The following is a 72,089-nucleotide window of genomic DNA, read 5'->3' on the forward strand; positions in this document are numbered from 1 at the left end:
ATCTGCTGGCTGTTACCCTGCCCCCTGTCATATAAGTGTGCCAATTTCTGACATGTAGGCAGCATGTCATGTCATATAACTGACTGTCAGACCTGTACATATTTGGAAAATGTTAAATAAAACAAACCTGTCATTGTACAAGGCACTAAAGGCTTAAGAGACCAATAGTGGAAATATGTCCTGGTTCACCTGCATGTGGTGAAGACATGCCCAGAGTGTGTGCAAAAAGAGATGGATAGGTATGTGCATAACATCAACCTGGACTCTGGGAGTATGTATAGAAACAGGTAGTGTTAACAAACAATACCTCCACAGGTATACCAGGTAAGAGGTGAATACTGCAGGTAAAACCAGTTCATGTATATAGCTGTCAACAATCATACCACTGTTTAAACTAAGGTAACAGGGTAGTGGACTAATACTTGTAAGGTACAGATCACAACACTGACTAGGAAAGTAATGCGAACTACAGGAATATACTAGTAGTTAACTGACATCTCCCTTCCCCTCCACCATATCTGCAACAATAAACTAAATACACAACTCAATTGGTATGTGCTGACTTAACTCTACTGTCGGGACATATGTCCTATTGTTTGATAATTATTTAAATCTGTTTCTATGCTTGTACTATGGTGAAATACTCCCACATTGGTGGCATGCTGCCATGCTTGTACCTGCATCCTGTTGTAATGACCACTGTGGTCCCATATATGCATGTGTTCTGTTTGCTATGCAACTGTTCCATATCTGGTGTTTGGGTTAATGGGAATATCTATGCATGCTGTTATACCCAATCCTGGAATGTGTTGACTATTACTAACCCACATATGTTGATAAAACTTAAATACCATAGCATGTTTGGGAAGGCCAGTCCTGGTGGACCCACCTGTCCCACCTCAGCTGGCCATGGCACCGGGCACCAGCACATCTGGGGCCCGACCCAGGACCTTCTTGTTCATTGGTCCTGCACCACCTTCAAATGGAACCACCTCAGGGGATGGGGCTCGCCCCCCCATGGGAGCGGTCATGGACAGGAACCTGTCACTCATCACCAGGTCTGAGCAGTGGTGCGTAGAGAGCTCGGCAGGTAGGTTGGAGATCTGCTATGCCAGCTTGAGGGCTGTGTTTCGCGACTAGAGGGTCAGCCTGGCTCTCCTACTCAGCCCCCAGCACAGCCACCTTCGGGGCTGTGAAGGTGCAGTGGTGACTGCCCATGGGTGGGGACCTCAGTCCCAATATTTCCACTAGGTGGCTCATGGACTTCCGATTTCCCAACACCCCACCCCATCAAGGTGTTTACTCCCCACGTGTGTCATATACTGCCCCTGTATGCATCTTGTTTGTCTCGTCTGTTAACCTACTCAACCTACCTCACCAAATATACCTACTATCTGCCCCCAACATCCCACTCTCACCTGAAAAAAAAGGGCACTCTGTTCCCAAAAAAAAATCTCGCCCTATACATAGCTGTCCATTTCACACACGTGTCCACTGGACACATGTAACCTGGTCTAATTGGCTTAACAACATATTTATTGTTGTCCTTGCCCTTCTCTTAGGGGTATAAGTGTCCAAATCTATCTCCAAATTCAGTGTATATGCACAGCTGTTGCTGTAGAAGACATGGGCAGCTATGGACCTTCCCTACACCCTTCCTGCACATCCCTAGATATTTTCCCTACTGTCCTTTCCTCTTTGTGCCCCTTTAACAAAACTTTCCTATCAACCCTTTTTCATTTCTTTTAAAGAAGTTAGTGTGGGGATAAGCAGGAGTAAGTTAAGCAGCACTAAGCAGGTTTAAGCTTGTTTGCACAAGGGTAAGCAATGCCTATACAGATTAAGCAATTTAGAAGTTCGCTGAGTTTAAGAAACTGTAACTGGAAGTTAGCAGTGCTTACCTCCATGCAAACACGCTTACAACTGCTTAAAAGTGCCTTAATCACTCTGTATCCAATGGCCCTTGTTCTGCCCAGCAACAAAATAAACAGCCTCAGCAAAGCTCAAAACCAGGACCCTGCACACCATAGCCAAAGTGATTTACCACTAAGCCATGTCAGATATACAAAACCTTGCTGTTTTCACAAACATATCATCCAGCACAGGCATTCAACAGTACAAGAAATGTATTTAAACATGTAGATGTATGTGCGTCTGTGTGTGTGTGTGTGTGTGTGTGTGTGTGTGTGTGTGTGTGTGTGTGTGTGTGTGTGTGTGTGTATATATTTATATCTAAACAGATATATGTATATATATATATATATATATATATATATATATATATATATATACATCTTATATATATATATATATATATATATATATATATATATATATATATATATGCACACATCTATAGATATATATGTCTATATATATATATATATATATATATATATATATATATATATATATATATATATATATATATATATATATCTGTATATGTATATACAGATATATATCTATAGATATAAAAGAGAACATAAAAATACATATATGACCACAGGCACTGTCAATGGGGGTGGGGGGGGCCAAGTTACATACATCTTGTGCGTAATGATATTACACCCCCCCCCCCACCGCTAAACAGGTCTGCCCTGCAGTACAATACCAACTGTTGCAAGTCCTATAACCAGGACCCGACACAACATGGGCACAAAATGTTAGCAGTAATCCATCCCACCTGTATGATGTCAGGCTGGTATCAATAACATATCATGCAGTACAGTCTAGCTACCATAGCGAATGTACAATGTGGAAGCAATAAACATTCCTAAGATACACACACACACACATATATATATGGAGATATATATATATATATATATATATATATATATATATATATATATATATATATATATATATATATATATATATATATATATATATGTAACTACACATACACACACAGATGTATAGGAAGATGCATATTTAGAGGGTGCACACCATATGGAACAGCCAGCATTCCTACAGTTGCCACCTTACCAGCTGGGCACTGTATGAGTCACCCATACAAAAGACAATTGCTGCTTGAAACTTATACTCCCAGACAGGTCAAAGGATATAACACCACACACAGGTTTGCATGCATGAGAAAGCTTTATTTGTGTGCTATTACAGTTGTATATGCCATGTCATATAGCTGTTTAGACTTTGAAATACATATAAGCAGACTAATGCAACTCTCAAACAGATCAAGTAATACAGTATCCCAGAAAGCATAACATATGTTGCTGTCCAGGCCAAGGCCTTCAAGTAGTACAACAGTAAAGACAGATTGGGCCATAGGATAACAATGAATCAACAGTAAGTAATGCAGATGTATAGCCCAGCAACCTTTATCTACACTCTGTACACAATCCCTAGGGGGTAAATACTTCAATTGACACAATGGGATGTATCTGTTACATAACAAGGCATAACTGAAACAATCACAGTCACACTGACAAATAGAACAGTCTGTATGGCAGGAAACAGTAGGCCTGCATTTACCCAAGGTGAATTGCATGGTAATGTATATCCAGATACCTTAAGGCAGCTTACCCCTGATATCCCTCACATGTTGTAACAGCCTAGGTTAGTCATGGTGTACCCTCCCCCATAGACTGACATACAGGGGCATATACCACTGTTACATACACTGACCTCTGGACTGCATAAGGGCACACATGTACTGTGCAGATGAAGCCCTCACATATATAGACCCAACCCCACAATATGTGTGGGGGCCGCAACAGCAGTGGAATGATGGCAGGAATGGCAGCATGACATACTCACAGGCCACTACATAACAACCCCTGACAGCATGTCATATGGACAAAGCCTGGTATGTAGGTGGAGGACAGAGGCCGGAACACAGGCCCATATGTGAAATAGGCTTGTCATACACTAAGCAAGTTGCTGGTGTTACAGGATAGTCTGCAACATACCCTTAGTCAGGAATATGAAGTCAGAAACACAAATGGATGTAGCCATGTACTGATAGCACTCAACACCCACACACTGCCAGTGATATATCTGACACAAGACCTGTGTGGTGGACAGGCAAAACATAACAGGCACACCTCTGGCCATCAAGTGGATAGGCACACATTTGAGAGCTATGCAGACAGACTGCAGTCCATGTTAAACTAGTATGTACACACAAACCCTGTAACACAGGTGCTATACAATGCATACAACAATACTACTCACACTCTGTTTGTATTTCTGGAACCTCATACAAATATGTAGCTGACCTGAGTGTGAAAGTTCTCTTGTAAGAGGTATTGCTACCTGTTGCCTGGAACACTGCTGCCCACACACAGGAAGGATGTCCACCATACAGGAAAGGTAAAGGGACCACACCCACATGCTGTAGAGATTTATAGTAGTGGGTTGCCATGGCAGTGGTAACTGGAAGTACTACACAGCATGCTGCAGCAGAGACACAGAGAGAGAGAGAACAGATCCACAACCAAACAAAAAATCACAACCAAACCAAAAACAGAAACAAAGGAAGGAGGCTAAGGCCATAGCCAAGGAGAAAAAAAACTTCCTACAAGGACACCATCCACAACAGACCTCATTCCCACAACAGGTATGTGAAGTATATATGCATGTAATTGACTGTAGTACTTGGTCCATAATACTGAGGTAGATTATGTGGAATGATACATATGTGCCACCAGGTGTTGTTATAATGATGTTCAGCTGAAAAACTGCTATGGACAATAGAGTTTGTCCCTATGGGTAGTGGGCCATACCCATCAACTGTGCAGAGCAGCACTGACTGACAAAATGTAAGCCAACATAGTGCGTGTTGTGTAAGGAAAGGATGTATATTACTGTGGCCAATAGCTGGTGGTGGAAGGGTGGAAGTAATGCCATAATAATGGACACGTGGGTTCCAGAGCCCACCACTTGCAGGACACCCAGGTTAACATGTATTGTAGCATGCTGCCCATAGGTGTGCAATAGGCTTATCTGCAATCTGGCCCTATATATACCCCCTAATGTTAGGCTGTGTCCATACGTGCCACCTGTCTGTGTTGTAGGAAGGCAAAACAGTGCAGCTGTGCAGGAAGGAGAGTTAGAGATTGTGGACCTGATGTCTGAATGTACTCCATATATAGGTATGTATATGTGTGTATATATATATATATATATATATATATATATATATATATATATATATATATATACATGTTTGTCTACAGATATACAGATACCCATATGTAGACATATATATAAAACACATATATACAACATGATATATATCTACACATATATACATACATATGCATATATATATATATATATACATATATATGCGTATGTCTACATATATACAAACACACACACACATATATGCATGTAAATACATGTCCCCTATATTACCATCACAGTGCTGCATGCTATGTGTGAGGGAACAGCACTCATAGCAATTCACACAGAGATATAGAGCTGTAAGTGTGTGCAACATGGATGGGTATGTCACATGTGAACCCCTTGTTGGGACCACATTGCCCTTGTGTGTGAAGTAGGGAATGGAATATGGGGAAGGATAGCAGGTAAATTTGTGGAGGTGGTTCGGGTTGGTAGATATAGAGGACAGCCTACAGGGTGGTATATGACACATCATCATCTTCTTTCGGCTGTTCCTGTTAGGGGTCGCCAGTAGATCATCTGTTTCCATTTCTTCCTGTCCTCTGCATCTTGCTCTGTCACACCAACCACTTGCATGTCCTCTCTCACCACATCCATAAACCTTATCTAAGGCCTTCCTCTTTTCCTGTTACCTGGTAGCTTCATCCTTAGCATCTTTTTTCCCAATATACTCAGCATCCCTCCTCAGCACATGTCCAAACCAATGTAATCTTGCCTCTCTGGCTTTGTCTCCAAACCTTCCAACCTGGGCTGACCCTCTAATATACTTATTCCTAATCCTGTTCACCCTCATCACACTCAGTGCAAATCTTGACATATTTAACTCTGCCACACCCAGCTCTAACTTCTGCCTTTTTGTTAATGCCACTGTCTCCAACCCATATCACATAACTGGACTCACTACCCTCTTGTAGACCTTCCCTTTCACTCTTACTGGTACTCTGTCACAAATCACTCCTGACACTCTTCTCAACCCAATCCATCCTGCCTGTACTCTCTTCTTCACCTCTCTTCCACACTCACCACTACACTGAACTATTGATCCCAAGTATTTAAACTCATCCACCTTCGCCACCTCTACTCCTTGCATCCTCACCATTTCTCTATCCTCCCTCTCATTCACACACATATATTCTGTCTCAGTCCTGTTGACCTTCATTCCTCTTCTCTCTAGAGCATATCTCCATATCTCCAGGGTCTCCTCCACCTGTTCCCTACTCTCACCACAGATCACAATGTCATCTGCAAACATCATAGTCCACGGGGACTCCTGTCTGATCTCGTCTGTCAACGTGTCCATCACCATTGCAAATAAGAAAGGGATCAGAGCTGATCCTTGATGTAATCCCACCTCCACCATAAATGCATCTGTCACTCCCACAGCAGACCTCACCACTGTCACACTACCCTAGTACATATCCTGTTCCACTCTTACATACTTCTCTGACACTCCCGGCTTCCTCCTACAATACCACAACTCCTCTCTAGGCACCCTGTCATATGCTTTCTCTAAGTCTACAAAAACACAATGCAACTCCTTCTGACCTTCTCTGTACTTCTCCATCAACACTCTCAGAGCAAACATCACATCTGTAGTGCTCTTTCCTGGCATGAAACCATACTGCTGATCACTAATCATCACGTCCCTTCTTAACCTAGCTTCCACTACTCTTTACCATAACTTCATGCTGTGACTGATCAATTTAATCACTCTGTAGTTACTACAGTTCTGCACATCACCTTTATTCTTAAAAATCGGTACCAAAATACTTTTTCTCCGTTCCTCAGGCATCCTCTCACTTTCCAAGATTTCATTAAACAAACTGATTAGAAACTCCACTGCCATTTCACCTAAACACTTCCATGCTTCCACAGGTATGTCATCTGGACCAACAGTCTTTCCATTCTTCATCCTCTTCATTGCTATCCTTACTTCCTCCTTGCTAATCCATTGCACTTCATGATTCACTATCCCCACATCGTCCAACCTTCTCTCCACCTCATTCTCTTCATTCATCAACCCCTCAAAGTACTCTTTTCATCTGCTCAACACACTGGCCTCACTTGTGAGTATGTTTCCCTCATTATCCTTTATCACCTTTACCTGCTGAACATCTTTCCTAGCTTTGTCCCTCTGTCTAGCCAATCAGTACAGGTCCTTTTCTCCCTCCTTAGTGTCCAACCTTTCATACAACTCTTCATATGCCTTATCCTTTGCCTTCACCACATCTCTCTTTGCCATGCACTTCATCTCCTTATACTCCCGTCTACTTTCTTCATCTCTCTGACAATCCCACTTCTTCTTTGCCAACCTCTTTCTCTGTATACACTCCTGTACTTCCTCATTCCACCACCATGTCTCCTTGTCATCCTTCCTCTGTCCAGATGTCATACTAAGCACCTTTCTAGCTGTCTCCCTTACTAGCTCTGCTGTAGTTATCCAGCTATTTGGCAACTCTTCACTGCTACCCATTGCCTGTTTTAACTCTTCCCTGAACTCCACCTCACAATTACCCTTTTTCAATTTCCACCATTAGATCCTTGGTGCTGCCTTTACACTCCTCCTCCTCTTCTTGCTCACCAACGTCATCCTACAAACCACCATCCTATGCTGCCTAACTACACTTTCCACGGTCACCTCTTTACAGTCTCCAATCTCCTTCAGACTGGCCCGCCTACATAAGATCTAATCCACTTGTGTGCATCTTCCTCCACTCTTGTATGTCACCCTATGCTCCTCCCTCTTGTTAAAATACGAATTCACCATAGCCATGTCCATCCTTTTCGCAAAATCCACTACCATCTGGCCTTCTGCATTCCTTTGCTTAACATCATACCTGTCCATCCCTTCCTCATCCCCTCTGTTCCCTTCACCAACATGCCGATTAAAATCTGCTCCAATCACCACTCACTCACCCTTGGGTACAGTCATCAACACTTCATCCAACTCACTCCAAAACTTTTCTTTCTCATCCATCACACACCCAACTTGTGGGGCATATGCACAAACAACATTCATCATTACACCATCGATTTCCAGCTTCATAAACATTACTCTACCCGACACTCTTTTCACCTCCAAAACACTTTTAGCATACTGTTCCTTCAGAATCACTCCTACGCCATTTCTTCTCAACATCCACACGATGATAAAATAATTTGAACCCACCTCCATTACAGCTAGCCTTACTCCCCTTCCATCTGGTCTCTTGCACACACAATATACCAACATTCCTTTTGTCCATCATATCAGCCAGCTCTCTCCCTATACCAGTCATACTGCCAACATTCAAAGTTCCGACCCTCACTACCACAGCCTTATCCTTTCTACTCTCTTCCAGCCTTTGGCTGGTATTCTAGCTTCAGGGGTGGTATATGACACATGTGGTGGGTAAACACCCTGGATGGTGTGTATGCTGTATGATGTGGAAGCCCCATGAGCCCCCATATAGAAACAATGGGAACAAGGCCCCCACCCATTGCTAGTCACAACAGCAGTCCACGGCCCTGAAGATGCCTGGCCTGGAGGTTGAGCAGGAGGAGCATGTGGACCCTGTGATTGTGTACTGGGTGCCTCAAGGTGCTGTAGCACATCCCACAAGTGTCTGTGGAGCCCCCTATGGAACAGACCCTGGGCCTGACCTTGGGTGACAGGATCATGTCTGTGTGTGCCCCCGGGGGGGAAACATACGCTGAGGTGGTTCCACCTGAAGGTAATGCTGGCCCAGTAGATGAGGAGGACCCAGGGTGGGTCCCACCTGTGATGTGGCCTGGTAACATGGCCATATGAGGTGGGAGAGGTGGTTCTGCTGGCAACTATTTCCTAAACATGCTATTGTGTCACTGTTATAGAACATATGTGGGTAGGAATAGTCCACTCAATCCCAGAACATGTCCAACAGCATGCATAGATATCCCCAATAACACAGAATGACAGATGTGCAGCAATCACATAGCAAACATACCACATGCATATATGGAACCATAATGGCCCTGACAATGGCATGCAGGTAAAATAGTCTGTAACAGACCAGCAATGATAGTGTCCACACAAGGAACATGGCTGCAAACATAGCACAAAGTGTGGTGCAATACAATATATGTCCCAATGGTAGGAAAGCTGTAGCCATATCTATTGAGTTGTGTGAACAGTTTGTTGTCACTGATATGGTGGGGGGGGTAACAGAGATGTTTATTAAGAACTATGGTAACCTTGCTGTATGAGTTGCTCAGACCTGTTTCCATCTTTATGTCTTTCGGGCAAAATGTCCCACGGCCGTTTACCCGGGTATTCAGTGGTGGAAAATTAGGTCATCTTGAACCACCTTATACAGCACTATCCAGTTCTGTTCAGCAGGGCCACCCATGAGCAGCAGGATTGGACCACCCTGTGGAACGATCTAGTCCACAGGGTCAATGATGTCGGACTGCATAACCGCAGTTATGAGCAGGTCTAGCATCATTGTTCTGACCTGCTTCGCAATGCTCGTTGGCTTGCTGCTGCAGTCCAGGGAGATCACCTCACAACAAGGGTGGAGTCATGCCATACACCCCCCCCTTACACATGTTGGGGAGCTACTTGCCAGCCTAGTGGCACCTGCTCTCCCACATACCCAACAACTGGCAGAGACCATTGTGGAGGTGGGTGCTACCCACACACTGGTTGAGGAATGTGCAGGTAAGGACACAGGGCACATCAGTAGATCACTGTTGCGTATGCTTCCGCATCTGTACAGGTAGATCATGCATATGTGAGATGTCATATATATATATAGTCTGTTGCTGTGTAGTAGTAATAAACAGATGTGCATAAGTGGTAGTACTGTAATGCTGCACGCACCCTGTGGCAATGCCACAGCTGTTGTCACTGACATTGCATCTCTCACACTCTTATGTAGGTCCCTCTGGTATACCACCAAGGCAGCAGCCTGTAGCTGGTGAGTATGGTTTATGTTGATGCTTGCCAATACACTGGGCATGTAATGGCTATGGTATATTCCATGCACACATCTAACACATCTACCCATAATTCATGCCGTACATGTTCATGTATTGTTCTCTTAAATGCACTGCATCACAGTGGTGACCATGATGGGGTATCTGAAGGATATGTCAGATACCTGCAAGATAACTAACATCCTGTCATTGTGAAATGTGTCCACAGGGATGAACATAATGGTGGAACACATGGCCTACAGTAAGGATATGTGTGAAACATCACCCTTATGCAGTGCAACAACAGTGTATATACCAGTATTACAATGGCAACTGTTACAGATCTACACTATGGCATAACATAACACTGTGGTCCACATTATTAGCTGGGACTAGGCTGTTACACGTGGTGTTCAGTGTATGGGACACTGCAATCTGACACACATGTGTAGGCCATACTTGTCAAGCATCTACAAAAAGGCTGAAGGCAGGGAGGGTTTGTGAGCATGACACACCAGTGCACTGCAGCAGGGAACCTAAGGATGCTAAGAATGGCTGCATCTGCACACAGTCAGGTTCAGGAACTGTGGCAGATGTAACCCTACCCCCACAACAATAGTGGTGGAAGTGTGTGAACTCCAAGGGATGTGCACATGAGTAGACCTTGCAATCATGCAGAGTTGGTGGACATGTGTAAGGCAGACTGATGATATACTGCAAATTCAGATGGCCCATGCTAGTATACCCCTGCCAGGAATAGTGACTGCTGTAGTACACATAACAATAGGTGCAACAAACCGTCATGATAAGGGAGTGTACACATATGCACCCACGGAGTATATACATCGTGGTCAGCATCTGCACACCTAACACATTTCTTAGACACTACATGTGAATATACGGGACATATGTCACATATTAGGCTCATTTACTGTTAATATATGCAGTGATGTGGCCCCATGGCCCCATGGCAGATCAAGGAAGAGTGCGTCATATCAATAAGGGTGTGTGCACTCCCCATAGCCATGGTACGGTCTGACAGTTGTCAGTGTAATAGTATTGGATTGGTCTTACATGCACCGCTGATATTGAGATCTGTAAACCAGACATCAGGCATTCACAAATGACATCTGTCCACATATCATCCCAGGTATGTGTCGCTGAAACACATAGGAGCTGTGAGCATTAGTGGAGACATAACTGACACAGTAATACACATTCAGCAATGGTTTGTACCCCTGAGAGGCTTGGTGCACAGTACCTGGCAGGGTGCAGAACAGGTGCACAGCAATACTGTGTACATGGGTGCAGTGTTTTCCAGGGGATGGGGGAATCACCTACTAACACAGCCCATGCATCACACACATGTATACTGTTGCTAGCATGGATTGACTATAGCTGCACTGTGTGCTGTTGAGTACCATATGTTATGCATGTTGACAGATAGGTAATGGGAGGACTGTGTGTACTATCTTTGTGCAACCTCACCTGTATATGTGTGTGTGTGCATGTGTGTGTGTGTGTGTGTGTGTGTGTGTGTGTGTGTGTGTGTGTGTGTGTGTGTGTGTGTGTAGGGGGGGTTATTTTGTCTGTAAGTGCAATCTGGTGGAGTGGAGGGGGTTGATGCATGTAGGATGTGTGTGTGCATGTGTGTGTGTTTGTGTGGGTGTCCATGTATGCACATGTGTGATTGTGGGGTTGTTCATATGGCAGTACTTCCCTTTGGGATCATGCAGTGCATGGACATGGACTGACACGAGACACCAGGAATACTTGTCTGATATGTAATCACAGGACAGCTGATAGTATAATAAGGTATGTAGCATGGAACATGCATTGGGAGGGAAAGTAGACAACAGGTTTACCCTTAATATTACAATCAGCAGAGAGGTGAATGACTACCCACGTATGCAGCACTACAGATGCATTGAGGAATTACTAGACAACACCAAGGAGTGTATCCATATATTACTGTTGTCCACATGATAGGTTGATTAAGCAGCAGATCTGGCATGTACTGAGCAATACTTACACATGACACTCCAGTGTGTGACATTATGGAGTGAATGTAGTAGGCCCTAACATATAGGGGCCATGCTCACAATGGACGGACATATACAGGGTGAACACTGGATGACAGCAGTGAGGTCATGTAAAAACCTACTCCACTCAAGTCAAGGAGGTAATGGAGTAACAGGTCTTGTATTGTGATCACTCATCTAGGCATTTAGAGGAATGATACCTTAATGAGTGAGTAAACGTGGGACTGTCTGTAAAATCAGGGACAGGTAGGTATTAAGGTAGAATGTGTGTGTGTGTGTGTTTGTGTGTGTGTGTGTGTGTGTGTATGTGTGCGCGTGTGTGTGTGTGTGTGTGTGTGTGTGTGTGTGTTTGTGTGTGTGTGTGTACTGTTATGCAATGCTTTACAGGTCTTAAAGTGCGTTTCTTGTTTTTCTCCACAGGTGGTGAGGTGGGTCAGGGTCCCTACTGCATGCAATCTGATGTTGGTGTCCATGCAGACACCGAAGATGATGATAGTACTGTTGAGGCACAGGCAGGGTTGTCAGGAGCTGAAACTGCACCATCGTTTGACATCCCCCTCTTAGCCACCCCAACCCCGCACACAGTTACAGTGCCTATACATACCCTATTACTAGTAGTCATAGCAGAGTGACATTTGGTGGTTGGTGGCAGTGCACAGGAGAGTGTGGTATCTATGTCTACTGTGTCTGGTCACAGCAGGCATAGCCGGATGTCTGGCAAGGCACCACATAGGCAGATGTATCAGGGTGCTCGTAGTAGGACTGCTGGTCATTATGCTCCTGGCAGCAGTGCCACAACTGGTGCCACTGGGTGCATGTTGGCCTGAGGCTGCAGAGGACTGCTCTCACATCTGCAAGTGACAACTTCCATGAACTGTCTGGTGCCTCCGTGATTATATCGAGGTCGTGGATAGATGGTTGGGTGAGATGGTGAGCCTCATTGACTGTGGTTTCTCTGTGCTCGAACATGTGGTGGGAGTGCGGCGACGGCTGTGTGGACGTAGGCCAGCAACACTAACAGCTGGCAGTCGATGGGGATGTGCTAGGACACCAAGGCGCTCCCGTAGTGGTGATACCAGCCCCAGCACTGCACTGGGGGTGCTGTCCACACCACACCGCAGCTGGCCACATGCATGTGACCCTGGCCAGTCCCAGGAGGGACCTGGTTCAAGTGGACATCTCTCATCATCAGGGGAAAGTAGCACATCGAGGCCTGTACCTGCTCATGCCCATGGAACCCCTGACAGGCACAGTCTGAGTGGCCATGGCCAGAGGTCGTGAACTACACACCCTGCCAGGTATGGTCTACAGCTGTCCAAGAAACACCTGTATGGGACAGCCACATGACAGAACTGTGTGCATGCATACCCACACACTATATGAACACACTTAGGGCAACCCCATACCTAGACACACCACATCACCATGCCCATTTCAACTAATTACGCCCCTCACCCACACACATGGTGTCAAACATATGGCCCACTCTCGGTCTCTGGCAAACCAATAACACACCCTGTGCATATGATGATACCGGTGCCACATCCCTGTCATCCACAACATCAATGCAGGGACAGGCTAATATGGTTCTGATGCACATGGTGACTGTACTACAGTGTAGCAATGTATTGCAGTGTAACATGACAGGAGTAATGTTAAATGCATACATGTCAGGTAGTGTAGCTGTCCAGAGATAGGTTCATAGGTTCATAGGTAGGTACTAGGCTATTGGCCCTAGGGCCTATATAAGCCTAGTCAAAGGTACCCTGGCTTTCGCTACCCAAGAAAATTATTTTCCTGTGCCACTGTCAAGCAGAGCCACAGAAGTGATCCCCGGGGTGAATTTCCTATCTCCCATCCAATCATCAAGATTTTTCTTGAACAGTGCTAATAAGGAGCTTTGTTTGATATAGATAGGTAGTTTGTTCCAGAGTATGAGAAGTCTCTGGGACAGGAATCTATCCCTCCAGCATGTTCTGTTTATTGTGGTGATGAGGTTTAGGTCCCTAGAGCGTGTAGCTCATAGGGATTGGGATTTCTTTAAGTGGAGCATGTCTAAAAGCTCTGGGTTTGACATAGCTTTGTGTGTTAGGCAGATATTGCCTCTGAGTAGGCGATATGCAATGGAGTAAAGCTGCAGTTTGTTGAGACAGTCTGCATAGGGCATCTCTTTGAGGCCAGTAATCCTCTTTGTGAGGTATTTCTGTGGCCTTTCCAGTTGTTGTAGATGTCTTGTGAGGTACATACCAAAAGAGGCATTGTACTCTATAATGGGTCTAATGATTGACGAGTAGAGGGGAACAATGACCTCTTTTTTCCTGGATGAGAAACCTTTTGTGATGAGGTGTGCCACATGGAAGGATTTCCTGACTACTGTGGTGATGTGATTATCAAAGGAGAGACTAATGTCCACCTGTGTCCCAAGGTCTCTTATCACACTTTTGGTGTTAAGTAGACTACCACCTATGTGGTAGTTCATGGGTACTGAGTTTTTACCAAAAGGAATGACAATGCACTTTTTGGCATTGAGCTTGAGGCCATGGCTTTGACACCAGGCATCTGTCTCAGCAAGGCCCTTTTGTAGGATGTCCACATCTTTTGGAATTTTGATTATGGCTTCTAGTTTGCAGTCATCTATGAACTTCATTAGCCAAAGACCTTCTGTGTTGGCCTGTAGTTCAGAGAAGTAGATACCAAACAGGAGAGGACCCAGGACTGAACCCTGTGGTACTCCACTTCTCACTGGTCTGAAGCTGGATTTGGAGTCTGCTACTTTCACAGTGTGGGTTCTGTCAGCGAGCCAGTTGGCAACCCAACTTGTGACATAGGGATTTATACCTAGTTTAGTGAGTTTATCTATAATTCCAGAGTGGGGGATGGTGTCAAAAGCCTTGGTGAGATCTAGATAGGCTGTGTGAACCACCTTAACCTCATCTATGGCTTTGGTGACTGCTTCAAAGAAGTCTATCAGGTTTAGGAGACATGATCTGTCTTTTACAAACCTGAACTGGGTTGGGTCCTGAGTTTGGAGATTACCAATGTCATTGTTTATAAGTTCCATGATGATACACGCCATAAACTTGCAGACCAGGCACGTTAGGCTAATGGGGCAGTAGATTCCGGGGTCTATGGTGGCTCCCCCTTTGTGGAATGGGATAACTGTCACTGTGTGCCATTCAGTGGGCACATAGCCTGAGGTGAGGCTATGACTGAACATGGTACTTAGGTGGGGTGCCAGTTCATTCTGTAGTTCATGTAGAACACAGCCTGGGATGTCGTCAGGTCCCATGGATGCTGTGTTCTTGGCTTTAGATAGTGTGTTTTTTACCTGTGCAGCCGTGATTACAGGAACTTTGCATTCTTCTGGTATAGAGATGGGCCCTTTAGGGGATGACAGAGGGGTAAAGTTAGCACTGAACCTATCTGCCAGGATGTTGGCAATATCCGTTGGTTCTGTATATTTAGTGCCATTGTGCTGTAACTCAGTTCAGATCTGAGTGCTGCCATTGAGATTCTTGACATAGCTATAGAATGCTTTGTGGTTGTCTTTAGAGTCAGTGGTGGTTTTGATTTCATAACATGATCCATTATACCTGTTAGTAACATTAGGTGATTGTGGTCTCCATAATGTTATCCATTTGTGTCATAGGAGGATGGTCTGCAGACATATTCCACAAGGGGTATGGCACTGTGGTGACACCATGGCTGTGACATATCCTGGGTACAGTTGAACACATGTCACAGGTTTGTATAACAGTTATTGCCTGTGTCACATGGACAGGTGACCCACTGGGACATGTATAATCAGCAACCTGATGTAGACCCATCTACATACATGCACACTCTTACTTGGCAACACTGAGACTAGAGCCCTACCTAGGTATATAGTGCTACTGAAGTGTGTGGCTTTCATTGCACACACCACACAGCATTTAGGGTGAGGTGTGTTCCAGGTTACATTTTATATGCAGAACAGCCCCAGACATGTACTGTATGGTAATGGGGGTGTAATGGTTGTATATGGACAATACATAGTGTGATATAACATCATATACACATTAACAGACACATAACAGGCAGACACACATCCAAGAGACCTGGGCCTTTCGGTGCTAACTAACTTGTCAGTGAGTCCAATGTGTTACAGATAGGCTGCACACAGCACATGCATAACTGGGCTCGATTGTGGTATCAGTTACCTGTATGGTTGATGGTGACAGTGGTCACCATACAGTGGTACATGGGACATATAACAGGTGTACCATGGTGTAATGACAGTGTACACAGCACTCACATCCCACAGTGGATATTGTACTCACTGGAACTCATGATGACACTCTGACATACCATCACACATTGCCCATGACTGTGATACAACCCATTGTATATTCCAACAGTGGTACTACAGGGATATGCATCTAATGCACATGCCGCAGGCATAGTAGGGTGTTGCATTGTCACACCTCACCTATCGGCAGCAACAACACTATCCATTCTACTGTCTGGCAATGCATATTGTAATAGGAGCATGTGGCCTCAGAATGCTGTACCCTACAGATATACAGACATGCACACATACACACACTTGCCAGAACTCAATGGGTATCCCATGCCTATCGACCCATTTGTACAACACTGTTGTGCTGGTACTGCAAGGCTCATGTAGCTGTTAGGGAGAGGAGCATAACAGGGAACATGTAATGTCTGATACAGCAGCAGCCACATCTTACTATGGCAATGGGTGTTGCGGTGGTTGTGAAGGCCCTCATGGTATTCCCAACTACAGGTGTACTAACACACAGACACTGTTATCCTCAGTAAATCACAGGTACACATGTGCCAGTACTGGGATGCATCGCAGCAGGTGGTCATATGTGTGCACCAGGCTATTGTCCATGGAGAGATGGGTAGTGTAGGGGATGTTTGTACAGTAGTATCATGCTACCTGCCATGTGTCAACAGGGAATCTATTGACAGACACCACTGGGGTGACCCTCAGGGTGAGAGTGACATGCATCAGCCAATCCTCTGGGTGCATCCTGCAAATGGCCACTGAGGTGATCCAGTTGACATGTATGCAACATGTATTACAACACATGGTTAGTATCTGTGATGGTGACCTGTATCCAAGCATGTTCTGCTGACTGTGGTAGTGTAGTGGGGGTACCCATGGCGTGTGGTGCATGCAGGGTGTTGTCTCCTATATGTGCCAGTTATAACATAGCTGGGCAGACATGTCAGTGTCAGTCAAGCATAGGTTGCCTGTACATATCCAAACTGGATACCTGCCATCTGCACATCTGTACAGGGACTGGGAGACATCAGCTTGGCAAGTAGTTTTGCAGTAGGATGAATGTGTCAATAGATAGACATTTGACAACAATATGTATGCCATTACTACATATTGGAAGCCCTCACTGACATGTGCTGTACAGATGGTAGTCTACAGTTACTTTCCACATGTGAGATCATTATCCAGTAGGGGATATATACTGTGACACAGCTCACACACTAGGAACACAACAGTGAGGCCTCAGAGTCCAGCTATGCCTGCAGGTGTGCTTGTTGTCAGTACTACATTTAGCACTCTACTCTTGCCTGGGAAAGCACTGTCAACAGTAGTACTGCCATGATACACTACATGCCAATGTGATAGCATGTAACCTGGGTTACTACCCTTGTATGCAACACATTCACATGGATAACAGTGCTGTATAGGTCATATATACTTGTGTGTCTCAGACATGACACTCACACCCCTTGCTACTGTAATGACAGCACATAGATGTATGTATTGTACATGGCATTACATACACTTATTACAGATGTCATTACCCTGCTATGTTATCAGACTGGAATGTGAGCACTGGTAACCAGGGCTAACCCATGCTTAGCAGGTGTCAGCATGGCTGCAATATAACAGCTAAGAAGATTTGCGCACTGGTAAGTGAAGCCTAAATGGTGTAAGTGCCTATATGTTTAACCGTAGATTAGCAGAGCTTAGCTTCATGCAAAACAATGCAAACACACTTAAAGCTGCTCAAAACTGCTTTAACCACCCTGTATCCGACAGCCTTTGTTCTGCCCAGCAACAAAATACACAGCACTTGTACGTCTTGAACCCAGCACCCTATAGTCACAACAGTTAACCACTACGCCATGACAGCTGTGAAAACAGTTGTTGTTTTTCCACTATATCTGTCACTACACATATTGAATAGTATTGAACAATTGCTTTGACTTCCACAATTGTGTAGTACTTGTTACTGATATTGTTGTTGCATCACATATGTTGTTATATCTAAATATGCACATATCAGATACATACGGTGAGATACATCTGGGAAGATATACACAACCGTGATGTTCACACATGACAGGAATATGAATATATACATATATATGTAGATGTATGTCTACATGTACATACACATATATATTCATCCATATGCATGTCTACACATCTGTATAGTGCATCATATATATATGGCCATTTGTAGATCTCTCTGTATATATATATATATATATATATATATATATATATATATATATATAAAATTATATATATAGATATATATGTATGCACATAATATGTGTACAGATATACCTATTTATGTTGATATATATGTTGAGATCTATAACTATATGTGCATACATATCTAATCAGATATACCTATTTATGTCGATATATATGTAGATATCCATAACTATATGTACACATATATTTATATATCTGTATATGTGTAGACATGTATTGCCGTGTATATGTATATAGTTGAGTGTTTATATGTGTATATATATATATATATATATATATATATATATATATATATATATATATATATATATATATATATATATATATATATATATATCCATATATGTGTATGTAGGTTCATAGGTTCATAGGTTGGTACTAGACTATCAGCCCTAGGGCCTATACAAGCCTAGACATAACAATTCCCTGGCTATTTCTTCCCACACTATTTACTTCCCTGTACCCCTGTACATATATATATATATATATATATATATATCCATATATGTATGTAGATATGTATATGTGTGCATGTATGTGTGTATGTATATATATCTATATATATATATATATATATATATATATATATATATACATATACTTATATGTCTACCATCTGTACAGAACATGGCGTGGAGTCCTACCACAGCACTAATAGTCCCAACCTCTTAGTGCAAGGGGGTGTCATGTATGTATTGCAAGTATATATGTAGGCTGTTGCTACTGTAACAGGGGTTGTCTTAACAGACATGTTGTGTGTGGGATGTCACATCTGCTTTTGACATGTGCACCACTGGCTACTGACAGACATCCTAAGGACATCACAGTACATTACCACTGCTAGCCCAGTAATGATCCTGTGGACTACAGCAGAGATATGACCAATATATGTGGACAGTCTGGCACTCTGTGGTCAGTCCAGAGGTGTACACAAAGACATGTGGATCACGCCTCACAATGTGGATGTTAATAGCCATATACATGGGTATATCACATAAATACTGGACTACATATGCCCACACAGTTTCTGCATTCACACACACCAGTCTGTCCTGACACATAATACCTGGTGGTGCAGAGGTCACATGGCTGCATACTACCCAGTAGTTAGTGATATACATCTGTACAGAATCCCACTGCTTTGTCAGAAATACACAACAGTTATGGTGGCCTGGCAGCAGTATGTCTTGCAAATAATTGGACATAACAGCACATTGGGTAATTACACTAGATTGCTAGGTATGTCACAGTTAGACTGCCACAACACTGGACTACATTTTGTATGGGGGAATACACATGTACCTGCAAATATAGCAGGCTCTACATGCATGTCACAGCACAGAGTAACAGACATCTGTGAGAAAGTGCATACCCACAACCAATGTGAACACAGCTACAGCCACATATGGTACGCAAGCTTAATATGACACTATATGGACTGTCTGATAACCACCATCCTCATATCTGCCACTCACACACTAACCTTACATACACTGGGTCATGACACAGTGTGGTCTGATGCCTGTCTGTGGTATAGGACATGTGTGTGTCTGGCCCTAGAGTCATGTGAGCCAATAGGGTACCATACACTGGAGCAGCATGTAACATCAGATAGAACAGGACCAAGAACAATGGCATCTACCACAGTCTGTGCACAGCCCAAGGTACGTATGTAAAATACACATACTGTCAACAGTCACCGTAAGTACACAGACCCCAGTACTGTACACACAACCGCAGAATGCCCAGGTTATGTCCTCAGAAATAACCCCTACTATATATAACATGTCTAGCAGTCTGATATCTGATTGGCTTGTTATCAGGTAAGATGTCAATAAATAATGGTCTACAGAACATATGCATGTCTTACTGCATGACATATGTACAAAGGTTGATCGACTTGTGGCTGGAGCTACAAACACTGGGCCAATATTGGCATGTTACTGTGATAACCTCATACATTTACTGTCATACCAGGGTTTGTTGTGACATATGTCCTATGAGGGATATGAAGTCAGTAACTCTCATGGCTGTCACCATGTACTGACTGCAATCCTCACATTATGCTTCTGCAGTTCTCAGATAAGTGTTCTGTGAGTAACACAAGAAACAAAAGGCTCCACACACTGTCCAGTCTACAGATAACCCTACAGATGGGAGTTTCCTCAAACACATAACACTGTCATGACAGGTATTAAATCATGTAGACCAGCCATATCCACACACACCCTGTTAAACCAACATTACTCCAAATACAGAAGAACAACACTCACATTCTGTCGTCATGTCTGGCACATCCCCCTCCTGTTTGTTGGCCTGTTTCCACAGAGTATATTGTTAGAGGTAAATCCCAATACCATTGTGATGCTATTTGCCAAACACCAAATTGAGGTCCTGCTCGCAGTAAATGAAAAGACCCAACACCAACATGATGCTCCTGGATATTGGAGTGTGTTTCCATGCAAATGGCTATGGGAATGTTACCATAGCTGTTCCACATGCAATCATTTAGAGGGGGACTGCAATTTGTGCAGAGGCCATCAGCTGATCATGAGCACCTCTTACAAAACACAAGCTGCTGCCTAAGCAAAGCAGGTGTACTTCTCCACATCCACCAGAAAGGGAGTGAAAGAGATAGACAGAGACAAAGTAAGTCAGGGAGGGGGTGGGAGGTCACACACTTACCAGTAGGGGGTTTAAAACCCCTGACTGACTATGCACTGCTATCATATGTCTATGCCTTTATTGCATGCACCACGTAGCTTACATGTTGGTGAGCTGTCCAAAGGTATATCTGATGGTGAGTGACATCTGCAACAGTGATATAGTAGCGATAAGGTAGGTGTAGTACATGTGCCTGTCCACATAAACAGGTGTCAATGTCAACACAGCACACTCTTTCAGGGACTCACACACATTGACACCATTGGCAGGGTCAGTAATAGACTTCCTAACTAGCTAGTTCACCACAATACAGTAATTTGCAGGTATCACATGCACCCCAGGGGTTATCTGGATGATATATGGGCAAAGGGTATGTGAAGGTGTTTGCCATCAGACAGCATGCTTCAGTAGGCCAATGGGAGTTGTAGTGAGTGTGAATGTGGTCAAAAGCATCATACTCCACGCACACACAGACATGCGGTGCCAGTACTGACATGCATGGATGCATTGCTTCACAGGTGTGTAGTGGTTGACTGTGCCAGAAGGCTGTAGAAGGCTAGGTGAAGGGTATACCTTGGCATCAGGCCACATAACAATGATCTGCAATGTGGCTCAGGGCTGTAGTGTCTGGATTGGTCCACACAGGTGGGTATTGTATTCACCATCCAGTCACTTGGGTTACTGTTGTGTATGGCCAGTGCTGTGCAATGCTTGCCATGTATGTGTTCTATAGTCCATGATATGGACAGTGTCTGGGATGTGCACATGTCCCACATGCATGTTCAGTGACATGTGGAATTGTACCTGGGGTGTCTGGCCCATGTTGTGTACACAGATTGTTATCAGTCCTGGCCTCATGTGGCGGGAACTGGTAATAGACACCAGGTCGACCCTGCAACTACATTGATAGCATGATACAGGTATTCCCTGGTGTCAGTGGCATCTGTCCATACAGGGCATTTGTTTAAGGCATGGTATGTCCTTTGCGGATCACATTTGATGGCACCACCGTTTGTTGCAGGCATCCAGTGAGGACCATAGAGAAGGCCCACTCTCTGCAATTATGTGCCTATTGTAATGATGGGACAGGGTGCCATGCCCTCTGTAGTCCACTGCAATCACACCATGGTTACTATCTGTGGGCAATATTAATGGTGCTACCAACAAAGTGGTTGTTGCCTAGGCAAGTGTGTTTGTGTATGAGACATGGGTTGAGAGTGTTCTCTGGGTAATACAAGGGTTGCTTACTTTGTTCGCCAGGCCTTGATGTCACATGTAGTGGTATGGATTGGTACCCCAGCCGCTCAGCTATTTGACATCTTTTATCCTTGTAAGGTGGATATTGTGACATATAGTAGGCCCACCATATAAGAAATTTGCAAGACCCGCTCCACAATGAGTCCACTTGTTACACATTTATAGCCACCTTCACACAGGACACAAATCACACACATAGTTGCCATGTCTGGGATTAGAAATACTACTTAACTAGTTTATCACACTATAGCATTACACAGTTATAGGACAAGCCAAAGAGATTACAGGGCTACTCCTTCCCCAAATGTGTATTTCAAAGTGAATGACATCAGCAGGCTTGCCAAAGTTAGGCATTTGAATTGTATTGAGTGTGGCTAGCATAAAAAGCTTTGATCCCTACACAGATAAATACACACACAGTTCCCATGTCTGGGATTAGAACTGCTACCTAACTAGTTTATTACACTACAGCATTAAGCAGTTATAGGACACACCACAGAGATTGCTGGGCTACTTCTTCCCCAAAGGTGTATTACAAAGTGAATGACATCAGCAGGCTTGCCTAAGTAGGGCATTTGACTTGTAGTGACTGTGACTAGCCTAAAAAGCATTGATCTCTACACACACACACACACACACACACACACACACACACACACACACACACACACACACACACACACACACACACGGTCACCACTTCTGGGATTAGAATTTCTACCTAACTAGTTTATCACACTACAGCATTACGTAGTTATAGAACGTGCCACAGAGATTACTGGGTTATCCCTTCCCTAAAGATGTATTTCACAGTGACTGACATCAGCAGGCTTGCCATAGTAGGGCTAGGGGAGGACAGTGTGTGTGCATGGGCCATAATCCATTCATCTAAAGGTAGACACACCACACTCAGTCACACACAGGTTTATATTCCACAGGTACGTGTATACAGCTGTTAGATGACTACTGCCTTGTACAGTCATGTTGCACAGTTAGCACTAGCACCACAGAGTCTATAATGCTGAGGGATTCCAGAAGCTAATTTCAACGGTGAGTGATATTTAAACACCATGTGGTTGTAGCCATTTGGCTGTGTGCTGAGTGGGCAGGCCTCATGATAGAAGGCTCTTTGTCACTGTCACTCTCTTCCACACATCTATGTATGTGCACTTTTGGCATATTATAGTGTGCTGTCCTTGGATATATGTGTGCATTCCTATCCAATGTGTGTGCAAAGCATGACTGGTGCATACTGAGACGTGTATGCACTAACATCTGCAGCTGTCAGATATGTATGGTCCACTGTTGTTGCCAGACATGGGCTTCATTTCTTTAAGTGTGTGAGCATGCCCAGTATGACCTTTCAGTATTTTGTTGTCTGACATTGCTTTAATTTCTCTAAGTGTGGAAGCATGCCCAGTATGCCCCTCTGTATTGAATGTGTGGATCCATTCCAGGTAGATTGCAATCCACTGCACTTTTGTGTTCTATACCTACAGCTAGCAAACTGTTTCTGCAGGATATCTGTAGATCAGTTGGCAATATGGGGTCAGACTGGGCAAGGGATAATGGGTACTGCAGGTAGTTGTGCCTGTGCTGCTTCTACTACATGGACCTGGTGTTAGCAGAGATATTCAGATGTGTAGTGTTATACACCGTGATGTTTTATGTCCTCAAGTACTGTCAGGTAGACAATTTGCTCGCAGTGATGTCCTGGGGAAGACAGAGTGAATGCAGTTGTGTCCAGTACTGTGGTCAAATGCCTACATATTCCTGCAAACTAAAGCCATTCTGTTGGGGGAACTGCAGACATTTGCTGCTGGGTCTGTGTAACTAGTTCAGTACCTTGGTACAGTGGTGGCAGAGGATCTCATACTTGTACATCCATCGACGTGACAGTATGGCCTTATCTTGCTGTGGCAATACCTCACAGCTGTACAGATTCACACAGGTTACCCAGAGGCAGAGGTCATAAATCAGGACATTACCCCTATTGTGGATTATGGGCAGGTTTGTAGCCACCCATTTTTGTGTTTGCAGCCAGGAATAGTATGTGCACACAGCTGTGTTTCGGACTTCGCACATTCCACCCCCCTCTATTATTCTAGCCTCTTCCATACATTATGCAAACATTCTCTGATACTTTCCCTATAGTTATCACCTCATCACAGCAGTGTATTGGTGTTGGTCCACAGTTCATGCAGTGGGACATGGTGGACATGTTACTGTGGTTTGCCCGCATGGCCTTGCATATGAGTTCTGTGGACTGTGTTATGTTGTTATTTGGGAGTCCATGACATAACATACATTGCCAGTATGGGTGAGACACAGGCCTTTGGAAGAGGACTGTAGGACATTTGGTAGTGATGCAGGCCAGCAGTAGCAGGCCATTGCATTCTGTCAGTCCTACAATACCAGACTGCCATACAGTATATTCCCCTGGGGTTACAGGGTAGATGCGCTAGGTGTTCATGCCAATACTTTCTGTCAGTCTTGATCTGGTGGTGTGGATGCTGGTAGGCTGTTGCTTACAGCTAGGGACACACCTGCATGGGACACCTGCACTGCATGCTGCATTTTTTTGTTATTGCCATACACAGGTGGGGGTCATATTGTACCCATTCCCAACAGCAGGGATAAGACCAGAGAGGTACCTGTGGGTGGTGGTTGGGTGAGCTGGGTACATGTGTGCTATGGACACTACTTGCATCTGACTCACAGATCTGCATGGGGCATTCCACTTGTGCTGGCTTGTGTAGGGATTTCAGCTGTTTCTCAATACATCATTCCCATGACCGTTGTAATCTGCGAGTGTTTGGCCAGATGACATTGGTATTCCTTACTACAAGCCCAGATAATTTGCTGCAAACCTGTATGTACCATTCCAAGGATATGTCTATTTCATGGTTACACATTATACACTGTCTGTCTGGGGTACTTTCCCCTGTGTATTTCTTGTTTATCTGGCCCAACAGTCATGCCATGTCCATCTTTCAGATGGTGACACATATTACCTCCATACATTTACAATGGCTTACTGCTAGAATGTGTTACACTGGGGAGCATTGTGTTTGGCACTGCAGCTGTGAGGACTTGGCCCTGCCATTGGCAGTACTGGGCAATGGCCAGCATGTCAAACCTCACCATGCATACATACTGACCACTCTCACACAATATGAAACACACGCATACCTGTATATTGAACAAATGCTACAATCTATCCTGCTACCTTGGCCACCTCAGGTAATCTGTGCTCCACTGGTATTATACCTACACATACATGTTACTACATTTCTACATTGGATTGGGGGCGGCACACCAGACTGTTACTACATTTCTACATAGGATTGGGGGAGAGGCACACCTGACTGTTACAGTGTGTCTACATCAGATTGGGGATGCACACCAGACTGTTACCACATTTCTACATAGGATTAGGGGGAACAGCTGACTGTTTCTACATTTCTACATAGGATTGGGGGACACACTTGACTGTTTCCTACATTTCTACATAGGACTGGGGGACACACCTGACTGTTTCTACATTTCTACATAGGATTGGGGGGCACACCTGACTGTTACAATGTGTCTACATCAGATTGGGGATGCACACCAGACTGTTACCACATTTCTAGATAGGATTAGGGGGAACAGCTGACTGTTTCTACATTTCTACATAGGATTGGGGGACACACTTGACTGTTTCTACATTTCTACATAGGACTGGGGGACACACCTGACTGTTTCTACATTTCTACATAGGACTGGGGGACACACCTGACTGTTTCTACATTTCTACATAGGATTGGGGGGCACACCTGACTGTTACAATGTGTCTACATCAGATTGGGGGAGCACACCTGACTGTTTCTACATTTCTACATAGGATTGGGGGGGCACAACTGACTGTTTCTGCATGTCTACATAGGATTGGGGGGCACACCTGACTGTTACAACGTGTCTACATTGGATTGGGGGGCACACAAGACTGTTACTACATTTCTACATAGGATTGAGGGGGCACACCTGACACTTGTACATATTTGCTAGGACTGTACTGGTATGTCAGGTCCTCCATTTCTAACATATCATGCTGACTAGAGGCATATCAGTGTACTACAGGTCTTAGGTTTGATTGACCTACATATCAGTGTCTGACTTCTTACACTTCAGAACTAACATCCCTCTGCCTGACCTGATGTAGTTTGTCTGTGTAGGTCTGGGGAGAGGTTACCCATAGTCATCATTCAGAGGCCATAGCACAGCCTTTGTTTGTGTTTGTCTACACCTGTCCTGCTGGCTGAGACTGTTGCTTGGTATGTGAGCCTCCCTGACTGGCATGTGTGTGTTATATGGACACACATGTGGCCCAGCACATTTCCTGCAGTGGGTTTTGTCACCATGTGTAGTACTGGCTACTGTGGTGACACCAGTGTTTGTTACAGATCTGATGCTGCCACTAAAGGTGTCTACTATCTAATGGCATCCCGTTCAGCACCCGATTCCCTTGCATGCTCACATCCATACCATAGATACAAGTAACAACACATACTACTCCATTCGGCAATTGGTACGAAGAGTGACTTACCTTGTGGCTGTGTCAGTATTGGGGATGGTGCTGGAGGGCTGCCTATGTCTGATGCACATAGTACACTCCCTATACATAGTTGAGCACAGGTAGTGTCATGTTTGGCATCCCTTTTACTGTATGTACGAGTCAGAGAGAGGTGTCATTTCCTGGGTCCCTACTGTGTCAGTGTATGTGCTATGTGCTGCCACTTTGCCAAGGCCAAGGCATACTGGGCATGCCGCCTTCTGCCTACTGGGGCAGGCTCAGGTTGTTCCTCCTTTGAGTTACTCTGTGCCTGTGCAGGCCTTGGCAATGGTGGGGGGCTGTGTGGCCCTACCCCGTGCTGTTCCTGCTACAGCTATTTCCACAGGATCATATTGTGTAGCATGGCACATACAATGACAATTTGAGTACATGTAGCTGGTGAGTACTGCAAGGCTGCACTGGATGTGTCCAGGCACCAGAACCATGACTTGAGCATCCCAAACACATGCTCTATTATAATTCTACTCTGTGTGTGTGCCTCATTATGAAGTTCTTGTTCGGATGTGTGTGCATTTCTGATGGGTGTCATCAGCCACAGCTCCAGTGCATAACCAGCATCCTCCACTAGGTGACCATAAGGGATGTCCCCAATGGCAAATCTCTGGTACAGCTACATCAGATGCCAGATGTGGGAATTGCGATAGCTTCCAGGGCAGCCAGCACAGGCATTTATTATAATGCCCTGGGCATCGCACACAACCTGGCAGTTGATGGAGGGGAAGCCCTTGCGGTTGATGTAGACCCTACCCTGCTCACTTGGTGGTGCTTTGATGCATATGTGCGTGCAGTCTATAGCACAAACTACCTCAAGGTATTCTGCTATTTGGTGGAAGAGAAGCATATTGCTGGCCAATGCCTCACGGGTGTTGGGGAAATATACGTACTCACAGGCATGTGGTGACATGGCATCCAGGAAATGGTGGAGTACCATGGATGCTGATGCCTGTGAGATCCACATGATATCCCCAGTTGGCCTTTGGAAGGTACCTGTGGCTAGTATTCTTAAGCCTACACATACCTTGGTATCCACTGGGATGGGTTCCCCTCTGTTAGTTCTGTGTGTCAGGCGTGGCTGGCACAGCTTAACTATTTGCTGAAGGAGGTCCCTGTCCACCCTATAGTGCTCCGCTATCTCCACCTAATATAGCCCCTGGTAGGCTACACTGGGCCTGTACACTCTTCTCTGTCTCCTCACTGTGGGTTGGTCAGCAGCATTCTCATCCTCACCACCATCAGCCTCTTCTACATGTTGATGTATGATAGTTACTGCAGCCCATATAATTTTGTTGATTTTGTTTGTTAAAATTTCCCAGCTTGTATACACTGGTGGTGTAGATCATGTGGGAAAAACCAGAGGGAAAGGTGTTTGCATAGTTCATAGTAGTGTTCTGGGCTGGGCTGCTGCCTGTGTAATTGGCTGATTTTAATACATTTCACCTACCAGCTATGCTAGTTCTCCTTGACTACCTTCCTACTGCTGTTTTCCCTTCCCATTGCCTTCCTGTTTAAGCCCAGGGGCACGCCACGCAAACACAGTTCTCAAATGTGCACAGACCTGCTATTTGCTAGTTTACTTTTTTTTCCCTTTAAAACCGTTGCATGGCGCACACACCTGCTTAGGCAATGTAAAGAGTGCTAGACAGCCTCAGACACAGCCCCCTTGCTTAGCTCCACTAAGCTAAGGCAAACCCGGGCCACAGGGCTCCAATCCACTTACATTGTGCCTGACACACACCTCTATGATGTCAGCTAACTTCTAGGCTTGCACCAAACTATTGCTGCACTTACACTGTTGGGTGCTGACTAGCACTGAGGGGGAATCTGAGATTCAGTATCATTCCCCTCATTTGCATAGGATTGCCTGCTAATGCATAGTTACAGGTCCCACACTGGCCTCCTCCCTTAGCAACCACTATTCACTGGCCATGTTGTCTTCTGCCTGCCATTGAGTATAATGACAACACAGTGATCTTGGTTAGAATGCTTATTTCAGGTTATTTTTTTTTTATTTTTGGCCCGATTCCATTTGCGCGCCACTGCCCTACACTTAAACAGCTGAAATCGGCTAAAAAAAAGATTTTTTTAATTGTTTTCAATGCCAATGGCTATATATTTGGCCATTGGCATGCTTTACATGTTATATACATCCTTTATTTGGAGCTGTCATAGCTCCGTTTTGTAGTTTTCAGAAATGTACTAACCGAGTACATTTCTGCAGATTACTCTAGTCCTGCACGGCTGGCTGCCAGCTTCCTGGATCACAAATTCACCTTATTTGCATGGTTTTCACCTGCAAATGGGGTAATTTGCATACAGGAGCTGTGTCTGTGCAGGAATAGTGCAAGAGCGCTCGTGCATGTCCCTGCAGCTTATTCCTGGATCGCACGTGGACATATTGTATCCTGGAGCTCCTGCACTGTTCCTGCACACCATGCAGGGCTTGCTGAATCTGGGGGATTTTCTTGCTCACACAACAAGCAGACCTTAGGATTGAACCTAGGTTTTTAAACTTTCTACCACAGAACAGATTCTCCATTCTTTCCATTTTCTCTGACACATCACTCTCACTTCCCACTACAAAGAGGAAGAAGGCCAATTAGAGTTCCACCCTCTGTTGGCATACCTGCTGGACCCTTTTCCATTTTTCATAGGTTCATAGGTAGGTACTAGGCTATCAGCCCTAGGGCTTATACAAGCCCAGCCAAAAAGGTACCCTGGCTTTTGCCAGCCAAGAAAACCACAGAAGTCATCCCCGGGGTGAATTTCCTATTTCCCATCCAATCATCAAGATTTTTCTTGAAGAGTGCTAATGAGGAGCTTTGTTTGATATAGATAGGTAGTTTATTCCAGAGTATGGAAAGTCTCTGGGACAGGACTCTATCCCTCCGGCATGTTCTGTTTATTGTGGTGACAAGGTTTAGGTCCCTAGAGCGTGTAGCTCAGAGGGATCGGGATTTCTTTAAGTGGAGCATGTCCAACAGCTCTGAGTTTGACATAGCTTTGTATGTTAGGCAGAGATCACCTCTGAGTAGGCGGTATGCGATGGAGTAAAGCTGGAGTTTTTTGAGACGGTCTGCGTAGGGCATCTGTTTGAGGCCGATAATCCACTTTGTGAGGTATTTCTGTGGCCTTTCCAGTTGTTGTAGATGTCTTGTGAGGTACATACCAAAAGGGGTGTTGTACTCTATAATAGGTCTAATGAGTGATGAGTAGAGGGGAACAATGACCTCTTTTTTGCTGGATGAGAAACCTTTTGTGATGAGGTGTGCCACATAGAAGTATTTCCTGACTACTGTGGCAATGTGATTATCAAAGGAGAGACTACTGTCCACCTGTGTCCCAAGGTCTCTTATCACATTTTGGTGTTAAGTATACTACTGCCTATGTTGTAGTTCATGGGTACAGAGTTTTTACCAAAAGGGATGACAATGCCCTTTTTGTCACTGAGCTTGATGCCATGGCTTTGACACCAGGCATCTGTCTCAGTGATGCCCTTTTGTAGGATATCCACATCGTTAGGAGTTTTGATTATGGCTCCTAGTTTGCAGTCATCTGCAAACTTCATTAGCCAAAGACCTTCTGTGGTAGCCTGTACTTCAGAATACTAGATACCAAACAGGAGAGGACCCAGGACTGAACCCTGTGGTACTCCACTTGTCACTGGTCTGAAGTCAGATTTGGAGTCTGCTACTTTCATAGTGTGGTTCTGTCAGTGAGCCAGTTGGCAAACCATCTTGTGACATAGGGATTTATACCCAGTTTAGTGAGTTCATCTATAATTCCAGAGAGGGGGATGGTGTTGAAAGCCTTGGCAAAATCTAGATAGGCTGTGTGAACCACCTTACCCTTGTCTACGGCTTTGGTGACTGCTTCAAAGAAGTCTATTAGGTTTAGGAGACATGATCTGCATTTTATAAACCTGAACTAGGTGGGGTCCAGAGTTTGGAGATTACCAATGTCTTTGTTTATAAGTTCCATGACGATACGTTCCCATGGCCTTGCAGACCAGGCTCGTCAGGCTAAAGGGGCAGAAGTTCCCGGGGTCCATGATGGCTCCCCCCTTGTGAAGTGGGATAACTGTCGCTGTGCGCCATTCAGTGAGCACAAAGCCTGAGGTGAGGCTATGATTGAACATGGTACTTAGGTGGGGTACCAGTTCTTTCTGTAGTTCATGTAGAATGCAGCCTGGGATGTTGTCTGGTCCCATGGATGCTGTGTTTTTGGCTTTGGAGAGTGTGTTTTTTACCTGTGCAGCGTGATTACAGGAACTTTGCATTCTTCCAGTATAGAGATGGGCTCTTTAGGGGGTGAGAAGGGGGTAAAGTTAGCACTGAACCTATCTTCCAGGATGTTGGCAATATCATTTGGGTCTGTATAGTTAGTGCCATTATGCTGTAACTCAGAGCAGATCTGAGTGTTGCCACTGAGATTCTTGACATAGCTATACAATGCTTTGTGGTTGTCTTTAGAATCAGTGGTGATTTTGTTTTCATTAACTATCTTTGGAGGATTTTATCAGGGATCACAGCTTCTTACTGAGGCTGACCAGGGAGCTCCTCCACTCATTGTATTTTACTCTCTTTTGCAACAATTTATTCCTTCTGTTGTACAGTTTGTTTTTGGCAGGGGACCACCAGATTGGCTTCCTTTTTTTGGAGGATAGCGTCTTGGTTCTGTTTGAGATAGCACAATCCATGCACTTGTATAAGTGCTTATAAAGTGCAATTGTGTAGGATTCAGTAGTCGTAACTGTATTGTCCATCTGCATGGGTGACATGAAGTTCACCACTTCTGTCTTAAGAAGCATGAAGCTGGCTTTGGAGAAATTTTTTACAGTGGTTTCCTAAATGGGGGGTGGGAGCAGGATGTGGATATCTAGGGTAATTAGCTTATGGTCGGATCGGACCAATGAGGTCATTGACTTCAGGTGTGGAACACTGGTCACTCATGTTGGTAATGACTAGATCTAGGATATTATTGCCCCTGGTGGGGGTGTGGATAAATTGATCCAGGGCATTGGAGTTTATGAATTCCAGAAAGTGTTGAGCAAAGGAGTTGGTACAGGATTAGTTTTCCCAGTTAATGGTGGGGTAGTTGAAATCGCCCATTATTAGGGTGTTTGGTTGAACCCTACTATTTTCCAGTACATCAAGAAAAGAGGAGTGGGGAATCCTGGGGCATGGTGGGGGATCTGTAGCAAGCTACAATTTGGATTGCAGTTTTGCCCAGAGTTAGTTGCACTTGGATAATCTTGGCTGCAATATGCTGAGCAACTAGCCTGGAGGTATGGATATCCTTAATGAATATGAACACACCTCCGCCTTTGGTGTTCCAGTCCAGGTGACATGGCCGAAAAGTGTGGTATGAATTATAGCCTGGTAGTGCAGAGGTGCTCTCTGGAGCCTTGAACCAGGTCTCAGTCACTGCACAGATATCGATGTTCTCCATTTTAAGGAGTGCCCCGAGTGAGTGCATTTTGAGATTTAGACTTCTAGCATTGAGTAGCATCACCCTCAGTTTTTGCTTGCCTGTTCCTGTTACAGTGGTGGATTTGTCATTTCAACCTTGCCTAAAAAAGGCACTATAGGGGCGGCAAGAACCTTAGCCAGTATCCAGAATCCCAGGGGTGACAGGTGCAGGCCATCTATGGCAAAGCATCGTGGTCTGTCGACCATGTCATCCCAGGCAGACAGATACTGAATCCCTTTAGAATGACACCAGAAGCTTAGCCAATTGTTGAAGTCAATCATTTTGTCCTTGTACTGCGATATCATTTTGGGTGATGGCAGAATGCTACTCAGGGCTAGGGCCATACTTGCCTGGGCTAAAAAATCGGAGAGCTCTTCCATGTCTCTTTTCATGTAGTCCAGGGAGGTACGTCTCAGGTCGTTCACACCAACATGAACAACAAGAGTCATATTTGTACTTGTTGTGGAGTGACCTAAGTGGATGGGTTATGTTGCGGATCCTGGCACCTGACAGGCAGCTGACATTAACCTTCTCCTTGTTTAACCTGGTGAGTGGGACATCAGTGTGCCTGACTCTCGTGTCTCCTATGACTAGTCTGTTGGGTACATTGTTTTGCCTTATTGGCTGTGGTTGAGTGGCACACTGAGTCTGTGGGCTATGTGTCATTTGGGTTGTGTTTGGGGGTGGAGGTTGCTTGCATTTCTCCTTTTGGGGTCTCTGTTGCTTGAGCAGATTATTACTGAGAGCCTGCATGAATGTTTTTGTGTTTCTATGTGTGGATTTTGGTGGTGTAGATTTAGTGAGACTATGTGATGAGTGTGGTGTGGTGCAAGTGTTTACCTTCTCCTCTTGACTGTCAAGTTCAGTCTTGGTTGGAGAGAGCTTTACCTCCAGTATGGCTAGATAAGTGCATCTCTCACAGGTTGTAGTGTTGGGTGGTAGGAGGAAAGGGTTGTCTGTGTACATGAAGCCATTTCTACATTACCTCAAGATGCCCAGATTCATCAGATAGACAGGAGAGAACACTGGGAGCTGACTCTTGGACATGCCTGAATAAAAAAACTATTTTCCTCTTGATAAGTGAGGAAAGTGAGTACAAGAGCTGTTTTTCTCTAAGCAAGTGAGGAAAGTAAGTACCAAAAATGTTTTCCTTTAGGTAATGAGGAAGGTTGAGTACTGTAGTAATTAGTAGGTTATTTAGTGCTTACAACAAGTTCTGAACAAGTGCTGATTTTCCTGTTCTTCCTTACCATATCACCACTTATGTAACTGATTTGATCCCTTCCAGTCACGTCTCCAAAATTTATTGTCTAGCCACTGCATTTGTCATTCTATGCCATCTATAAAGAAATATCCACTGTATATCTTTCACCATATCAAAAAAACTCTGCTTTCCTTGTTAATCTTTGTGCTTCTATCCAGGAATTTATTTCTGCCTAATCGTAGGTCCTCTTCTATCATTTCTTCAGCAAACTTCCTATAGATCCTGTGGTGATGTGAGATAGTGCCAACTGTGCCAAAGAGAGTAGGGTAGTGCATGTGTAACATATGACAGCATAACTAACTGGAGTTTTGTAAAGAATTTTATGTCATTTGGATATCAAACTGATTTGTACATATGCTTGAGTTAAAATGCATTTGTAAAGTTGCTTGCATTAAAATGTATCAACAGAGTATCCTGCTGGGCAGAAACTGATGAAATGTGTATATACATATATATATATATATATATATATATATATATATATATATATACACACACACACATATATGTATATATATATATATATATATATATATATATATATATATATATATATATATATATATATATATATATATATATATATATATATATAAACAGAGAATGCTGGAAGGGAAGGGGTTAAGCTCATCACAGCTAAGCTTTAGAAAAATAGCCTGAAATTAAATGACTTGATTTAGGCCATAAAGATTTTATCTCACAGGCCTGAATGCAGCCAGAGATGCAATGTCTTGTCTGTAATTCTGCTCTTAATATCCTTAGGGGTGAACTAATTACTACCCTGTGATGCCAGAGAATGGCTGGTTAGTCCCTGCAGGAAGGATGAAAGGGTCAGAATTGTTTTACAGTCTCCAGATGCTGGAATAAGCCATAGCAAAGTTCTAGGCATGTATTGAGACACATCTGTGCCAGATCCTGGCTCAAGTTTCTAGTGAGGGAGTAGTGTGGGAACCACAGAATCAGGTGATCAGATGTGATGTCATTCTGTAGCCAGCACTGAAATTGTATATTGATACAAGTGAGAGACGTGTCAGTAGCACTTAGCACTCTGTTTTGGAACTGACGAGACCACTCAGCCACTTCATCTTGCCTTGCTTTAGTAAGTAACTTAACTAGAGAACAGTAATTTTTCAGTCAGTTAGGAAAATATAGTAAGATTAGCTAAAAGTATTGTTTATCTGTCGGAGTCTTTCCATCGGGTTATTTTTGTTATATTCCTGTGAATTGAAACTCTGGTGTTTATTGTAAATACATATTCAGTATTTTCATATTTTCTATTTTATTATTTATTATTAAATATATCTATACATTTCATTGTGGCTGGTCTTTCAGAAAATATTGTAGCCCTTGAGAGTAATTGCATTTATTTGGTGGCACTATGGCCTTCACTACTGGTGGCACTATGGTCTTCACTACTGGTGGCACTTTGGCTTCATGCTGTGAAGTGGAGTTTAGCATAATGGTTAAGGTGCTTGCTTCACAGACACAAGGTACAGGGTTTAACTCTCACCTTTGAAAGAGAAATTGACTAGGCTTAAAATGGTCTATAAGGGCAGCTAGCCTAGTACTTGACTATGAGACTATGAAACTATGCTCTTGAAGGTCTTGTTTGGTTAACACTACCATTTGTATAAGTATTAATTTTACTAGGAATAATTGGCTACCCTGGTAAGAGCATTAAAGTAGCTGGCTGGTGGCAGTGAACATGCCTTATTGTCTGGGTGGAGGTGGCATAACAGGTAAATCTGTGCCAGCCTTTACCATGTGTGTGTGTGTGTGTGTGTGTGTGTGTGTGTGTGTGTGTGTGTGTGTGTGTGTGTGTGTGTAAAAATAAACCCTCAAAGAGTGTGTGTGTCAGCAACTTGGAACAGGGACACAAAGCACTGATTTCTGTAGAGAGAAAGGAAGTCTAACCCCAAAACTCAATTTTGCCCCCAGTGTGCTCTTAAGGAAAATTGTGCTTGGTGCAGAGATCTGCATCTGAAAATACTGTGTGTATATATTTTTGTTTTAAGTGAATGTTCCCCACAGGTGTCAGTGGTGAGGATTGATTGTCTCCGGTTACTGACCCAGAGGAGGGAAGTAACAGATCCCCCACATACATCCAAGTTTGCCTTTGTTTACATTCCCCTATTCTACAGTCTGCATCCTTTTTCTGTTAGCTGTTTTCTCTTTGTTCTTCTCTTCCTTCTCTCTACTTAACTGCTCTTTGAGACTCTTAACAAGCCATCTATAAAACAGCTAGTCTCCCTCACCACTGTAAACTCCTCTAATTCTTCCAAAAACTCCTTAAATTACCTGCTACTCCCCTTTCCACCATTCCTGACAATGTCCTTTACTTCTTCTCCATACCAAACCTTTTTATACTTCAGTCCCTTCTTTGCTTGCATGTCATTCACTGACTGGTAGCTGTCTTCTTTCTTGAGTTTGATTGCTGGGCTAACTTGCATTTTAATACTGCACACATACCTAAATATTTTATACATTAGTGGTGCTGACTCTTTTTCCTTAAACAGTTTGATACTTGATGCAAAACTGTAGAGACATTCCTATAGCTATTGCAAAGACTTAGATGGCAAATTATTTTCCTAAACATACAGCATATGTTACTATTAAACCTGTAAAAAATAGCCCATCTTTGCAGTAAACAAACTTTACTACTAACTAGTGCTGAGTTCTACTGGTCTGAAGTAAAATTTATTATAGATAATTCTTATTCCTCAAACTTCACTGTCATCTGAGAGCATTTATAGGTTCATAGGTTCATAGGTGTTTACTAGGCTAATGACCACAAGGGCATTTTTAAGCCTAGCCATGCACCCCAAATCTCTGACAAGTTCTGATACCCTTGATACGTGTAAGCAGGGGGTTGGGAGATGAACCATTTATAGCTTACTTGTGTCCATTAGAGACATAGGTACCAAACCGGGGATGAATTTCCGGTTTCCCATCAAATTGTCCAAGATGCACTTGAGTTGGGTTAGGGAGGAACTCTGCTTTACATGGATGGGGAGCCTGTTCCATAGACACAGTAGTCTCTGGGATACATACCTATCTCTCCAACAAGACCTATTTATATTACAGGCAATGTTTAAGTTCTTAGAACAGGTAATTCTGGTGCTGTTTGTTTTGTGGATATGTAGGAGGTCCATCAAAGTGGGGTCTCACAATGCCCTGTACGACAGGCATATATGTCCCCTCAAAAGCCTGTAGGAGACAGAATACAGAGATAGGGCCTTGAGTTGGTCCGCATATGACATTTTACTTATGCCCTGTATTCTTTTAGTGAGGAACCTCTGTGGGCATTTCAGTTGTTGGATATGCCTGGTTTGGTACATACCAAAGGGGGCACTGTACTCAATGACTGGTCTGATGAATGCTGAATACAGTGGGACAATGACTTCCTTGGACTTAGATGCTATACCTTTGTTTATAAGTTATGCAATATAGAATGGTTCCCTCACCACTGTAGACATGTAATGGTCAAAGGCTAGATGCGTGTCCCTAAGACCCTGACTACTGGGTCAGTTCTAAGGGGTGTGTTGTCAATATACTTACCAGGGATGGATGACTTCCCAAATGATACTATTATGCATTTCTAGGCATTTAGTTTTAGTCCATGGCTCTGACACCAGTTGCTTGTCTATGTCACCCCCTCCTGCAGAACATATGTGTCAGTGTGAGATTCAATGACAGCTCCTAATTTGCAATCATCTGCAAATTTAGTCAGCCAGAGACCACTAACATTGGCCTTGACTTCTGAGAGGTAAATGCCAAAAAAGAGTGGTCCAAGCACTGATCCCTGAGGGACTTCACTTGTGACTGCCCTCTTTGTAGAGGTGGACTCCACAATTCAAACTTTCTGGGTCCTGTCTGTGAGCCAGTTGGCTATCCACAAGGTAACATATGGGTTTTTACCTAACCTCTTGAGTTTGTCAACAATGCCTGAGTGGTTATTGTGTCAAGTACCTTGGCCAGGTCAAGGTAGGCTGTGTAAACAATTTTGCCATCATCCACTGCCTTGGTGACCTTCTCAAAGAAGTCCACCAGGTTGAGTAGGCATGATCTTCCCTTGACAAAGCCAAACTGAGTTGGGTCCAGTGTCTGGAGGGTTACTATATCTGTATTGATCATCTCCATAATAATTAGTTCCATGGCTTTACATTTAAGACTAGTAAGACTTATGGGTCTGTAGTTTCCAGGGTCTGTAGATGGCCCACCTTTGTGCAGAGGGATGACTGTTGCCTTTCTCCATTCATGAGGCATGAAGCCTGTTTGGAGGCTACAGTTAAATAGTAATTCCAGAGGCCCTGATAGGTCATGTTTCATGCTATTTAGGAGGTACCCTGGGATATTGTCTGGACCCATTGATGCAGTGTTTTTGATCCTAAAGATAGCATTAAGGACCTGTTCCCTAGTGATATTAGGGGGAGTTATATTTGATGATATTTCCCAAGGGAAGTCTGAGGGGAAGAGAGGGGTAAAGTTGGAGCTGACTTTATAAGCCTGGATGTTTTCTATGTCTTCTGGCTCAGTATAGGTGGCTACATTTACAATGAGCTCTGCACACAATTGTGTATTGCCTTTGATGTTGCGGACATAGCTAAAGAATGTTTTGTGGTTGTCCTTGGCCTGGAAAGCCAAACTTACCTCAAATTTGGCTTTGATAGACCTTATTTGTCCTCTGAGCTGTTTACTTAGTTTAATGAGACTTCTTTATCCTGCTGTATGTTGCACCTCCTAATTTTTGCCATACTTTTATTCCTTCTGTTATACAGCCTATTGATTTTGTGATTCCACTAGGGTGGCATGTTTTCTGAGTTAGTTCTGTACTTCTTCTTGGTGTGTACAGCTACCTCTATGCAGCTATTAACATGCTTGCACAGGGTTTCTATGAACAGTTCTGCATAGGCAGTAGTGTTCACAGGGTTTATGGGAGCTTGAAATTTTGCCAGGTTCTCACTTAATAGCAGGAGGTTAGCCTTAGAATAGTTCCTAAATAATCTAGGTTTAGCTGCCGGTCCAGGGTTTTATTTTTACTTCAAAGTAGACCATTTGTGGTCTGACCTTACCAGGGAAGGCATTACTGTAGGGCGGTGTGCAGCACTCTCCCATATTAGTGAGGACCAGATCCAGTATGGTTGCACCCCTGGTTGGTATGTCGACTATCTGGTCCAGAGAGTTTGTGTTTACAAAATCCAGGAATCTCTGCGCATGTATATTTTGTGTTGTATAGGATTCCCAGTTAATAATGGGGTAATTAAAGTCACTCATGAATATGGTAATGTGTTAGATGGTTAGTGCTTTAATAAGTTTAAATACATGGTATGGGTTTCCTCTGTCATACAGGGGGAGCTATAGCTTGTAAGAAAGTGGTACTGGATTTTGCCTATGGTGATTTAAACATGGAGCAGCTCAATAGTTTCAATAGTATCAGAATATTTGTCTACTAACACTAGACTGCAGTAATTCACTCCTAAGGTCAAGAATTAGCACTTCATTTAGACCATCTTTCAAAGTTCTACTTTAAATATGTTTCTACAAAAACAGTTTATAAATTATTAGCCACCCTTCTAGAGAAGGTCTCAAGTGAACATAATGATATGTATCCTTGCCACACCTTACATATTAAAACTATTAACGTATTTCTAAACAAATGGCACACAACACAGTAATCAGCTTCATGCTGGATTTGGTAGCAGCAGTGCACTAATGATATTTTGTCAGATCTACTGATTGATCTCAAGCACCACATGCATGTCAAGGGTCAACTATGACAGACCAGGGTGTTGGGCATCCATTTGAGGACATGCTGTGGTCAATACACTCACATTAGATGTAGCAAACTCATTGACTACTGCAGCTGTGGGTGGGAGGGGGAGCATCACTGGTACTTTAAGTCAAGAGAAAGCCATCCCCTACTGAGGATAGTAAGCATTCAGATTAGGTAGCCTAAAGTTCATGTGTGGGCAAGATCACATCTTCACCTTGTAATATCCTGGGTGGATGCCCACCCAGCATGAGACACACTGTGCAACTCTACCATTTGACTGTAATTCAGGTATTAATGTCTCTGAATCACTTTTAGCCCCTGTATGGATATTGTTGTCCTGCACCAGCTACTATAGCTGTCTCCACAACAATGGTCTGGCCTGTGACTACACAGCATAAGAAACATCTGTGTGAACTTGATTACCTGCACTTAAAATGTAGCCCTGTGGCAGACATGCTAAATGTGTTCATGCAAGGAAAGCACACAGTTAAAACTCCCTCTGATGCCATACTCATGCAGTTACAAACCTGATGTTCCTATGACAAAACTATAAGCAGCGGATGTTGTAGTCAGCCTGCTCTATGTGCAACAGTATTCTAAAGACATTAGCTATATACGTCACAAACCTGGGTCTTGGGTGTCAGTCCGTCCTGGTGAAAGTGTTCACTCCACCATGGGACATCCCTGAACCATTGTCCTCAGGGAGGAACACCAAAAACTCCTCCATTTCTGTTGGGTTGGTGGTCCCTAGTGCCCTACTGTAGCTTGTGGAAACAGCAACAGATGGAAAACTAAGTGCAAACACAAATGCTGTGGACTGCAAGCACCTCACACCCAAACAAACGACGAACTTTCTGTAGATAAACTATTTATTCAAAATAGTACTGTTAAGCGCTTTTCATCCCACCAAGTTGTGGGACTTCTTCAGACAACTGAAACAAGACAACAGCTATGTTTAAATCAGTGCGTTGGTGCCAAAATACAAGCGCCGTGGCTGATTAAAAAATTAAAATGAAATGATTAAAAGTGCATAAAAAACCTTATAATGGTCCGAAACCCGGATCACATAACAACATATTAAATAAAACATCAAGAGGTCATTTATACATTACATTATACATAACTTTAAGCGAAAGGTATTTTATTGTAATTAATACACTGATATAGCAGCTCCTGTATGATCGCTTATCTTAAATTTGTGCATACTAGAAGCCTGCAAGCACGCGAATTGTAAACACACATTTTATAAGGTGTATATATATATATATATAAGAACTAATCATGTTTACAGACAAGTACTATAAAGTGAAACTGGAGTTATGCATGGCATATATGTGAATACTGTGCACCAAAAGGAAAGCGAGGGATGTAGAAAAGGGAAACAAGAAACAGGATTAGAATGGAAGAAAGCAGCAATTTTTATACTATTATGTATTTCTATAGATAAAAATGTTATAAACATTACCATCTTACTACCACTGAAACACAATATACAACAAATATATTCATTCATAGAATGTTATTATTATAAATTACATACATAAATCTACATAATAACTATACCATCTAGAATAAAGGTAGATGTATGACAGAAGCTCATAATGAAGCAAATTGACCTAACGACACAAGCTTTTAAGCTTCAACATTGGGTAAAGGGAACATATCTCATTTAATCCTGGCATAACGCTGGAATTGCAATGAATCTGCCAGAATAATTCTCTAATTGTACTTGATGTGGTCCATCCCTACCATCTAAAAGAACAGTATCTACTGCTCTGAATAAAAATGTGTGGTTAGGATTTTCTGCTATGTGTTTTGCTAAAGCATTGTCTGGTCTATTTTTCTTAATGGCATACAGATGTTCATAGACACGTTCACATAGTTTTCTGTCAGTTTTTCCCAAAATAAAATGCGTTGCATTGTTGAAACTGGGCTAAATAAACTACATCTTTAGACTGACAATTAAATTTGTGTCTCACTTCATAAGTCACATTCCTAATGGTAAATGTTTCACCTGTGTTCATATGTGAACAATAGTTACACATATTGCTTTGGAACATGCCTTTCCTCCATGGTAATCCCTTTGTATCACTTTGCATTATTTGTTTAAGGTTCTTTCCCCTTTTCCAAATAATTCTAGTTTTTTGAGATAATTTATTCCTTACATCTTTATCACTATTGATTATATACCAATTTTTATTTATAATTAAAGTGATAATGTCACTATCAGTACTAAATGGGGTTATAAATGCCAATTTTATTGATGTAGTATCTACATTTTGAGCCAGTACTATTTGGTTAGTACCACCCAAAATGGCTTGATATGCACCTGCTTCTCTTTTTGTTTTTACCTCATCAATCAGACTATCTATGAGTTGTTGTGGGTACCCTCGTCTCATGAACATTGCCTTGAGTAATTGACATTTTTCTAGGAAATCCTCATCTCTGGAACCATGCGGGCTGCTCGAACTAATTGACCTTTGACAACTGATTTTTTTCTGATACATGGGATGATTACTATTATAGTGAAGGAAAGTGTTAGCATATGTTTCTTTCCTCTAGATTTTGGCACAAAAGGATTTATTCACATGATATTTCCATAAATCCACATCTAAGTATGCTATCCTCTCCTTATTATATGTTTGGGTGAAAGCCAAAAAATCAGAGCTAGTGTTGAAAAATGAGACCAATTCAAATGCTATTTTTTCATCCCCCTCTATCAGGATGAAAATATCGTCAAGAAATCATGTATAAAATATGATTTTGTTCATCATTTCAACATTCCTTCCTAACACTTCCTGTTCCCAGTATGCCATGACTAAGTTTGCAAAGCTCCCCTCACATGGAGATCCCATGGCTACGCCTATTTTCTGTAAGTAAATTCTGTTGTCAAAAGTGAAAAAATTATATGATAGAACTATGTCCAACATTTCTTCTATCAGGTTGACCTCTGCTTGGTCAGCACCACTTTTTCTTAACATGAAACTCACCCATTCTATGCCATCTTGGTGGGGTATACAGGTCCTTGACATCGACAGTTAAAAAATTAAAACTGTCATTGAACTCAAAGTTATTGATGTTATGAAGGAATGACCAAGAATCCTTACATATTACTTTCTCTTTTTGTACATATATTTGTAGTATATTATCTACCATTTTTGCACAGGGGCAAGTGATGCCTTTTCTAGCGTCAACTAAAGGTCTCATAGGGGGGTCCACTTGTGATTTATGAATTTTAGGAGTTCCGAAAAGGATAGATATTCTAAGTGATAACATAGTCAAGTAATTTAACGTTGACAGATCTATTCTTCCTTCTACGAAAAGATCATTGAATAATGACCTAATTCTAGTGTATGCTTGTTGTAATTCATTTCTAGATGTTTCTTGATAAGCCTCACTATTTAATGTACCTGACATCTTGTCAATATACTGTTGTGTCATAAACGCCAGTCCCCCTCCTTTATCTGGTTGCATAAATCTCACCCCTGTTTCTTTCAGTAATTGCAAAGCTGTTTTTTCTGAATTGGTGGTATTAGAAAATTTAGGACACAGGAGCTGCTATAGTAGCGTATTAACTTCAATAAAATATATTTTTTTTAAGTTATGTCTAAGTTATGTATAATATAATGTATAAATGACTTCTTGATGTTTTATTTAACATGTTGTTATGTGGTCCGGGTTTCGGACCACTACAGGGTTTTTTATGCACTTTTAATCATTCCATTTTAAATTTTTAATCAGCTGCGGCGCTTGTATTTTGGCACCAACGCACTGATTTAAACGTAGCTTTTGTCTTGTTTCAGTTGTCTGAAGAAGTCCCACAACTTGGTGGGACGAAAAGCGCTTAACAGTACTATTTTGAATAAATAGTTTATCTAGAGAAAGTTCGTTGTTTGTTTGGGTGTGAGGTGCTTGCAGTCCACAGCATTAGTGTTTGCACTTAGTTTTCCATCTGTTGCTGTTTCCAGTAGTTTGATATGGCTGAGGAACCAGCACCTACCACAACCCTTTCATCACCTGCTGCAGAGAACCAGAACAGCAGGATACTTACCTTAATAGATACAGTAATGAAACAAGTTGATGCACTTAACAGGAAGTTTGATGCACTTCCAACTAATCTTACTACTAACAGTATACACCAGCCTTCAGGCGTTTCCAATGCCTCACCAGTTGCAGAGGCAACAGCTACGGATGTGAATGTAAATCTGAACACACTGGATTCTATTTATACATCCCCTATTCGAGCACAAAGAGATGTTTGTAATATGCAGGGATGCAATGCATTACAACAGAATGATACTAGTGGTAACAAAACAAAGAACAACAATGATGGATCCACGAGGCTTATTGGGGCTCCAAAACTAACCGCATGGTTAACAGAACCACTTTCACTACAGATTCCAACTAGTAGTGAAGCCAGGAAGCAGCCAGCCAGGGATTTTATGGATATTTTGGTTTTACTCAAACAACTTGACCAGAAATTGGTAAAATATAAAAAAATACAAATAGAAATAGCTTATTTTCGTGAATGCTTAAGTGAGGGAATTGTGCCAAAAGGTTTAAGATCTTGGCAGTATCCGACTGGGCTCATAGAAGGGTCTCTTTTTCATCAAGATTTACTTAAATTATTTAATAAACATGGGTTGGAATTATTAGAAGTGATGTGTAAACATTATCAACTGCAATCTGTTTTACTTATGGATGAAGCAATTATTCTGAATGATACAATACAACAGAATTTGAATTTTTCAACATATCAGTATGATTATGACAGAATTTTCAGTAGTATCGATCAATACATGGGTAAAATTAAAGAAGGAAAACTTAAAAAACAGAGACAGACAAGCATATAGTAGTGGAACAGCCTATCCAAAACCTCACCCCTCCCAAGTTAAAATTGGGTATGGATCAAAATTATCTCATGAAAGGAACAACATTACACAACATGGTATTAGTCCACAAAACCCACAGAATAATGTTATACCTAATGACACTGACATCATTGAATAATACAACAACGGGGATATTGAACCCATAGTTTATCCACCTCAGGATGAACCCACCCCCCAACAAGCAAATTTTCAGATGGGAGCTTCACATTACAATTTAAGGAGGAACACGAACTATGGGAACAATTATACCAACAGGAACAATACCAATCCACGAGGGAAGAGGGGGAGGTAAATACCAACATCAACAGTAAACCTGTTATCTTGTACAATTTAGACAATGATTTTAAAATTTTTAATTATACAAATGTTACTATCGAACCTGTTGTCATTGAATTGTTAGCTAGAGGTAACACCTTTGTTCCTACTAATGGAGCTGATGTAGTTAAAACTATAGTAGATTTCAAGTTATTCCTCAGGAAATTGAATTTGAAAGTGTTTTTTGGTGGTGACCATATAGAAAGCAACAATCTTCATATTGCTAGTACATTTGTACCACCAATGCACCCTGTTTTGAATTTATTCGTAAAAATATGCGAAAATGATTTAAGAAACATGTTACATTCCAATACGAGCAGGAATACTAATTTTTTTAATACCACCAATTCAGAAAAAAACAACTTTGCAATTATTAAAAGAAACAGGGGTGAGATTTATGCAACCAGATAAAGGAGGGGGACTGGTATTTATGATGCAACAGCAATATATTGACAAGATGTCAGGTACATTAAATAGTGAGGCTTATCAAGAAACATCTAGAAATGAATTACAAGCATACAGTAGAATTAGGTCACTATTCAATGATTTTTTTCATAGAAGGAAGAATAGATCTGTCAACGTTAAATTACTTGACTATGTTATCACCTAGAATACCTATCATTTTCAGAACTTCTAAAATTCATAAATCACTAGTGGACACCCCTATGAGACCTTTAGTTGACACTAGAAATAGCATCACTTACCCCCGTGCAAAAATGGTAGATAATATACTACAAAAATATGTACAAAAAGAGAAAGTAATATGTAAGGATTCTTGGTCATTCCTTCAAAACAACAATAACTTTGAGTTCAATGACAGTTTTAATTTTTTAACTGTCGATGTCAAGGACCTGTATACCTGCATACCCAACCAAGATGGCATAGAATGGGTGAGTTTCATGTTAAGGAAAAGTGGTGCTGACCAAGCAGAGGTCAACCTGATAGAAGAAATGTTGGACATAGTTCTATCATATAATTTTTTCACTTTTGACAACAGAATTTACTTACAGAAAATAGATATAGCCATGGGCTCTCCATGTGGGGGGAGCTTTGTGAATTTAGTCATGGCATACTGGAAACAGGAAGTGTTAGGAAGGAATGTTGAAATGATGAACAAAATCAAATTTTATACACAATTTCTTGACAATATTTTCATCCTGATACAAGGGGATGAAAAAATAGCATTTGAATTGGTCTCATTTTTCAACACTAGCTCTGATTTGTTGGCTTTCACCCAAACATATAATAAGGAGAGGATAGCATACTTAGATGTGGATTTATGGAAATATCATGTGAATAAATACTTTTGTGCCAAAATCTACAGGAAAGAAACATATTCTAACACTTTCCTTCACTATAATAGTAATCATCCCATGTATCAGAAAAAATCAGTTGTCAAAGGTCAATTAGTTCGAGCAGCCCGCATGGTTTCCAGAGATGAGGATTTCCTAGAAAAATGTCAATTACTCAAGGCAATGTTCATGAGACAAGGGTACCCACAACAACTCATAGATAGTCTGATTGATGAGGTAAAAACAAAAAGAGAAGCAGGTACATATCAAGCCATTTTGGGTGGTACTAACCAAATAGTACTGGCTCAAAATGTAGATACTACATCAATAAAATTGGCATTTATAACCCCATTTAGTACTGATAGTGACATTATCACTTTAATTATAAATAAAAATTGGTATATAATCAACAGTGATAAAGAACTTTTGCAGAAAAGAGGAAAATCCCAGGATGCAAAAAACTCCCTTACTACTCTCCGTAAGAAACTGAGATGCCTCATAAAATCCTCCAAAGCTAGTTACAAAAATAAAATTGCCAAAGATTCCAAAGACAACCACAAAGCATTCTATAACTATGTCAAGAATCTAAATGGCAATGCTCAGATCTGCTCTGAGCTAAAACAGAATGGCATTAGATATACTGATCCAAAGGATATTGCCAATATCCTGGCTGATCGATTCAGTGCCAACTTCACCCCCCTCTCACCCCCTAAATGGCCCATCTCAATACCGGAAGATTGCCAAATTCCAGTAATAATGGCCACACAGGTAAAAAACACACTCTCCAAAGCCAAGAATACAGCATCCATGGGACCAGATGACATCCCGGGCTGTGTACTACATGAACTACAATATGAACTGGCACCTCACCTAAGTGTCATGTTTAATCATAGCCTCACCTCAGGTTTCGTGCCCACTGAGTGGCGCAGAGCTACAGTTATCCCAATCCACAAGGGGGATCCACCTTGGATCCCGGAAACTACCGTCCCATCAGTCTGACAAGCCTTATCTGCAAGGCCATGGAGCGTATTATCATGGAACTTATAAACAAAGACATTGGCAACCTTCAAACACTGGACCCCACCCAGTTTGGGTTTGTGAAGGGCCGATCTTGTCTCCTGAACCTGATTGACTTCTTTGAATCAGTCTCCAGAGCCATGGACAAGGGTAAGGTGGTCCACACAGCCTATCTAGACCTTGCCAAGGCCTTTGATACCATCCCCCACTCTGGAATCATAGATAAACTTACTAAGTTGGGCATTAATCCCTATGTCACCCAATGGGTTGCTAAATGGCTTACTGATAGAACCCACACTGTAAAAGTAGCCGACTCCAAATCCAGCTCCAGACAAGTGACAAGTGGAGTACCTCAGGGTTCAGTCCTGGGGCCGCTCTTGTTTGGCATCTACTTCTCTGAAGTACAGGTCAACACTAAGGGACTCTGGCTAACAAAGATTGCAGATGACTGCAAACTGGGAGCCATTATTGAATGCCGAAATGATGTGGATACTCTACAAAAGGGCCTTACAGAAACAGATGCTTGGTGCCAGAGCCATGGGCTCAAGCTCAATGCCAAGAAATGTATTGTTATCCCTTTGGGAAAAACATGTATCCATGAATTACCATATAGGTGGCAGTACACTAAACACAGAAAGTGTGATAAGAGACTTAGGGACACAGGTGGACAGTGGTCTCACCTTCGATAACCACATCGCCACAACAGTCAGGAAATACTTCTATGTGGCACACCTCATCATGAAGGGCTTTTCATCCAGAAAAAAGGAGGTCATTGTCCCACTGTACTCATCCCTCATTAGACCCATTATAGAATACAATGCCCCATTTGGTATGTACCTCTCAAGACATCTGCAACAACTGGAAAGGCCTCAGAAATACCTCACTAAAAGAATCACAGGCCTAAAGCAGATGCCCTACGCTGACCGCCTTAAAAAACTCTAGCTATACTCTGTTGCATATCGTCTACTCAGAGGTGATCTCTGCTTAACATACAAGGCCATGTCAAACCCAGAGCTGTTGGACATGCTACACTTAAAGAAATCCCAATCCCTCAGAGCTACACGCTCCAGGGATCTAAACCTTGTCATCACAATAAACAAAACATGCTTGAGGGATAGGTTCCTGACCCAGAGACTCCCCAGACTCTGGAATAGATTGCCCATACATGTCAAGCAGAGTGCCTCTTTGGACCTCTTCAAGAGAAACCTTGACGATTGGATGGGAGAAAGGAAATTCACCCCAGGGATCACGTCAGTCACCCTGCTAGACAGGGGTCCAGGAAAGTAAATAATGTAGGAAGAAATAGCCAGGGAATTGTTATGGCTAGGCTTGTATAGGCCCTAGGGCTGATAGCCTAGTACCAACCTATGAACCTATGAAAGGGATTACCATGGAGGAAAGGCATGTTCCAAAGCAATATGTGTAACTATTGTTCACATATGAACACAGGTGAAACTTTTAGCATTAGGAATGTGACTTATGAAGTGAGACACAAAGGTAATTGCCAGTCTAAAGGTGTAGTTTATTTAGCCCAGTGTCAACAATGCACCGCATTTTCTTTTGGGAAAACTGACAGAAAACTATGTGAATGTGTCTATGAACATCTGTATGCCATTAAGAAAAATAGACCAGGCAATGCTTTAGCAAAACATATAGCACAAAATGCTAACCACACATTTTTATTCAGAGCAGTAGACACTGTTCTTTTAGATGGTAGGGATGGACCACATCAAGTACAATTAGAGATCTTGGAATTATTCTGGCAGATTCATTGCAATGCCAGCGTTATGCCAGGATTAAATGAGATATGTTCCCTTTACCCAATATTGAAGCTTAAAAGCTTGTGTTGTTAGGTCAATTTGCTTCGTTATGAGCTTTTGTCATACATTTACCTTTATTCTAGATGGTATAGTTATTATGTAGATTTATGTATGTAATTAATAATGATGACATTCTATGAATGAATATATGTGTTGTATATTGTGTTTCAATGGTAGTAAGATGGTAATGTTAATAACATTTTTATCTATAAAAATACATAATAGTATAAAAATTTCCACTTTCTTCCATTCTAACCCTGTTTCTTGTTTCCCTTTTCTACATCCCTCGCTTTCCTTTTGGTGCACAGTATTCACATATATGCTGTGCATAATTCCAGTTTCACTTTATAGTACTTGTCTGTAAACATGATTAGTTCTTATACATATACTCCTTATAAAATATGTGTTTACAATTCGCGTGCTTACAGGATTCATGTATGCACATATTTAAGATAAGCGATCATACAGGAGCTGCTATATCAGTGTATTAATTACAATAAAATACAGTTCTCTTAAAGTTATGTATAATATAATGTATAAATGACCTCTTGATGTTTTATTTAATATGTTGTTATGTGATCCGAGTTTCGGACCATTCTAAGGTTTTTTTTATGCACAAATTCAAGATAAGCGATTGCACAGGAGCTGCTATATTAGCGTATTAACTTCAATAAAATATTTTTTTTTTAAAGTTATGTATAATATAATGTATAAATAACTTCTTGATGTTTTATTTAACATGTTGTTATGCGGTCCGGGTTTCGGATCACTACAGGGTTTTTTATGCACTTTTAATCATTTCATTTTAAATTTTTAATCAGCCGTGGCGCTTGTATTTTGGTGCCAATGCACTGATTTAAACATAGCTGTTGTCTTGTTTCAGTTGTCTGAAGAAGTCCCACAACTTGGTGGGACAAAAAGCGCTTAACATTACTATTTTGAATAAATAGTTTATCTACAGAAAGTTCGTAATTTGTTTGGGTGTGAGGTGCTTGCAGTCCACAGCATTTGTGTTTGCCCTACTGTAGCTTACCAGTGCATTGCTGGAGAATTTGCCTTTGAAAACACAACATTGATATTGCAAACCAAAGTCTGCCATAGCTGGTCCTGCAAAAGCTGGTTAGGACCTTCTTTCCTGAGCAGGTATCTCCCATGGGTCCCAAGTGCCTACTGCATGACTCATTTTAGGCACAGCTGAAATTATCCAACATCTGCCATCCATCTCGTCTTCAAGACACTCTGACACTTGTGGACACAACTGAGATAACTGTAGACAGCATATTGCTAGGGGTAGTAGAACAGCAGCTACATAAAATAGATACTCGAAGTATACTATATGAAGGAGAGGAACACATACATCTGCTGTAACTGTCACACACAGGCATAGTTATACAGTAGTACAGTTGGAAGACTATACATGTGTAGGCATGGTAATGCTGTACCTAACACAATATATACTCCCTGTGAAGGCTGCCAGCCCAGCTAGCTAGAATTTTGTAATAATCCTATGTCATTGTAAATATTAATATGATGCATAGGCTTGTCTACAAATGTAAGTAACCTGTATGTTATGTGCTGAGCTTCAAAAATGTTACCACAGTGCACACTGCTGGAAAAGAGCAGAAATGTATATGGACTATATGCCTATGCAAATGTATGTTTTCATAGTAGAAAATGGGACATACAGTGTTAACTTGCAAACTCTGAGAAAATAAGTAAAGAGTTTTATGATTCTGTTTACCACAGCTAGAAGACAGAATGTCTACAGCTAGAGTTTCTTTCTATTGTCTTAAGACAGAAACAATTATTAGGTTTAAAACGTAAAAGTGTTAATTGTTTTACAACTTCCAGTTTCAGGCAAGCTTCTAAGAGTAAGTGCCAGCTTCTAAGAGATAAGTATTTTTCATAGACATGTTAAATTCTGTTGGTATCTGTTTAGCCTGGGAACTAGAGGCAGGTGTCAAATAGTGATGTCATCTAGCTAACCCAGCATTAATGTGTATTATTAGTTTAAGAAATATCTCAGAGAGAGAGTCTGTGCATTTTGCATTTGTCTATGGATCTGAACACATCCATCTTCAGCACTTCTCATTTGTATTTGCCTTGCTCTGTAAGTAAGATTTATATTGCAGTGATTTCTCTTAGAGATAGCTAGGAATATAGTAAGATTAGCTTAGATATTTTCTGTATTCATATGAGACTGTCCTGCAATGTTGTTTTAAAATATTTCCTGTGATTCTCAACTCTATTGTCGATGTGTTGAGTTAATGAATATTGTCTTGTGCTTTTATTATTTATTATTAAATATATTTAAACCTTTTAATTGTGGCTGGTTTTGTATAGAGATATTTAGGCTCTTAGTGTACTTGCATATGTATTTGATTATACTGTACAGGCCACTCTGGAATAGCCTTAAAAGTTCTGGTCACACTTATCATTTGGATAACAGTAACATTGCACAGTAGAATTGGTTACCCTTTGTAAAGGCCTTATGGTAGCTGATAAGTAGTGGTTGGCAGTGATTACTACCTTATAGTCTGGGCAGAAGGGGGGCATAGCTAGCAAACCTATGCCAACCTTCCCCAGGAGTGTCTGTGTGTTTGCAAATAAATCAAATCTCAAAGTGTGTGTGTGTCAGTTACTTAGGCAGGGACACAAAGCACTGATTGGACAGTGAGAGTGCTGGAGATTTTGGCTTGACCACTCAGCTGAGATCTGAACCCTATAGCTGTGACAGTGGGGAGTCTTATTGGGGATCTGGAGAGAGAGAGAGAGAAACCAGCCCCAGACTGACTGTCATCTCTGTGTGCTCTTAAGGGACATTGCACTTTATTGTATGTGTACTTGTCATCCTCCCAATGTGTACGTCCCTCACTGGTGTTAGTGGTGAGGATTGAGGTTCCTTGATTACTAAGCCAGTGTTGGGGCGTCACACTCCCCCATACTGTATATAAGGCATACTTTGTCCCTAAAAACAGACAAACAGAAGTAGAGACAGATTGTCTTGATATCATGGACTGTCTTATTGCCAGTACAATTTAAGTGCATGTCATATATTCAGATACACATAATTACAGATCAAGAATGCACATCCTTAGGAAATTATATAAATAAATTATACCACACAATATGTAGATTACTGTGTACCTCTTCAGATTTGGCTATGGTTTGACACACAGCTACTATATATTCAAAAACAGTGCTTATCACCTCAAAATTACTTCCAATGTTTACATGAATTAACAAAATAGTAATGTATTTTGCAGTACCGTCATTTTTATATCTCCTTCTATATTATGTCAGCAAATGAGACCAGGTACCACAAAAGTCTATAAATTGCTGCATATATGACAAGAGGTGTTGCTCTTTACTTAAGCAAGTATCCAGTATATCATACTTTTGGACTTAAACCGAAGATATGCATGTGTACATGCACCATGCTTCTGAACAGTGACAAACTCTGTGATTCAGAAGTCACACTGTATGCATGTGCCACAGGCTATCATTTTACTCCTTGCAAAACTGCCACTGTTTTCAAGAGATATCCTGCAGCAAAGGATAATTATGCTAATGCTCAGAGGATAGCACCTGCATGGTGCATGAGCAGAGAAAGGTTATTATGTTTCAGTTCTTTCACAGAGGTTTCATGGTGTGGTGCATCCTGATTCTACCTCAGTGCCCTTTCCTTACTAGGAGGAAGTCTACATGAATGGCATATTGACCACTCTTATATGTGATCTTGTGACTATCTCTCTTTCTAAACCATGTGTTAACTACTATCAAGCTATTTGCTAGACAGAAGTTTGGAATGGCCTCTCTTTATTTATTCCTGTTGCCTACCCATATGGACCCAGGCAGTCCTCATCATATCCTGTTCTGTCTGTCCCAATACATGCATTCAAGTTGCCCATTATCAACACCAGTTTGTGTTGTTCTGCTTTATCTAGTAGGTCCTGCAATTGCTGCCTGAATGCACCGTTTAACTAACCATAAATATCAATCACTTACCACAGAAAGACTATTGACATTCCTGAACAAATCATTGATAACACTTCTCCCAAAAAATACAGCAGATGAAGAAATGAGGACATAAGAGCAAAAGCCAAAGTATCTCCAATTGCAGAAAGGTCAAAGAGAACAGATTACAGTAGTTCAGGCAACAGTCAATCTGGTGAAGAAGATTTGGTACAGATAGGAAGAAGGCAATAGGAAACAAGGGCATCCAGCAAAGAGGTGGATGGATTGTGTGAAAGAAGACCTGTGACAGTTAGGCATAAGTGTTGAAGAAAGCAAGAGAGTAGCATTGAGCAGAGAGAGATGGCAACAGTTGACACGATACTCTGACCCAAGGTAGAAAACAGGAAAAAGGGGGTTGATAATTGTCAGAAAAATATGTATTAATGTGTGTATTAGTAATATGCTTAGTGCATTTAGAGCTTGAAAAGAGTTAACACATTTATTCTATTTCATACTGCATAAATCTGTACAAACTGCAGATGCTTTCTGACCTTGTATTGTCAGCTAAAATCTTTGCTTGTGCTTGGAAATTTACTTAGAAGCAGATGATTTCTGCTTGTGTTAGGAAAGTAATGAATAGAACAATACTACTTGTATAAATGTTATGAGGCTTAGACAAGAAGTTCCGCTTGTGCTGTGAGAAAATACACAGCTGTAGAAGCTATAGATAATTAGAACAAAGACTGCTTGAAAATATGAACTGTAATCAGTATTTGCTTATGCCTGAGTTAGAAAAGTACCTTGAAATGTAACACATGTATTAGAATTGTACAATACGGGCCTGTAACAGGTTAGTGCCCACCAAGGCCAAGTTGTTTTTCTCAAAAAGTTTCTCACAAATCTAGTCATGTCAGCTGAAAATCTGAGTAACATCTGCTGTAGAACAATACTGAAAGTTGTGTTTGATTACGTCAGCCATAGAAGGCCATGTCTTGTAAAACAGTATACGAATAGCATACTTCCTGTTAGTAGTTAGGCAAACTCTTGTATTTGCATGTTTTTGTCTCCTTGCTGCAAGTTATTAAATGTGCCTTAACTGAACCTTACGTGTATTGGTCTTTGAAGTTTTTTCCTTTGACAGATTGGTCCTTCGGACCAGAAACCCTCACTTCGCCTTGGATCAGACAGGCCAGGTGGCTTGAAACTGTACGGGGAAGAAACCACATCGGTTCTTCTTATTTGAAAAGCCATCCGACTGAATTGTCGTACAAAAGAGGCCAGCCACTTTCTGATCTGCGACTGAAGGATGGGTTTACACGAACCAGGTGATCAATCACGAAGGCTCAGGTAAGATGAATCTACCTTTTTTCTGTTTTAGATCAGGGACTAGATTTGTATTGTTTTGTTAAGATTTTGTTTATACAAGTCAGGGACAAAAAGATTACTGTCTTGTCATAGATCAGGGAAACAGAGCAGGTAGGCAGTCATTCTGAAGAGACTATAGCAAAACCCATGGTACCACGTTAAAAATAAGGAGTTATGTAACGATTAAAAGGATAGAACAAAAATGGGTAATAATTGCACAAAAAGACCCCAAAGTCCGCCGTTAACCGAAGACGTGAAATACATGCAGTCACAGCGTGCTGATAATATTAAATACTACTCAAAATGGGTTAATAAGTATGAATTTGATGGTAAATTAGAAAAATCCTCACTTGTTAAACTTGTCAAACAGCTTAAAACTGATTCCAGAGGTCTGGTAAAAAAGCAGCGCCAATTAGGAATTCCTCAGGCACACAGGTGGATTGAGGAAGTAAACCGTAGGAAACAAAAAAGCAATAATTCAAAAGCAATGTTTTTAGATAAGGAGGATAATAACTTAGTAATAGCATTGGCCCCTCCACCTCCCTTACCAGAATATGAGGTGAGTGAACAAGTTAGTTCACCCCCGCAATATCCTGCTGTCACTGTAAATGGAGACACTACTAAAGCAAAACTGTTTATTAGAGATCCTGTCAAGACCAGGTCTCGAACACGGGCAGGAAACTCAAAAGGGGACATTGAGTTATATCAAATGGGTAGAAATTCACGATCCATGAGTGAAGAAAAAATATGCCCATTTATAGAAGTGCCTAATCCTCAGGCAGGACAAGACGGTCAGGACCCAACTATTCTAGTGTATAGACCCTGGACTCCGGAGGACATCTGGAAGGCCACTGAAGGAATTCCCCATCCAAAAGTTAATTTTAGAAAGTTTTTGGAAGATTTGCAAGAAATGAGGCTAAGTTATAATTTAAACGGAGAAGAGGTAGAAAAAGTAGTCAGACAAATTGTGGGACCAGATTGGCACATGATTAGTGGCGACTGGAATCCCCGTGATGCTGCGCTCAGGCCCCTCCCACATAGCAGCGCAGAACTAGACAACAGAGTGAAAGGTTTTACAAACCGTATCTCTGAGAAATGGAAGCCTAGGGCAGACTGGACTTGCATTAATCAATGCATCCAACAAGAAGTTGAGACTGTTGACAGATATTATGCCAGACTGTTAGAATGTTTTAATAACCACTGTGGAATGCAGGTTCCTGAAGATCAGACACAAGATTCCCCATATGAGCAGCAGTTAAAGAATGCATTTTTAAAAGGTAGTATTGCACCCATAAGCTGCTTTATTACAAAGCACATGGTAGATCATCGTACAAGCAGATTACAGTCATTACTTAAATATGCTAGGCATGCCAAAAGGCATTTTAATAGCAAAAAGAAAAAGAAAGCCCACGTATTTTCTGTAAAGGATGGAGCAGAAGTTTATATAGTACAGTCCGGGGAAAAAGGCAAGAGAAATGCCAAGGGAAACAAACAATCTCATCAGCAATCAGAGGACTTTGAAGGGTGAAAGAAAAGGGGTGAATGTTTCAAATGCAGTAAAAAGGGACTCTTGGCAAGGAATTGCAAGAAAAACAAGAAGGCAACCATGGAAGACAAGGGGGGTGAGGACTGACTATATGATAGTCAGGAATCACTAGAAGGGGATAGCAGAGATATAACAAATGAGAATGTGATAGAGGGAGTAGAGAATGTGACAGAAGAAATAGAGGAAGTGCAGGAAGTCACGGATAGTGAAGAAAATTAAATATTGGATTTAGCTTTATTGAGCTTAGAGCTCTATTTAGCAGACACAAAACCAGAAGTTACACTCCTGGTAGAAGGGAGGGAAGTTAGATTCTTGTGTGACTCAGGGGCATCACGGACCCTGATACATCCCTCCAAACTGCCAGAAAATTCAGAGTCACCTGATTACATACTAGTGAAAGTAGCTAATGGACAGCTGTATCGGGAGCCCCTCTCCCATAATATTGCAATAACTGATCCTGTTTCAGGATTGACCCAGAAAAGAAAAATTGTTGTTTCTGCAAAATGCCCAGTGAATCTCTTGGGCTTGCAGCTATTTAGTATAGCAGTAGTGCCGACTATGCAGGGTATGAAAGCACAGCAACAAATTGATACCTTTGTAGTGCAATCGGAGGGTGAAATGTTTTATTGGTACAGCCAGGACTTGGTTACGACTGGTCCAGGGGCAGTGACCGAAGAGTTGATGAACATAGCCATCAGCTTCCCCTCCCTTGACATTGATAAACAGCATTTGTTGCACTGTACTCTGTATTATTGTAACACACCAGGACCTGATAAGGAATATGAGCAAGAATTGTTTAGAAATTGTGCAAACAGATTGATATTACGTAATCTGTACTGGGACACAGAAGGGAACAGTGTAGCCAGCTGTTCATTGCCCCAGAAGTTCTTTGCACTGTATAAATCTAATCGATTACCACATGTTAGCTTAACTAAGGACAAGAATGTAAAATGGGTAGACCTAGGAGAAAAGGTTACAAGGTGGAAAAAGCAGACAGAGTTAAAACTGTCAGAACAAGGGATACAAATGCAAAAGCTGAATTGGATAACTCAGACCCACCCAGCTGTACACTTGCAGTCTAGCAAGGACAGCTGATTAGCACTCCTATTAAAGAAGGAAGAAAATGCCTTACAAAATGTACCAGAAACTCTCTGGTCAACAGAAAAATCAGATGTAGGATTATTTTACTGCAAGAGAAGGTAGCATATCTTTCCCCTGCTAGGCATCTTTCCTGCATGAATATATTGTTGAGCCAACCTCATATGACAATTGAACGATGTACAACTTTGAACCCTTCTACCTTGCTCCCAACCCCTACAGCTGGCACACCACACAGCTGCCTGCAGGTGATTGAGCAAAAGACACTGCCTAGAAAAGATCTTATGGATGTTCCCTTGGATGATGCTGAGGTGACATACTACGTGGATGGCTCGTGCAAAAGGGGTCCTGCAGGAAAGAACCTAGTAGGATATGCAGTAGTTTCTGATACTGACATTATAGAAGCGAAATCTTTACCACACAATTTATCTGCACACGCAGCAGAATTGATTGCCTTAACACGGGCATGTACCTTAGCAAAGGGTAAATGTGTGAACATTTTTACTGACAGCCAGTACGCTTTTTCTACTGTACATGTTTTTGCGCAACAGTGGAAAAATCGAGGAATGATAACATCTACTGGCAAACCAATCAATCATGCACAGTTTATTTTAGATCTTTTAAAATCTATTCAGTTACCTCAGAAAGTAGCTATTTGTAAATGCACAGCTCATACCAAGCAACAGGATAGGATTTCAAAAGGTAATGTGAGAGCTGATACAGCTGCAAAGCAGGCAGCTTCAGAAGTATTTCTTTTGAATGAGGAATTGCAACCCTCTGAGTTTTTAGACTTAGAAATGTTAAAAACAATGCAGACACTTAGTACGCAAGCTGAAAAACAAAGATGGGTAAAATGAGGAGCAATTCTCGAAAAGGGGCTGTACATCTCTAAAGAAGGGAAACCGATATTGCCATCTAATTTGTTTAGATATGCAGCTTTGTTGAGCCATGAGTAGTGCCATGTCTCAACAGGGGGGATGATACAGCTGGTGAACCAAGTGTTCATGACATACGGATTCTTAAACTACTCTAAAAAATTTTGTTCGATGTGTCACGTTTGTAATAAACATCATGCACAAGGGGCGTTAAAGCCCAAGCAAGGGAGTTTCCCTACACCACTGTATCCATTTCATACTATCTGTATGGATTTCATAGAATTGAACAAATGTGAAAATAAGAAGTATTGTCTTGTCATTGTACATATGTTTTCCAGATGGGTGGAAGCCTTTCCGACTAAAAATCCAGACGTGGCAACAATGGCAAAAGTTCTCGTTAAAGAAATCATCCCTAGATTCGGCATTCCAGAAAGGATCTACAGTGACAACGGCACACACTTTGTAAACCAGACCATACAACAGTTAAGTAAACATTTTGGTATTTCTTTAAAAAATCATTGTGCGTATCACCTACAATCTGCAGGGCTAGTAGAGAGGCATAATGGGATTTTAAAGAGTAAGCTAAGGAAGTTAATAGTAGAAACACAGAGAAATTGGGTGTACTGTCTGCCCCTGGCACTGTTGAGCATGAGAACTGTTCCAAATGCAAAAGGATTGACTCCTTTTGAAAAACTATTTGAAAGGGCTTATTATATACCTCAGTGGAAATCTCTCATGCCTGCAGACCAGGAAGCTGACAGTACACTAGCTGAGTATATGAGAAACCTGTTGAATTCTAAACATCTGCTGCAGTCAAATTCTGTTTTAGATAAAGAACGAACCAAACCGTCAGAAGTGGCAGTGCCCCCGGGTATCTGGATCTGGGTGAAGACAGTAAAGAAGAAGAATTGGGCGTCACCAAAGTGGGAAGGTCCATATCAAGTGCTTCTGTCGACACCCACTGCAGTCAACATAGCAGATCGCGCCTCCTGGATCCACCTGACGCACTGCAAACTAGTCAAAAACTTTGAAATGGGCAAAAATCTTGTCATATGCCAAGAGTAAAAATGATAGAGTCCAGAAGAAACAGGAATTCAGAACAACCCTTTCCTCAGAAATATTGCATAATTATCCTGTTAACTGTACTAGTGACAATAATCTTTTTGCTGTGGCCTTTCCTTTTCCCAGCCACACAGACTGAACTGAATAAACATGAAGCATTACTCATAGACTGGCATCTAAACTTTAATACTTACCAGGCAATTAAATATGTGTATGCTGAGACTTTCAATGTTTCGAATTGCTGGATTTGCACAGCTTTGCCAACAGCATACAGGGGGTTATTAATGACTACAGTCCCCCTAGGGGTCAATGAGACCTGGAAAATTTGATTTATGATACCTCAACCATTACATCACAAGATAAAATAGCATTGCATTTGTCTGTTCCACAAAAGGGAACTGTGTGTTTTTATAAAAATGATACTGTTCAGGTGGGTTGGAGCAATTGCAATGTGACTGTTCCTTATAAATGTTACACTAAAGGTAACAATGCAGATTTTTATTGTAATACAAATTATGATTCATTTCTTGGATTGATGCACAAAACACTTGATAAAGTAAAACATAATTCTGTTTTTTATAAACAACTGTCTATAATTGATAAAAAATTTTCATGCAGGGCAAGTGTATATTCATAGCAAAGTTACTACTGAGGTGGAGGACTGTTATTTTGTGTGTGGCAGAAAGGCATACAAATGGTTACCTGAGAATTGGTCTGGCAGTTGTTTTTTTGGGCTACCTGGTTCCGGCTATACGACACACTGCAGTTTTGCCTCAAGGAAAAATTCGGAATGTCCGAGAAGTCGTCAAGAAACCTGTAAATCCAGTGGGGCAAATCATTGCGCATTGGAAAAACCATCATTCTATAGGCAATGGACTGACACACATGGACATGAGTGATAGTGTTATATCGTGGGCAGGCATATTACCAGCATATGGAGCAGTGAAATCGATCTGGGAGCTGAGAAAACTGTCTAAACTTCTCGAAGTAATGAGCAACGTAACTTTTTCTGCTCTCAAATTAGTGACTGATGAACTGAATGCCATGAGAACTGTAGTGCTTCAAAACTGCATGGCTCTCGACTTTACCCTAGCGGCGAGAGGTGGTAATTGCGCTTTAATCCAAGAAGAATGCTGTTCATATATTCCTGACCATAAACACGAGATAGACAATCATCTTGAGGTAATTCAGCAAGTGTCGGCCATGACCAAACCAGGCCCAAACCCACTGATGGACTTTTTCCAGAAATGGTTTGGGGGGGTGGGGTACCATCCTAATGAACATCCTGATTGCCATTTGTGTAGGAATGCTCCTACTGGGAGTATGTGTTTTTTGTGGTATCCCCTGCATAAAAAGACTTATTAAAGACTTTATAGACATGTCAATTTCTGAAACCTTATATCAAAGTGCTGAGTTTGAAGAACTATTGAAAAAGATTGAAAAAGCTTTCATAATTTTAAACTGAATGACTCTCTTAACTGCAAATCCTGAGTGGGAAGAGGTTAGGAGAAGAAAACAAACTGTTTATGCTTATTTTGAAAGTAGAATAAAAGTATTAATAGGGGGGAAATGTCAGAAAAATATGTATTAATGTGTGTATTAGTAATATGCTTAGTTCATTTAGAGCTTGAAAAGAGTTAACACATTTATTCTATTTCATACTGCATAAATCTGTACAAACTGCAGATGCTTTCTGACCTTGTATTGTCAGCTAAAATCTTTGCTTATGCTTGGAAATTTACTGAGAAGTAGATGATTTCTGCTTGTGTTAGGAAAGTAATGAATAGAACAATACTACTTGTATAAATGTTATGAGGCTTAGACAAGAAGTTCCGCTTGTGCTGTGAGAAAATACACAGCTGTAAAAGCTATAGATAATTAGAACAAAGACTGCTTGAAAATATGAACTGTAATCAGCATTTGCTTATGCCTGAGTTAGAAAAGTACCTTGAAATGTAACACATGTATTAGAATTGTACAATAGGGGCCTGTAATGGGTTAGTGCCCACCAAGGCCAGGTTGTTTTTCTCAAAAAGTTTCTTACAAATCTAGTAATGTCAGCAGAAAATCTGAGTAACATCTGCTGTAGAACAATACTGAAAGTTGTGTTTGATTACGTCAGCCATAGAAGGCCATGTCTTGTAAAACAGTATAAGAATAGCATACTTCCTGTTAGTAGTTAGGAAAAATCTTGTATTTGCATGTTTTTGTCTCCTTGCTGCAAGTTATTAAATGTGCCTTAACTGAACCTTACTTGTATTGGTATTTGAAGTTTTTTCCTTTGACAATAATGATGATGAATTTTGGTGACGTGAGGTAAAAGGCTAACATGTATGCTGAAATTCTAATGGGATGTAATGTCACTGTGCTGCACAGATGTATTGTACTATCTGTAGGTCTTTTTGTCATATATCATAGAAAATATGAGTGGACTTAAGTGCTGTGTTTTTATGTCAGAAGGAGATCATTTTGGCAAGTATTATAATATGACAAGTACATGTCTGGTGGGACATTGGAGCAATATGTGATATGGTAAGTTCATGCTGAGTGATCTCACATTGTCAGTATGCTAACTGGTGTATCCTTGTATGTACCAGTCATATATCTGTGTCGGGATGTTTATCTTCATAGAGGGAACACATACCTGCCTGCTTCTTAAGGCAGCGATTATGGGATATAGAGATAGGAATGTAGGGTGGCAACCAGACCATAATGTCAATGGTGGCAGTCCCACAACTTTAGTAGTCGGTCAAAATGGCTGGTGGACAGACACATGGGCCCAATGGATTGATCCTTGCAGCAGACTGCAAATTGACTTACCCAGTCTTCCATATTATTGGTCTTCTAGAGGAGAAAGCTACCCATGCTACTGGCTGCCCTGATTCAGCTGAGAGTGCTGGATCATAATAGTTTCCCTCTCGGTCTGGGCAACAAACTTTGTGTTGCTTGAAATTCACACTATCTCCATCCTGGTGTATTCCTTCCTAATATGCTCACCCCATGTCGTGTGTGTTGTTCAACCTTCCCTATCACTATTTGCCTGCTGCTGTCATCTCATATCTCCCCATCTTAGAATATACACATCCTCCGGAGTTGGTTTCTGCTCCCCTCCATTTGTCTGTATGCATCTGCACACTGAACAACCCTTTTCGTTTCTCTGTTTTCTTATACCATTCCCATTCATTCTTTTCTCTATAATTAAAACAGATATTCATCCCCACAAAATAGGTTATCCTGTCCCCCACAGCCTGAAGTCTCCTATATGAAGTCCTTCTGTACGTCCATCTGCTTGACAGAAAACCACAAATTTTATGAGAAACAGACCAAAAATATGAGACAAAAATCTGGATATTCAGCGAAAATCTGGACAGTTGAGAGGTATGCACATCAGTTGTGAAGAACTTACATCAAAGGAGGAATATAAACCACCATTCATTGTACCTTATTCCAACACTAATCAAATCTTTTTCAGGAAATTAATCCCCAAAGTTTGTGACTTCATAAAGCTAACAGAATCAAACATCATTACCTCAACCCAGAAAACACTAAATGGTTAGATATAATCGACAGAGCTTCTCTGCACTCATCAACTCTTACTTTAAAACGAATGCACACTAATTACTGCCTCTGTTTAATGCATCAATTACAGATAAAATCCTGACTCAGAATTATTTATCCTAGACATCTGCTATAGTGCTCTAAGAAGCATGAGTGTCTTGTCAATCCAATAAAATATTTATTGAAACTGACCTCAAGCTCATGTTTATCTCACAGATGTCAAAGAAAAGGTTTCCAAATGATGTCCTGCATGACATATATGATGTTCAACCAAGAATCTGAAAAAAATGTAACAGAATTAAAGGCTGCTGAAATACCAGCCATGCTAGTCACTTACATGGTAGACAGAGAGAGGGAAACAGTCCTTTACAAATGTTTGGTCATATTTGAGTCTAATGATGCTATAGTGGTGTCACTAGAGACAGTCCTGGCCAAATAAAATAGATGATGTCACAGAAAAAGTATTGTAGAGAGACAATAAAGTCGACAAGGTATTGAACAACCATTTGGACTCCTCTGTGGCCTTACAGCAGGAGAATAAGTTACTGAAGTAGTAAATTGTTATTTTGGAGGCAAAGTTAGAAATGCTTGAGGATAAACACACTAATGAGTAGGACAGGGCCTGAAGAAAGGAAATCCATGTGACTGGAGTCCTGAAGACTTGACTGTGCCAAATTTATGAAGGACAAGTAGGCAGCATGACCTGGCTTGCAGGTACTTCATCTTAAACTCAAGAGACTGCATAAGGTGTTTTACCCAGGGTCAGTGTGGTAGCAGACAAGCAGCCTTAACATATCCATGCAATTTAAGACCTTCTCTCTAAAGGACCTGATCATTTCTTTACTCACTACACAAAGGATTCCCTTTCTCTGAAATAAATTTCCCTTCTATGTTAAATGGTGTAACACCTTAGTCACATTAGTCTCCTTCATAGGTTCATAGGTTCATAGGTTAGTTCTAGGCTATCAGCCCTAGGGCCTATACAAGCCTAGATACAAGCCTTCATGATTGATTGGTTTCATATAAATTTATCCCAGGGATTAGAAGGCCCTTATAAAGAAGAGAGGTATACCTAATGGTGATGATACTTCCTATGGCACATAACTAGGCTATACATAGGTTCATAGGTTCATAGGTAGGTACTAGGCTATTGGCCCTGGGGCTTATATAAGCCTAGCCAAAAAGGTTCCCTGGCTTTCACCACGCAAGAAAATTATTTTTCTGTGCCCCTGTCAAGCAGTGCCGCAGAAGTGATCCCCAGGGGGAATTTTTTATCTCCCATCCAGTCATCAAGATTTTTTCTTAAAGATGGCCAATGAGGAGCTTTGCTTGACATGAATGGATAGTTTGTTCCAGAGTATGGGAAGTCCCTGGCACAGGAATCTATCCCTCCAGCATGTTCTGTTTATTGTGGTGACAAGGTTTAGGTCTCTGGAGCGTGTAATTCGGAGAAATTGGGATTTCTTTAAGTGTAGCATGTCCAACAGCTCTGGGTTTGACATAGCTTTGTATGTTAGGCAGAGATTGCCTCTGAGTAGGTGATATGCGACGGAGTAGAGCTGGAGTTTTTTGAGACGGTCTGTGTATGGCATCTGTTTGAGGATGGTAATCCTCTTAGTGAGGTATTTCTGTGTCCTTTCCAATCATTGTATGTGTCTTGTGAGATACATGCCAAATGGGGCATTGTACACTATAATGGGTCTGATGAGGGATGAGAAGAGAGGAACAATGACCTCCTTTTTTCTAGAGGAGAATGCTTTTGTTATGAGGTGTGCCACGTAGAAGGATTTCCTGATGACTGTGGTGATATGGTTATGAAAGGAGAGACTACTGTCCACCTGTGTCCGAGGTCTCTTATCATACTTTCAGTGTTTAGTGAGCTACCACCTATGTGGTAGTTCATGGGTACCAAGTTTTTCCCAAAGGGGATGACAATGCACTTCTTGGCATTGAGCTTGAGGCCATGATTTTGACACCAAGCATCTGTCTCTGTGAAACCCTTTTGTAGACTGTCTACATCATTAGGTTATTCTATTATGGCTCCCAGTTTACAGTCATCTGCGAAATTTGTTAGCCAAAGACCTTCTCTGTTGGCCTGCACTTCAGAGAAGTAGATGCCGAACAGGAGAGAACCCAGGACCGAACTCTGTGGTACTCCACTCATCACTTGTCTGAAGTCAGACTTGGAGTTGGCTACTTTTACTGTATGGGTTCTGTCAGTGAGCCAGTTGGCCACCCATCTTGTGACATAGGGATTTATGCCCAGTTTAGTGGTTTATCTATAATTCCAGAGTGGGGAGTGGTATCAAAAGCCTTGGCGAGGTCAAGATAGGCTATGTGCACTACCTTGCCCTCATCTACAGCTCTAGTGACTTCTTCAAAGAAGTAAATCAGGTTTAGTAGACATGATCTTCCTTTTACAAACCCAAACTGAATGGGTCCAGGGTTTGGAGGTTACCTATGTCTTTCTTTATAAACTAGAAAATGATATGTTCCATGGCCTTGCAGACCAGGTTCATCAGGCTAATGGGGCGGTAGTTTCTGGGGTCCATGGTGGCACCCCCTTTGTGGAGTGGGATAACTGTCGCTGTGCGCCATTCAGTAGGCACATAGCCTACGGTGAGGCTATGACTGAACATGGTACTTAGGTGGGGTGCCAGTTCATTTTGTAGTTCATGCAGTGGTTCAAATAGCCTGTTTAGTTCTAAGCTATGAATCTATGACCCTAAGAAGCCATAACAGAAGAATATTTACAAGCAAGACCTTTGTCCCATTCGATTCTCAGCTAGAGCGTCTTCTGTGTGGAGGCATACGTGAATGGGGCATGCCTTCGTTGAAGGTTGTGCATCAGGGCTGGTAACCCGGTATGTAAAAATCCACTACTAATCATTAGCGGACTGTAGTTCCGCTGTGGCGACCCCTAACCGGGAAAAGCCGAAAGACACAAACAAACAAACATTTACAATAATTTATTGAATAAAATGAAGGCCTAAATGTAAGAATGGGATGTTAATGTCACAGGTTGTGTATAGCAGATGGGGTCTTTCGGTTGAATTGTTGTGACTTTTATAAATGTACATGCAATGCTTCTAAAAGGAAATGCCACAAAATCTGAGTTTTCTTACATTTATCAAAGCCTGTATTTTAATTTAGGACTAAAGAGGTGGGAGCGTGTGAGGGATGAGAATACCTACCAACTTCTGTTATCTGATGATAATGGCATAGATATCTGGAGATAATGTTGCAGACATATATTTGTCTATATGATGGATAAAGGGCATGCCTGTTGTGGGATATTAGACATGGTTTTGAACAGACAAAATACTATTATAATTAGTGTTACATAAGTTGAATTGGCTTGACTTAAGTATAATTCTTATAGTGTGGAATTCATATATAGAAGATTCAGTGGTTAAGGGATATGCAAGGATGTATTCATTTTGCCAAGACAAACATGATTTGATGGCCTGAAGCCAAGGCAAAATTTTAGGTTCTCATAAGAGGAAGATGGAGAGAGGTAACTTTCATCTTATGTATTTAACTAAGCATGAGATTTTTTACATGGAATATTACTCTGATGATCAGTCCAAAAAATATTTATTTATTTATTGACTGATTGATTGATTGATTTATTGACATTTGATTGCCAGGAAAGTCTGACTGGGTAGAAGCTTATTTTCAACAGAGGCCTGGGGAGAAAAGCTCCAAATTATTCTAAGAATGATAATTTTATAATCTTCAAAAATAAAACAAAAACATCTGCAGTTTAAATAATTATAACAAATTTGACATAAAATAAAAACATTGGTTAAGAATCGATACAAGGTATATGACAATGATTTCAAATTTAGAGAAATTTCAGACAGTTTGAAGAGAAATTAAAGGTAAGCTGGTCTAATACAAATAGGAATTGCAATATGAAGTGAGTGAAAAACAGGCTTATGGTATATTTGGAGAGAAAGTCAGGAAAGAGAATTAGCAGTAAGAATGTAAATGAAGATGGGAAAGTAAAGAGGTATAAGGAATGAAAATGTACTTGCTCATGATATAGTTTATCCTGGTTTGAACAAGAACAGAGCCAGATTTTAGCTAGGAAGTCTTTCATAGTGGTTTTGAAAGATGGGAGGGAGGGTATCCACCTGATGGATACAGGTAAGGCGTTCCAGGCCTTAGCAACCTTGTACAAGTACAGATAATGCCTGACAGATTTGTTAGGTTTGTAGACAGACAGGAGTTTCTGCTCACTAGATTCCAATGACTAACTGGGAACATAGTTGTCAAGAATGTTTTTAGTGCAGATGGATGTTGGATAATTTTACAGGTGATAAGAAGTTGTGTATATGTTAGTTGATATGGCAGTTCTAACCAATTAAGGCTTTTCAGTGTTATACAGTGGTGGGTTCTGAAAAGGGTATGTGCTGCAAATTTAGCAACTTCGTTATAATATTGTTCAGGTTTTAATTTTTGTGAAGCCTGGAGGTTAGTAAGGATGAGAGCGCCATACAGAAGAATGGGGAGGAGATAAGACGTGGCAAGTCTAATTTTAGTTGCATTGGTGAGAAAGCCTTTGGCTCTGCAAACATGCCTAGTTTTTAATGAGTTTTTTTTATGAAATTCTGCATATGCAGGTCGAGCATAAGGTTATCATCCACTAAAAGACCTTCGGCTTTTCCCATTTAGGGGTCGCCACAGCTGGACTCCAGTCCACTCATGATTGGCAGGGGATTTTTATGGTGCTGAGTTGCCAGCCTGATGCCCAACCTTCAACGAAGGCACGCCCATTCATGCTCGCACCTACCTGCATGTCTTTAACGTCACTCATCCATGGGGAGGTCATGCAAACTCCACACAGAAGGCACTCCAGACAAGAATTGAACAGGAGAACCTCTTCACCCCTAATAATTTGATAGGAGAAGTGACTTCAATGGTTGTATTATCAAGAGAGATGACTTTAATTAAATGTTGTTTTTTCATGAGAGAGGGATTTGGGGAAAAAAGTAATAGTCTGGTCTTTTTTGAGTTGAGCATGACTTGTGGGTTATGAAGCCATGTTTCAGTGTCTGTTAAAGCTTCCTGAGTAACTTTGTGGAGGTGCACCATGTTGCCAGATGTGCAAATGAGAATAGAATCATCTGTGTATTGTATTAGGGTGGCCTGTTGTATGGAAGTGTAGAGGGTGTTGATGAAAATGTTAAAGAGGAGGGGACCAAGGCCTGAGCATTGTGGTACATGGTGGTGAATGAGAGGTAAGGAGAGAGAGAGAGTAGAGTGCAAAATAAACAAATAAATACAATAAACTCTCAGTTAACCAGAACTCAGGCAACTTGAGCTCTCAAGCAACCAGAAAAAAAAATAGAAGAAATACAGTACAGTATGAACAATTCAGTTTTTCATGTGTTGCACTTTGTTTTCCCCCGCAGAAACATACCTTACGTTTTTAAAGTTTTAGAGTTTTAAAAGGGAGATACAAATAAATTCCCATTCTCCCCAACCTGAGAACAAGTCAAATCACTAAAATGGCAGCACTCGCTCCATACTCAGTCAGCTTGCATCAGATTGCACATTCTCCTTCCAGTCTCTCACACACACAGACACACACAGTCTCTTCAGTTCTCATACACACATTCATTCATTCTTTCTCTCTCCGATCTCTCACACACACTCTCTTCAGCTTTCATACATCTCTCCAATCTCTCACACACTTTCGCTTCTCCTTTCATACATGCATTCACTTACTCACTTTCTCTCTATTCATTTCATTCAATTTCAATCCATTCAGCGTGCCACTGAAACCATTGTATGCCATGCTTTCTAGTGGAAATATAACTTTAAAATATTATTACAGCCAGGCTTTTAATTACTATATTTCAATATTAAAATCAAATCAATACAGTGTTTATGTATGGTATAGTGTATTTGTCAGGTCTATTTTTAATAATAACTCTCAAGAAACCAGAAACTACACTTATATGCCATCTACCAATCCCCAGTGATGTTGATTAACTGAGTTTACTGTAAATAAAAATCAGAATAATGACACATTTAAAGCAATTACATATTTGGATTACTGCACTGCAGGAGATACACTGACAAAAGTGTGCAAGAAATGCTCCACAAGGTTAACTGGACAAGGATGGTACCATTACCCTTTCAGGATACCAGATGTAGGGGAATAGCTCTACTTCTATTTAAATTCAATTTGGTAAATGTAGTTGCAGTGAGCAGATTTTCATCACAGCTTTTCATTATGGTTGGTTGAAAACACATTGAACTGTGCGGGACCAGGGTGTTTCTTTTTTTTTTAACTCAGCCCAAGCTAGAGTTTTATTGTGTGATACCGTAAACCTCCTGTAATGGAGGCCGTGGATTATATGTAAATGACCCATTTAGGACATCAAAAGTTTCAGCTAAATGTTTTCTGAATGCAAATGGCTTTTTCTTTTTTAACTTTTTATGGATACATTCAGGTGAATAAAGCCAACCCCCCACTATCTGTGGACATAACCGCTTCAACCTTTTTACTGACCTCACAGCATAAGCAGATTGTTTGGCTATACTTTAGAAACACAGAGTCTTTAAAACCAGCTGATGCCCATAAGCATTAAGGTGGCTGCAAAATATCCAAATTGCCATCCAAATCAAAGGATAAAAAGGTCACAGAGACAAATAATTCAGTAAAAACTGCAAGAAAAAAAACAGCCAAGCTAGTTTTCACTCCATGATTCCTTAAACACCCTATAATGGAGACTCATGGGATATATGCAAGTAATGTCTTTATGGACATCAGATGGGTTTAAAGGCCCTGTGTTTCTGAAGTATAGCCAAACAATCTGCCTATGCTGTACTGATGAGGTCAATAAAAAGGCCAAAACATGCATATTGATGGCTAGTGGGGGTTGGCTTTACTGCAAAAGAAAAAATCCAGCACCCCGAGTAGGTGTAGCAGAATACCCGTTTATTGTTAACCAGACCAGTTTCAGCAATTAGCTTTCTTCAGTGGTATGAGTGCATGCATAAAGAATTAAAAGTGAAAAGTCATGAGCATTTTGAAGCCTTTTAGCTGAAACACTTGATTTCTTAAGGGGTCATTTGCATATATCCAGTGGGTCTTCATTACAAGAGGTTTAAAGTATCACACAGTGAAAACTCTAGCTTGGCTGGGTTTTTCTTGCAGTTTTTTTTTCCTTTTGTTAAGATGTCCACTTGCAATAGAAGAAACACTGATAGCTGAGAGCAGTTGTTATGTGAGGATTAAGCATTTCATAGGTGAGACTAAGTGTACCATTTAAGGTATATACTTTCTGTCAAGACTACTGCAGTGGTGGGTGCTGTGGCAGCATTGTCACCTCACAGTGAGACATTGTCCTGTTCGATTCTCAGCTAGAGCGTCTTCTGTGTGGAGACATGCGTGAATGGGGGTACCTTCGTTGAAGGTTGTGCGTCAGGGCCGGCAACTCAGCACATAAAAATCTACTGCCAGTCATTAGCGGACCAGAGTTCCGCTGTGGCGACCCCTAACCAGGAAAAGCCGAAAGATACAACAACAACAACTTTCTGTCAAGACTATTGAAGAGAGTTTAGAGGACAATGAGTAAGCTAGTAGTCTTGCAAGAAAGGATTGATGACCTGTATGAAAGGTTAGCATGTAGTAATAAACATCAGGGATGTTAGTGAAGGCCAAGGAGTGGTTTAAACTCTGAGATTATGGAAATGTGTAACTTTACTGGTATTAAACTGAATCTCTGTACCATGAGTTACAGCTCAGCATTTTTAAAACATGAAACACAACTCAAAGGAACAATGAAAATAAAAATGCATTTTTGCAGAGGCAACCCACCCTGCACCTCCTTGAGGTTAACTATGCTGGCACAATCCCTTAGACATATCAGCTTCGTGGTTGCATAATAGTGGGGAAAAGTAAAAAAAAAAAAAAAAAAAAAAAACACTAGAGCTACCCCTGGTCCCAAACAATTCAGTGTGTTTTTAACCAACCATAATGAAAAGATGTCATGAAAATCTGATCACTGTAACTACATTTATCAAAGTGTAGGATATCTGAGCATTTATCTAAGGCTCACTGGTCTTTAAATAGCACAAGGCCTCCTGCTGTACTTATTATTATTCAAGGAATTATACCTCAAGTTCAAGAACTGATAAAAATACATATTTCAACAAAGCATACATATTTAATAGCAATATTTTTTATATATTCCATTGTAATATCTGGCAAGGGTCATCTGGAGTGTTAATTACAAGTGATTATGTGTGTTTCTACAAAGCAACACTGGAGATTTACTGTTTATTACTTAAAAACTAGGAATTTTGCAAGTAGGTGTCAAAAAATAAGTAGTGGTATGGGTAAATATACTGCAGCTGAGTAACTAATGCTTGAGGAATAAGAAATGATAGTGAGACTCCCTTGTCCATCCTTCCTCATATGTGTTAACTCTAACTCATCCTTTGGATGAGATGTTAAACTGAGGCCCCATCTACTTGAGTTGGTGGTAGCTCAGGTGGATGTAAAAGATCCCAAGGCAACAATGGAAAACAGTAGGCGAGGTCTCCAGTGGCCTGGCCAAATTTTCCATAGTAGTATAAATACCAACTCAATTCTTCAATGAAAAGAGGCTACTAGCTTAGTGGGTCTAACCCAGTCAACAAAATATAACTAAAAGGATAAATAAAAATACTAACCCTGCCACTGTCCCAAACTCCAGCCCTACACATTGCCTTTAAAAAATTTATTTTTCTAATAGTATTTTATTTTTTTTTATTTGTTTAATTAATTAATTAAAAATAAAAATAAATAAATAAATAATAGTATTACTATTCATGTAACGTATTTCTGAAGGTACTGGTACATTTCATTTTTTTTAGTTTAGTTTTTGTTTATTGATAGCAAAAGCAAAGTCTTTTTTTTGTAATTGGTGTAGTTTTGATCTTTTTTTGCAATGCTAGTTACATTTAGTATGTAGAAATTGATATAATATGTATTATTGTCTCTGCACATTAGTGTTAGGGAATATAATCCATGGAACACATCAATGAGAAGTACACATGTCGCTGAGAATGGAACACATCAATGAGAAGTACACTTGTCCCTGAGAATGGAACACATCAATGAGAAGTACACGTGTCCCTGAGAATGGAACACATCAATGAGAAGTACATGTGTCCCTGAGAATGGAACACATCAATGAGAAGTACACGTGTGCCTGAGAATGGAACATGTCAATGAGAAGTACACGTGTCCCTGAGAATGGAACACATCAATGAGAAGTACACATGTACCTGAGAATGGAACACATCAATGAGAAGTACGTGTGTCCTTCAGAATGGAACACATCAATGAAAAGTACACATGTCTTTGAGAATGGAACACATCAATGAGAAGGGTTACCTATTACAACCACAAAACCGCAATTGCACGAATACGGAAACATCGACACATATTGAGCGAACTGCGAAAACGCCAAACATCCTGAAGCACAAAATTCAGAATGTCGAATTGTCATAGTTGGCCCTTCTCCGGTATAGCTACTTAAGGTAAGTGTGCAATAGTTACGGACCTTAGGGTTAGG

The sequence above is a fragment of the Protopterus annectens genome, chromosome 1.part2 (genome assembly GCF_019279795.1).
Source record: "Protopterus annectens isolate FY-2018-M chromosome 1.part2, PAN1.0, whole genome shotgun sequence".
Lineage (NCBI taxonomy): Eukaryota > Metazoa > Chordata > Ceratodontiformes > Protopteridae > Protopterus > Protopterus annectens.